The sequence below is a fragment of the Silurus meridionalis genome, chromosome 17 (genome assembly GCF_014805685.1).
Source record: "Silurus meridionalis isolate SWU-2019-XX chromosome 17, ASM1480568v1, whole genome shotgun sequence".
NCBI lineage: Eukaryota > Metazoa > Chordata > Actinopteri > Siluriformes > Siluridae > Silurus > Silurus meridionalis.
Genome location: NC_060900.1, coordinates 12,182,568 through 12,254,656, shown reverse-complemented (window position 1 = coordinate 12,254,656; position 72,089 = coordinate 12,182,568). Strand labels below are relative to the sequence as shown.

The 72,089-nt window shown below is 41.2% G+C and overlaps 1 long non-coding RNA gene across 1 annotated transcript; it reads left to right on the top strand.

Moving 5' to 3' along the window:
* The first annotated feature begins 36,795 nt into the window (after positions 1–36,795).
* Positions 36,796–38,846, top strand: LOC124400239. Its single transcript, XR_006928335.1, has 3 exons — positions 36,796–37,626; positions 37,748–38,028; positions 38,165–38,846. It is a non-coding gene; the product is annotated as an uncharacterized LOC124400239 (long non-coding RNA).
* The last annotated feature ends 33,243 nt before the right edge of the window (positions 38,847–72,089 follow it).

Genomic DNA, 72,089 nt, shown 5'->3' with positions numbered 1-72,089 from the left:
CTCTGCATTGCCAGATTTAAAAGCAGCATCTGTTGCTTTCAACAGGACACAGACTTCAGAGTTCATCCACGGCTTCTGATTAGGAAAGCATTTTACGTGTTTGATGGTAGTGACATTGTCAATGCACGTGTTGATATGTTCCAGAACAGATGATGTGTTAATGTCTATGTCTGTGTGAAAGTCCAGTGTGGCCAGTATACTGAAACTATTGCTGTAGAGAAGAAATGGTTCTATCTGGTCATACCCGTTTAGTTCACCGGTTTGATCAGTGGTGTGTATTTTGGGTAGCATTAACCAAAAATCAGACTGACCCAATTGGGAAGGGGAATGGTTGTGTATGCTTTTTTTTTCTTTTTTATGTTTGTCTATACCTGATCCAAGTTTTTTCCCTTCTGGTGAAACAGGAGACATTATGATGAAATTTTGGTAGTACTCAGGTTGGAGTGGTTGAAATCGGCAACATTGATGATAGCTCCTTCGGGATGTGCAGACTGTTGTTTGCTGATAGCTACGTGTAGTTCCTCCATAGCTAGTTTAAGCGTTAGCGTCTGCAGGAATGTACACTGCAGTCACAACAATGGCTAAGAATTCTCTCGGTAAATAAAGGCTCTGCACCTAATCATCAAGTACTCTAAACAAACATAGCAAGGACTTTCTGTAACAGTAGAGTCTATGCAGCATGATTACATTCCTTGATCTGCTTCTGTGATGTTATCCGGAGCAGCAGTTCATCCATTTTGTTCGTAAGAGACCGTACATTGGCAAGTAAGATGCTTGGAAGAGATGGTTGATGTGGGTCTAGCCTTTGCCTAGCCCTAATGCCATCTTGCTTTCCTTCCTTTGTTTACGGTCTTGGCGCTGGTGCTGGGGTCTTGCTGCCAGCTGAGCTGGGGATATATATATATATATATATATATATATATATATATATATATATATATATATATATATACACACACACATATATGTATATGTGTGTATATATATATATATATATATATATATATATATATATATATATAGTGACGTCGGCCTCACGCAGCAACAGGCAAGCGCTCCAAACACAACTGCCAGATGGTTGCTGAATGGACAGCGCCACATTAGCACCCATATTGTGGAGAGCTGTGGCGCACATGGCTGGAGCCAAATAAGGAGAGCGGCAACTATTTACCCTCCTGGAGTCAAGCGAACAGTATAAAAGGAGCCAGGAAGGATGGCAAGTTGGAGAATGTCATTAGTCCACCCCAAAAAATATTTTCCACATCGCTGATTTATTGCAAATCTCAAATAAAACTTTTTTGACTGGCCATTTTTTATTTCATATTTCTTTCTTTTTTTTTTTTTTTTTTTTTTTTACAAATTCCAGTTAGCACGAGCTATAAACAGCTGTTTGTGCTGACTTGAGAGCTGCATCACTTTCTGGTTCATCACACCAAATGCTGTTCGGCCAGTAAGAGTTTGAGTGGAGTGGAGACTCAAACCAAGGTTCCGCCTCTTTTACTTTTTTTTTTTATTTTGTGGTCTCAAGCATTTTGTGACACTATGTTCTACCAGCCATTTTTTTTTTTTACCAGCAAGATGTCATTTTTTATGCAAAATTTATTCGGAAACGTATACACACGAACACCAGCTTGAAGTTCTGTGACATAAACAAAGGAATAACTATCTAAATTACAACACTATTGTTTATTGGAGCAAAAATGCTTTAAGGCATGTTGTTCAGTGGACCCTTATCTTTCCTAATAAACCGGAATTAGCAGCAGTGGATGTGTTTGTGACTCGTATTACAATAATAATATAAGTAGTGCATTTTTTATGCATGTTGTAGTTGTCTACTGCTTACCCAAATTCAGCAAATACATTTGTTATACATTTTCCATTGAAAAACAGCGATCTGAAATCGCTGCTTAAGGCTTAGATTTAGAATGATGTATAGTTAGTCATGATTACTCTTCTCCTTGTTTATTTAATCTATTGCTAGAAATTAACACCAAAAAACAATGGGATATCGGTTGCACTGGTGCAACCCCAACGACTAGGTAAAAGGTAAAGTAAAAAGCTTATTGTTGTTGTTGTTATTATTATTATTATTATTATTAAAAAGTAAAAGCTTATTATTTAAAGTTATATGTTATATGTTTATCTAAAGCATCTTGTTAAATTATGTTATATATTACTAGATACTACTATTAATAGCTAAAGCTGACCTAAAAGTCTCTAGGTTACCTATGTATCCTAGTTCCCAGAGGGAATGAGATGTTGAGTCTCAATGCCATGTTCTGAACCACATGTGTAATCTGTCTAAAGGAACCATGTGACGTCACCGCTGCTCAGTGGCGGGCCGTGTATTTGGTACCTGGGCCTTCAGTGGGAACTTGCCCGACTTAATCCACTTCTTAATACCACCACTATAATGTCGCAATTATAGAAACCAATACTATACAAAACATGCAATATAACAAAGAGAGCCATTTTGCATATGGAGGGTGAATACCATTTTACTAAAGCAAGAAACCCAGTTAAGAAAACTCCCAAAAATCTACACTACCACTGCAACTGTGCCATCTACATCATCTCGAGCAGTTCAAAATCAATATTTATCTAATGACATGACAAAAACATTAACATTTAAATAAAATACAACCTACTCACCAGAGATGCATAATCATAATTTGCACCGCTCCTAAAAGGCTGTAAGCCAGTGGTACTGCTCATATTCACTGGTCTGAAAGTGGCGAACAAACCCTTTCCCAGGCTGAGACAAGCTAGCTGGATTTGTGGTTGGCCAACCTCTTCTCACGATGTCTAGCTTTACCTAAAAATGTATTTTTAAATATGTCCAAAACCAAATCAATTTCTCTTCCTCCATAGGCATAAAAAAGTGCCCTGGAGTCTCAGAGGAGCCAGAGCAGCAACCACACTCTTTGTGAAAGTATGGGGTGAGAATGCAAGGCCAAACAGAAGAACCCGATATTGGTAATCTTCGCCCCCGAAAGCAAACCTTAGGAACTTCCTGTGTAGAGCAAGGATGCATATATGAAAGTAGCATCCCTCTGATCTATCATGATGAACTAGTCCTCGAGCCTGATTTAAGACACAAGCATTATTTCAGCATGAGCTTCTTGGCCCTGAGCTTCATGAGTGAGCTGACACAGATCTGAAGTGGGACACAGCCACCCTCCTTTTTGGGAACTATTATGTACAGGCTGTAGAACCCGGACTCTCTGTCAGGGGGTGGGACCACAATCCATGACAGAAGTCTGCTCAGGACCCACCAGAGTGGGCTTCGACTTGGAGCACTGCCTAGAGTCCTTGGTGGGGGGAGTGTGAGTGGTGACAGTCTGTTTCTGGACCTCATGATGTGTAACTCGTACCTGGCTGGAGCTGCACCCATCAAACAGCCCCATGAGAGCTGCAAAGAGAGAAATCACTAAAAAGCTGCCGACTGCCACTTAGCCTCCTGGAACCTGTTGACAACAGCATTGATAGTGCCCCAAAACAGGCCAGTTGGCATGAACGAGGCATCCGGGAGAAAAACTATGTCAGCCAAAAGTGCCTCTTGATGGTCACCAGGGGTGACATAGATTGTTCCCTGGCATTCTTCTTGGTGGCCCAGAGATGGCATGATTTAGCTGTTTTTAATTTTCTGTTCCTCGTACTCTTTGCCCACCAAAGTCAAAAAGGTCCAAAGTGGCTTTAAGGAAGATGCAGTGCTGAGATAGAAAGAGCTCGCAAGCATCTCCTTAACCTAGGAAATCTCCCCATAACCGCACTTCCTCAGAGTTACATTAGAGAGGAGGGTAACGTTGGGGTTGAAGACACGGGCCAAATAAGGATTATTCCACGACTTGAACACCTTGGTCTTCAGATTGGGCAAAAAAGGCAGATCCCAGCACAGAGACAGTGACCTAGTTCACAGGATACGCTCACCTAGATTGTTCTGAAGGACGCAGCTCCTGCTTTTTTTAGTTGGCCAAACAAATTTAGGTTAGATGCAGTTCGAATCACTACATACAAAAGTTCCTTAAACTGGACGGGCTGTGGAGGCAAGTCCACAGGTTCATGCTGCACAATGCCCCCTCATCCCCCTCCTCAGAGGGAAAGAAACTGCCCAAATGTGGGTTTCTGTACCCTGAGCAAGGCACTGGATCTGGCAGGTGAGGAAAGAGAAAGGGACTTTGTTCCCTTTGCCAGATCCATTTGCAAACCCCACAAACCTAACCACCGCTTTGCCTCGGCAGAAGCAGAGGATACGCATAAAGACTAAAACGTCGCTCTAACCATAACATAATGCTTTTTTTTTCTATTTACTTTTAGCAAATCAAATCACTTTCAAAATTCTCAACATACTTCCCCTCCCTTCATATTTCTTTTTATGTAAATTTGAGTGCAAAGCATGTCTCATTTTCAAAAATAGGTGTACCAGGAATAGGTAAAATTAGCCAATTCTGAGGAAAATTCCCACTCTGCCTGCTTTGTGTGCAACAGTGATGGTAAACACCAGGTTACAATAATAATTAGCCATAGGTATGAAAACAATAGACAGGTAACAGTATCACAAAACATACCAAAAACATAAAGTTTACATAAAGAAACAGAGTAAAGTTTAAAGACAGGTAACAAAAGGTAAGAAAAGATCAAGAAAAGTTATTATTAGTTATTATTATTATTTGGCCAGTATTAGTAGTCTAGCATTAATAGTCTCACAAATGTGAATACAAGGTTCTGCATATTTGTTAGATGTGTTACATAACTTGATATTTCAGTTTCAAGGTACTCTAGTGCAACTTCTCTCAAGTCAAGATGGGCAGAGGATCACCAATTCCCCCAATGCTGTGGCGAAAAATAGTGGAGCAATATCAGAAAGACGTTTCTCAGAGAAAAATTGCAAATAGTTTGAAATTATCATCATCAGACTGCATCACATACAGGAATGCTACTGGACACACTCTTGATTTGTTATTTTACATTTGGATAAAAAAACAATTTGTCATAATTCCACATTTTGAAGCTATTTCAGATCATTACTTCATCTCTTTTCAAATCTGCCTCAGTGATTGCATTAGTACCTTGCCATGTTACCGTGTTAAACATACATTCACGTCAACTACAGCAGCGAGTTTTATCAATAATTTTCCTGAACTGGCGATATTAATTAGATCTATGTCTGACCGCAGAGCTCAACTGGGCCACTGAATACATAGAATCAACGTTTCATTTCACTCTAGATGATTTAGCTCCAGTGGAGGGCCATGCATTTGGTACCTGGGCCTTCAGTGAGGACTTACCCGACTTAATCCACCTCTTAATACAATCACTAACACGTCGCGATTATAGAAACCATAAAAAAAAAAAACCGCAATATAACAACGTGCAGCATTACAGAGAGAGAGGCATTTCACATTTGGAGGGTAAACACAATTTTACTAAAGCAAGAAACCCAGTTAAGACAACTCCAACCCTCTACACCACCACCTATATCATCTGGAGCAATTATAAAAATCTATATTTTTCTAATAACATGACAAAAACATGTAAAATACAACATACTCATCAGAGATTAAGAATCATAATTTGCACCGCTTTTCAGAGGCTATAAGCTAGTGGTACTGCTCGTATACACTAGTCTGGAAGTGGCGAACAAACCCTTTCTCGGCCTGAGACACGCTAGCTAGCTACCGGGTAGTCCGACCTCTCCTCACAATGTCTAGCTTTTCTTGAAAATGTATTTTTAAATACATATGTCTTAGACCAAATCAATTTCTCTTCCTTCATAGGCATAAAAAAAATCTAACTCTGATGTATACATTTGTGCAGAGCGCTACACATGTGTTTTGCCAGTCAAACCTGGCTGTAACAGTTTCCCTCTGACCAACTAATCAGAGGACTGACAAATGCTGACACTATTATGAAATAAATAGAATAGACTGTTGGGAATAAATTAATTAATTTAATTAATTTAGGTTGTTAATGTAGGTCAGTGCTTCTGATAGTGTTTAGGCCAGCAGAGAAGGCTTTGATAGCCCTGACCACCCGCCACTGTGTAGCTCCCTTTAAAACCAAAATGATCAGGGAGAAAAAAATTGCACAGTGGTATAATGATCATACACGCATCTTAAAACAGACCACTCAGAAATTTGAACGTAAATGGCATCAAACCAAATTGAGAGTATTTTAAATAGCATGGAAGGAGAGCCACCTGAGTTATAGAAAATCTAGCTAAGCTAGACATATAGCAATTTTTCTCTGGCCCAGCTCCGGCCCACAAAACCAGCTGGCCCAAGTCTCAGCCAAGTTAAATACCCATAACTGGTCCTGAATTGGGCCAGGTCAAAATATGACATTGGAACCAAAATACAACCATAAGTAAACCATATCAACAGCAGAAAGCCCAAAACTTAGCCACACCTGAGCATAATCCATAGGTTAACTAAACCTGGCAGCCAAAATATGGGCCATAAAAGGGCCATGACAGAGCCATAGCTCACCCACCTGTATGACCATAGCTGGCCCTATTGTGGTCCTATACACTGGACCAGATAGGTTCCACATGTCAGCCTTAAAAAACCATAACCAGGCCACTTGATACACACCCCTCCCAAATGAATAGTCACAACAACGACAGTATTCTGAACAAATATTTTATTAAATTTAACATCAAAACATTGGAACCTGACATATACACTTGTACAAACAACTCAATAAAATACCACCCGTCAGTTCAGCAATTAAAATAAAAGCAAAAATAAAACAAGTAGAAGTTCTCCGCTATGTTTTTGTTCATGAAGTTAAATGTAACACTTGATCATCCCTGTTTCTGGTCAGGAACAAGATTTACTGTACCTTTAACACTTGAATATCCATGTTTCTGGTCATTAACAAGTTTCACACTATGTATAACACTTGAACGTCCATGTTTATGGTCAGGAACAAGATTTATTTGAACTATGATGCTTAAATGTCCATGTTTCTGCTCCTTCTGGAATTGCTCCTATCATTGTACTTCAAACCTTTTCCATACTGTGTCTTTACTGAAGCCTTTTGTTCTTCCTTCTAAAAAAAATACAGATTATTGAAAAGTTTTAATAGACTATAATGAAAATGAAATACCAGATAAAGAGATGCTGTCGTCCGTTTATTCGGACACGTACAGGTGTATTTTTTTTTATTTCACCCCGTTTGCATCAAAGGACACTGATAGCACGTGAATGGATCGATTGATCATCAAGTCCACATGTGACCATGGCTAAATTTAAGAAGAATATAATATTTGTTTATTGATACATATGTATGTTAACCCAGCCATTATGGATGCACAAGCCAGTGCACTCTTAGAGCCGGTCCCAAGCCCGGGTAAATGGGGAGGGTTGCGTTAGGAAGGGCATCCAGCGTAAAACATGTGCCAAATCAAATATGTGGATCACAAATGAGAACTTATACCGGATCAGTCGAGGTAAAGGGAGAGAGGTAGCTGATATGATGGAGAGGAGAAAGGTAGATATGCTGTGTGTTCAGGAGACCAAGTGGAAAGGGAGTAAGGCCAGGAACATTGGAGGTGGATTTAAACTGTTTTATCATGGTGTGGATGGAAAGAAAAATGGAGTAGGGGTGATTCTGAAGGAAGAGTACAGTAAGAGTGTAGTGGAGGTGAAGAAAGTTTCTGATAGGGTCATGATCGTGAAGGTGGAAGTTGAAGGGATGATGATAAATGTCATCAGTGCCTATGCTCAACAAGTGGGCTGTGAGATGGAGGAGAAGGAAAGATTCTGGAGTGAATTAGATGAAGTGGTAGATGGTGTACCTAGGAAAGAACGATTGGTGATTGGGGCAGACTTTAATAGGCATGTTGGTGAAGGGAACAGAGGTGATGGGTAGGTATGGTTTTAAGGAGAGGAATGTGGAAGGGCAGATGGTGGTAGATTTTGCTAAAAGAATGGAAATGGAAGTGGTGAACACTTATTTTAAGAAGAAGGAGGATCATAGGGTGACGTATAAGAGTGGAGGAAAGTGCACACAGGTGGACTATGTGCTATGCAGGAGATGCAACCTGAAGGAGATTGGAGACTGTAAGGTGTTGGCAGGGGACAGTGTAGCTAGACAGCATCGGATGGTGGTCTGTAGGATGGTTTTGGAGGTGAAGAAGAAGAAAAGGAGAGTGAGGACTGAGAGAAGAATAAGATGGTGGAAACTGAAGGAGGAAGAGTGTAGTGTGAGGTTCAGGGAAGAGGTCAGACAGAGGCTCAGTGGTGTTAAGGAGGTGTTGGATGATTGGGCAACTACTGCTGGAGTGATGAGGGAGGCAGCTAGAAAAGTACTTGGTGTGACATCTGGAAATAGAAAGCAAGACAAGGAGACGTGGTGGTGGAATGAGGAAGTGCAGGAAAGCATAAGGAGAAAGAGGTTGGCAAAACAGAAGTGGGATAGACAGAGTGATGAGAAAAGTAGGCAGGAGTACAAGGAGATGCGGCAGCAGGTTAAGAGGGATGTGGCGAATGCCAAGGAAAAGGCGTATGAGCAGCTGTATGAGAGGTTGGACACTAAGGAAGGAGAAAAGGATTTATACCTATTGGCCAGACAGAGGGACTGAGCTGGGAAGGATGTACTGCAAGTTAGAGCAGTAAAGGATGGAGAGGGAAATGTGTTGACTAGTGAGGAGAGTGTGTTGAGAAGGTAGAGGAAGTATTTTGAGCAGCTGATGAATGAGGAAAATCAGAGAGAGAGAGAAGGTTGGATGATGTGGAGTTGGTGAAGCAGGAAGTGCACTGTTAGAAATTGCTGTTAATTTATGGCAGAATTTCAACAGTATAATATTGTTATGTTCAAAAGCAGTACATTGCTGTTTTATTGTTGTTGTAAAATGATGTAGACACAATATAACGGCATTTTGCTGTATTTATTACTCAGAGAAAAAAAAACATTACTATACAGTATTTTTGTAAACTGCAGTGAGCACGCGGGGACTTTTATCTCTTCATAACATTAACAGGTGAGTTCCGGTTTGTTTGCGTGACAAAATTCATTACATTTGCTAAGGCAGCTAACATGTATGGTGAATATTGGAAGTTAATCGACCTTCTATTTGCTTATTTTCAGTGATTAATACGCTAAATGCATCTCTGTGTTGTGCAGCTGGATTTCTGACTCGGGTTGCATTATTCCCAATTACCGGGTGAGTTTCATTCAGAAAATATTTGATAATCCTTCTTTAAAGTGAATTTTTCAAACTCCATTGCACTGAAATCACATTGTCTTTGTATCACACTAAAATGACTGGTGTTTTCCGCTGCTTTTCTCAAATTCGTGAAGCCTCCAGCGTTAGAAAAAAAACCTTAATTATCGGTGTTAATGTGTTTTACTTTTTGCCCAAAAGATCTGCGTGCTGTTGCTTGTTTTCTTTCCGGAATAAAAACTGTTCTTTATACAAGAATATACTTTGCTATATGTTCTCTGTGAGTAATCATTTCCCCTCCACACTAGGTCTAAACACACACATTTGTTTTTCAGGCGGTTAATCGGGATAAATCCGGAAAAGAGCACAAGGCTGTAGGAGTATCAAAGCGGACGTGTCGCCAGTCTACTTAAAAAATTAATAGATTTTAAGTGGGACTTTATATAAGTAATACACACCACAGACACACACAATCATCACATACACACACTCACAACACACACATCACACACATGCATATTCACTCAAAAATACTGTATATATTGGGTGTTTTCTGTCATTCACTTTGTCTCTCTTCTAGAGTAATTTTTTTTTACACTTAGATGTATTTCCATACATGTAATAAGCTTTGGACTTTTGGTTGATCATTGTTTTTATTTCATACAAATGTTCTGTAAATAAGAATCTGTGTTATTTTCTTTAATGTCATTTAGGTTTTATACTAAAACAGTTTAATAAAGAAATGATGTTTTGAAATAACTCTCTAAAGCTGATTTACTTCTGTTAAAGAGTACATTTAAACAGTGTTATGTTGTGTTTGCAAAAACACTAGCCAACTGTAAATTTCACCAACACTAAGACACTGGTAATTTTACAGTAAGTTGCTGGCAACCGTGCTGCCAGTTCTTTACTGTTTTTTAATAAACAGAAGACAACTGTAATTTTACCATACACTAAGACACTGGTAATTTTACAGTAAATTGCTGGCAACCTTGCTGCCAGTTCTTTACTGTTTTTTAATGGAAACATTTTTAACAGTGTGGATAGGATTAGTAAGGAGGAAGTGAGAGCAGCGATTAAGAGGATGAAGAGTGGAAAGTCGGTTGGACCAGATGACATACCGGTAGAAGCGTGGAGATGTTTAGGAGAGATGGCAGTGGAGTTTTTGACCAGATTGTTTAACAGGATTTTGGAAGGTGAGAAGATGCCTGAGGAATGGAGAAGAAGTGTGCTGGTACCGATCTTTAAGCATAAAGGAGATGTGCAGTCTTGCAGTAACTACAGGGGAATTAAATTGATCAGTCACACCATGAAGTTATGGGAAAGAGTAGTGGAAGCCAGGCTGAGAGAAGAGGTGACCATCTGTGAGCAACAGTATGGTTTCATGCCGAGGAAGAGCAGCACAGATGCCTTATTTGCCTTGAGAATGTTGATGGAGAAGTATAGAGAACGACAGAAGGAATTGCATTGTGTATTTGTGGATTTAGAGAAGGCGTACGACAGGGTGCCAAGAGAGGAGTTGTGGTATTGTATGAGGAAGGCAGGTGTGTCGGAGAAGTATGTGAGGGTGGTGGAGGACATGTATGAGGACAGTGTGACGGCAGTGAAGTGTGCAGTAGGTACGACAGACTGGTTCAGGGTGAAGGCTGGACTGCATCAAGGATCGGCCCTGAGCCCTTTCCTGTTTGCAGTGGCGATGGACAGGTTGACGGACAAAGTCAGACAGGAGTCTCCCTGGACTATGATGTTTGCGGATGATATTGTGATTTGTGGTGAGAGTAGGGAGCAGGTTGAGAAGAGCCTGGAGAGGTGGAGGTATGCGCTGGAGAGAAGGGGAATGAAACTCAGTAGGAGTAAGACAGAATACATGTGTGTAAATGAGAGGGAGGGCAGTGGAGTGGTGCGGTTGTAGGGAGAAGAGCTGGAGAAGGTGGAGGAATTCAGGTACCTGGGGTCAACAGTGCAAAGTAATGGAGAGTGTGTTAGAGAAGTGAAGAAAAGTGTGCAGGCAGGGTGGAGTGGGTGGAGAAGAGTGACAGGAGTGATTTGTGATAGTATGGTATCTGCAAAAATGAAAGGGAAAGTTATAGGACTGTGGTGAGACCTGCGATGTTGTATGGATTAGAGACAGATTAGAGGCATTGAGTAAAAGACAGGAGGTGGAGCTGGAGGTAGCTGAGCTGAAGATGTTAAGGTTTTCGTTGGGAGTGATGAGGATGGATAAGATTAGAAATGAGTTTATTAGAGGGACAGCGCATGTAGGATGTTTTGGTGACAAGGTGAGGGAGGCGAGATTGAGATGGTTTGGACATGTGCAGAGGAGGGACATGAATTAAATTGGTAGGAAGAATGCTGAGGATTTAGACACCAGGTAGGAGGAAAAGAGGAAAGCCAAGGAGGAGGTTCATGGATGTGGTGAGGGAAGACATGCAGGTAGTTGGTGTAAAAGAGGCAGATGTAGAGGACAGGGTGGTATGGAGACGGATGATCCGCTGTGGCGACCCCTAATGGGAGCAGCCGAAAGAAGAAGAAGAAGATACATATGTATGTTTTTACTTACCAACTCTGTTTCCGAGCAACACCACATCCGCCCACCTTTTTCAACAGACACTTCCTGGAGTATTTTCATTCACTTTTCCTCATTGGAGATTTGTTGCTTAAAGCGTTATAAGCCTTGAAATCACAACTTGAATTACAACATGTAAAATATTCAATCTGAAATACAAATATTTGAAAATTTGTCATAAAGGCAATATGAGACTGTGTGTGTGTCACGGCTATCTGGGTAAATAAAACTACAATCCCATGAAGCATTGCAAATTATAATTGCGCCTTTTGCCCATTTCCAGGTTTTTAAAATCATGATTGCTGCACGCTGGGTAAAATTTATTCCAGTAAAAAAAATAATAAAATCGACCTATTTTTTATTTTATGAAAGTCTTCACCTACCCCAACCCTTCACATTATTTTTTATTAATTTTTTTTTGCTGAAAAGAAGAACATACAAATCAGTACAAAATACAAAATATCAACAGTAGTGATACTTGAAAGACAACAACAAACATACAACAGTAAAAAAAAAAAACAATACAAAATAAATCAATAAATAATTAAAATCAAAAAAGGGCAATTGTTTTACATAAAATTCCTTACACAAAAACTATTAGTACAGTAGAAATTTTAACAGTCTTCATAGCTTTATCAGTGGATATTGAAATCCAAATGATATAATGTTCTATATCTTTTAAAAAGACCACAAATACAGGTAAACTTTGCTTAAGGAAATAATTACATTTATAATAAAACAAATTTTCTTTTGTGGGGTCTGAGTCAAAATACCCAAATATAATGTTTCTCATTTGTAATGAAAATTCTGGCAAAATCTTCAATTTAACAAAAACACCAATATCATACCAAAATTCCTGAGTGTAATGACATGACCAAAATAAGTGTTCCACTATTTCACCCTTACTATTATTATACAGTGTGACAAAAATGACCGTATACTGATGTGCGCATGCCCAGTAGTTTTAGATTTAGCTAAGGATTAAATATAATGAAAATGTTTAGACTGTATTAATTGGTGGTTTATTGGTTAAAATAAAAAGTTAAAAAAACTTTTTATAAAGTTAAAATTAATCGCAAAAACCTTATTAACTGAAATCAAACAATTACAGTTTATTTTCATAATTCAGAAATATAAATCTTTATTGTTGCCTGGATTAACTTGAAGGCATGAGACACATAAAGATGGAAATATCTTTGTGAATTAAAACATTGGGATTTTACTCAAAGGTATTTGAAATGGATTTTAAAGATGGGTTAAGATCGGCCATACGTATGTGGCCCACATATGTATACTTGACATCTGGGCCGAATACTACAAATGACATCTGGCCCATGTCATATGAGCTGCCTTAAAATCGGTACCACCTCTGCCAAACCTGGGCCATGTTTGGCCCACATGCTGTATGCCAGTGCCGGATGAATGCCAGCTGTGCCAGATGAATGCCAAGTCTGGGCCAAATTTGTTTGCTGATTGGGTATATGCTAGATAAGCATATTTCTCCACCCTCATAGAAATTAACAAGCATAATCCCAGATTTTTATTCAGCACCGTAGTGAAATTAACAGGAAATAAAAGCACCGCACTAACATGCACACCATCAATAGGTAGTAATGATTTACAGTGCCTTGCAAAAGTATTCGGCCCCCTTGAACTTTGCGACCTTTTGCCACATTTCAGGCTTCAAACATAAAGATATGAAACTGTAATTTTTTTGTGAAGAATCAACAACAAGTGGGACACAATCATGAAGTGGAACGAAATTTATTGGATATTTCAAACTTTTTTAACAAATAAAAAACTGAAAAATTGGGCGTGCAAAATTATTCAGCCCCTTTACTTTCAGTGCAGCAAACTCTCTCCAGAAGTTCAGTGAGGATCTCTGAATGATCCAATGTTGACCTAAATGACTAATGATGATAAATAGAATCCACCTGTGTGTAATCAAGTCTCCGTATAAATACACCTGGACTGTGATAGTCTCAGAGGTCCGTTTAAAGCGCAGAGAGCATCATGAAGAACTAGGAACACACCAGGCAGGTCCGAGATACTGTTGTGGAGAAGTTTAAAGCCGGATTTGGATACAAAAAGATTTCCCAAGCTATAAACATCCCAAGGAGCACTGTGCAAGCGATAATATTGAAATGGAAGGAGTATCAGACCACTGCAAATCTACCAAGACCTGGCCGTCCCTCTAAACTTTCAGCTCATACAAGGAGAAGACTGATCAGAGATGCAGCCAAGAGGCCCAAGATCACTCTGGATGAACTGCAAAGATCTACAGCTGAGGTGGGAGACTCAGTCCATAGGACAACAATCAGTCGTATACTGCTCAAATCTGGCCTTTATGGAAGAGTGGCAAGAAGAAAGCCATTTCTTAAATATATCCATAAAAAGTGTCATTTAAAGTTTGCCACAAGCCACCTGGGAGACACACCAAACATGTGGAAGAAGGTGCTCTGGTCAGATGAAACCAAAATCGAACTTTTTGGCAACAATGCAAAACGTTATGTTTGGCGTAAAAGCAAAACAGCTCATCACCCTGAACACACCATCCCCACTGTCAAACATGGTGGTGGCAGCATCATAGTTTGGGCCTGCTTTTCTTCAGCAGGGACAGGGAAGATGGTTAAAATTGATTGGAAGATGGATGGAGCCAAATACAGGACCATTCTGGAAGAAAACCTGATGGAGTCTGCAAAAGACCTGAGACTGGGACGGAGATTTGTCTTCCAACAAGACAATGATCCAAAACATAAAGCAAAATCTACAATGGAATGGTTCACAAATAAACATATCCAGGTGTTAGAATGGCCAAGTCAAAGTCCAGACCTGAATCCAATCAAGAATCTGTGGAAAGAACTGAAAACTGCTGTTCACAAATGCTCTCCATCCAACCTCACTGAGCTCAAGCTGTTTTGCAAGGAGGAATGGGCAAAAATTTCAGTCTCTCGATGTGCAAAACTGATAGAGACATACTCCAAGCGACTTACAGCTGTAATCGCAACAAAAGGTGGCGCTACAAAGTATTAACTTAAGGGGGCTGAATAATTTTGCACGCCCAATTTTTCAGTTTTTTATTTGTTAAAGTTTGAATGATTGTGTCCCACTTGTTGTTGACTCTTCATAAAAAATTACAGTTTTATATCTTTATGTTTGAAGCCTGAAATGTGGCAAAAGGTCGCAAAGTTCAAGGGGGCCGAATACTTTCGCAAGGCACTGTAAGTAAACTCTTTCAATGATAAATTTGAAAACATGAGGCAAAAAATCCAGAAGATTAATATAAATCCAAAGTATTTTATAAATATCCTTATAGAAAGCAGTGAAATTATAACAGACAATCATTTACAAAGTTTTACCTCTATTCAAGAGAATGACTTAATTTAATTTATTTCCTCATCAACCTGCATTTTTGATCCCTTGTCTACAAGTTTCTTTAAACAGATAATTCCAGAGGCAATTTTACCTGTTTTAAAATTGATAAACTCTTCCATTAGCACTGGTTACTTACATAAATCTTTTAAACTGTTATCAACCCCCTAATTAAGAAACTTGACCTTGTCCCTTGTCAGCTGTCCAACTATAGGCCAATATCAAACCTCTCCTTTATCTCCAAGATTTTAGAAAATGTTGTAGAACAGCAGTTATGCTCACATCTACTTAGGAATAACATTTTTTAAATGTATTATACAGGGTTTAGGCCTCATCATAGCACAGAGACAGCGATAGGTAAGGTGGTAAATGACCTGTTATTGGCCTCTAATCAGGGTTTTGTATCTTTTACTTTTTTGCTAGACCTTAGTGCAGCTTTTTACACCTTTGATCATAATATACTGCTTGCTAGACCTGAGAACATTGTTGGAATAAAGAAAACAGCTCTCTCCTGGCTTAGGTCTTATTTGACTGATCGCTATCAGTTTGTTGGTGTAAATTGTTCTCCACACCGTCTAAGGTAAAGTTTGTTGTTCTGCAAGGACGTGTCTCAGGCCCACTGCTTTTCTCTCTATATATGATGCCTCCGGGTGAAATTATACATAAATATGGTATTCGCGTCCATTGCTATGCTGATGATACACAGCTGTATATTTCAGCAAATCCAGATGAGAGAGATCATCTTGAAAATGTTGAGGAGTGTGTAAAGGACATTAGACAGTGGATGCTTGATAACTTCCTTCTGCTTAACTCAGATAAGATGGAAGTACTTTTACTAGGACCACATGCAGCTATAAGTAAACTTTCAGATTACGTATCTCTGGATGGTGTTTCTATCTCATCGTGTACAGCAGTCAAAGCTTCGTGTAATTATTGACCCTAGTCTTTCCTTTGAGTCTTGCATGAATAAAACTACCAGGATCCAGGTTCTTTGACCTTAGAAATATTGCTAAAATTAGAAATATGATGTCATTACAGGACAAAGAAAAGATAGTTCATGCTTTTGTTACATCTAGATTAGACTACATAAATGCTTTACTGTCTGGATGCTCGAGAAAGTGCATAAATAAGCTTCAGATATTTCGAAATGCAGCAGCAACGGTCCTTACATGATCTAGAAAATATGACCACATCACCCCTGTTTTAATCAGCCTACACTGGCTCCCAATCAAATCTCACATTGATTATAAAATACTACTACTGACATATAAAGCACTTAACGGTCTCACGCGGCAGTATCTAAGTGAACTTCTGTACGAATATGATCCTCCACGCCTACTTAGATCAGAAGGTGCAGGCTATTTGTTGGTACCTCAAATAATAAAGACTACTGCAGGGGGCAGATCTTTCTCTTATAAAGCCCCACAGTTATGGAGCATCCTTCCAATCAGTGTTCAGAACTCAGGCACAGTCTCAGTGTTCAAGTCAAGGCTGAAAACATTTATTTAGTCAAGTCTTTTATCAATAGATTTTTCATAGGTAAAGGAGCAGATCTGGAGGGATATAGTGTTTAGTGAACTGGGATAGTTGTATGCTGTCGTCCCCTCACTCTCCCACATTTACTTAGGTTCGTTGACGGTGGTGTGATGGGTCGTCTCTTATCCCAGAGATTCCTCATGTCTGTGCTACCTTCTGGTTCTTCCATTTAGTTATGCTGCCATAGCGAGTCTTGCCAGAGTCCCCAACTGTGTCCTTAACTTTCATACAACAATAAGGACACATAATAATCCATATCTCTTCCTGTCAAACTTCTTCTCATTCTCCCTGTTCCTGCCCCTCTTTCCTCCTCAGATCTTTCCACTTCATCCAGGCCTGCCTCTGGATAGTGTTCTCTTTGTTTGGAGGCCACTCTGTGCAGCTGGGGATGGTTTCTCATCAACGCCTTGGGTGGTTCCATGAAATTCCGTAGTAAGAACGGAAGCTTTAAGGATAGATTTGGACTGTAGTTAATTTTAACAGTCTGCTCCACTGATTTGGGTTTCAGTTTGCTCTGATCATGATCACTGTACCCCGCAACATCATTTAACTATAATAAATGGATATTTGGTGCAACCCAGATGAGGATGAGTTCCCTCTTGAGCTTGCTTCATCTCAAGGTTTCTTTCTTTTGCCATCTTTGAGAGGTTTTTTTCTTGCCACAGTTGCCACCAGGCTTGCTAATCAGGGACAAACTTACACTCAAAAATGAATAAGATGTTCTTTATATCACCATATTATCTGTGTAAAGCTGCTTTGAGACAATGTTCATTGATCAAAGTGCTATACAAATAAAAATGTATTGAAGTCTTTTATTTCTTGTTTCCTTTCTTACTTCGTCCCCCCATTGCTTACTTCTATCACTTTGTACTGCCTCTGTTTTAAGGGGATGGGTCTCATCTCTGTCTCTTTGTCACTCTCTTTCTCTCTATTTTTTTTCCAATTTGCTGGGGCTCTTCATCATCAAGATTGCTGACATTAACTGGCATCATCTTGCCATGCCTATTAAGCATCTTTTCTAGATTTATTATGTCTTCAGTTTAACTGTCTGCATCAAGTAATGTCAGGGAACCATCAGACATGCCTCTTTCTAATGCTCTAACTCTCACTCAGCCTCTCCCTGCTCTAAATCATCTACACCTGTTCCTTACTGCCTTTCCCCTTTATAAGGTCTCGATTCCACCTCACTCATTGTTGGATCTACTCGTTGCCATGAGATATCTACTGGACTTCCTACCACTAGTATTCCCTATACCTCCACGCTTCTGGCTCCGCTTCAGAGGAAGCGTTCAAGATAGGTTTACCTTTATTGGTTCACATTGGCAATCATCTCTGGACTACCCACATTACGAATCCTACCCGCATTAGGGATTATACCGGTACTACGGTTTGTGCTTATACTCAAGCCTCTGCTTTGTATATGCAGACAAATAAAGTGTTTAACCTTTTTCCGCCTCTGGTCTATCCATGACTATATATATATATATATATATATATATATATATATATATATATATATATTACACAGTGGAACCCACTTATCTCGACCTCGGTTAACTCGCCAACCCTATTAAGTTTTTGAAGTGGAACTGCCAAATTCTCGCTTTGTCTTAGCATTTTTAATCGGTTATGTCGATTCTTTTATGTCGACGAACGCTAATATCTCGTGCACAAGGGGGGGCAAATTTGCCACTTAACGTCGGGTATCTCGATTATTATGACCAATGGTCGGCTTTTGCCACGTCACGTCTCACTACTGTATTTTGGCGTATATCACATGTGTCCTATAGAAAGTTTTACATACCCCTCACCCAGGGTGCATCTTATATACCCGAAAATCCAGTAGTGAGACAGCACTGTGCAGCCGCAAAAAAACTTGCAGAAGTGGTGGAAAAATCAAGCCTTACAGATGCTGCAGGGGTAGGATACTTTTCAGAGCTGTGTCAATGACTTGAGCATTTAATTTTCACACTGGTTTGCTTTTTGTAAAAACAAACTACACTCCGCACATTTTTTGTGATTTTGTGAGCGATCTTTGTGTTTGCAATGTTGGAGAATATAATAAAGGTTTGTTTTGAGAATCGACGGTGGTTTGTATTGTATACTGGTAAATCTCTGATGTTAGTTGGTGCACTTATGTATATCACGGCAACACTGTTGTGTAAAAAAACCCTCCAAAAACACGTGCATGCACATTCTCATTTAATAATGCACAACATAAAGAAATTTCAAGCACATTAATATATTGCCGCCATATTGGTTTTTGTTTATCTCGATCATCGGTTATCTCACTAACTTTTTGGCACACCCCTATGCCGCCGACATAACTGTGTATATATATATATATATATATATATATATATATATATATATATATATATATAAATATAATATACTGTATATGTCATGCATAAAATATGTAGTGCATGTTCTTATGTAAGAATACAATTCCAAAAAATAATAATAATAACGATAATAATAAAAATAATAATACAAAGTGAAATTTTACGCTTGGGGTTTCAATTTGAATTGACAACCATGACTCTACTGTGAAAAATACGTCACTGGCTCACAAGCATTATGTATCAAGCAGAAGGTACATTGTTTCCACAAGCTGTGCATGCATTCGTACTGTGTTTGACTTGGAGGTGGCAAGATGTCAGCCGAGGACAGTGCAACAAAGACGGGACGAAATCAGACAAATGGCTAATGTATCACAGATTGTGATGTAATATAGTTCCCTTTCAGGAGCTGCATCTAAACACTTTGGGAACGTGCCCGAGTGTCAGTCAAAATTGGACACTGGCTGTCACCGGCAGGGTCATGACCAGGAAGTATAAAATAAACATGGAGTAAGGCGAGCGTCAGCTTCTGTTTGTTCACGAAGCGCTCTATGTGAATGTGTTTTGAATTTTTTTTGTCAATTGTTTGTCAGAAAAACCCTGCTGACCTTCGCCTGGTTCTACAACCTGGACCGCAGTGCCACTCCTGGCCCCTCTGTCCTTTGATGTAGCTGTGCTTCTACACACTAGTCAGGAACTGGTCAGTCTGGCATGATTGGACACTCGTTCCCAAAGTGTTTCGACACAGCTCGAGTTCCTGAAAGGTAACATCTCTAGGTTATGTTTGTAACCCTATTTCCCTGAGGAACTGCCGGCGTCCATGCAGTGCTTCCTTCTCACTTATAGTAGCTGGTGCTCACCTCACTCCATGTGCGTTTTATACTTTTGTCAGGGCTCCTCCTGCCACGCCCCCCTCGGTAGCTGTCACGCTGCATCGGTTTCTCGTTACCGATTCCCCATAAAAGCTCTCATTTCCATCTCACCCATGTCGGACCAACTCCAACATGGTTACGGACACCGACCTGACCCGAGACTGCCAGCACAGAACTGAATGTTGCACTATTGAACACTTACACCTCAAGCAATTGCACCCATGATTCCAAGACTTTTGCATTTATTTAAATTTAAAGGACTATTTTCCCTACACACATATACATTTGTTCTATAGGCTAAGACCTGTTTTTGAGTATCTGAAATTGTACATTTCTTTGTGGGTTAAAGAAATTGAACAACTTCATAGGAAACAAAGCTCCAAAATTAGAAATTATAAAGCAAGTTGAATTAAATTAAATACAAATTGATAAATATAGCACGTATAATATAAATAGAAACAAAACATAATATAATTAGATCAAATAACTACAAAGGAGCTCAACATATTTAAAGTTTCTCTAAAAGGAAAGAAGGGGAAAACTTTTTTTGCATTATACTGTTTTATTGTGTCATTGCCATTTTATTTCATTGTTTTATGTTTCACATGTATGTCCATTTAAACCTTTTTTTTCTTATAAGTAAACAAAACCATCTCGGTAAAAGTCATTTTCCTGGTCTGTCTGATTATTAAGGTGCATTCTCTATTCCTTGCCCTCCCTAGCAAACCTAGCGATCTGGTCCATAACCGTGTATCCTACATATTGATTGCGTTACCGGCTACACAAAAGTGGCGAGCCAGCCAGGAGGGAATTATAGTCAAATTTTTTCCAGAAATCTTAGACACAGGACCAGGAGAATAGCTTAAAATTTGTAAGTGGTGCAAATAGTGTCAACATGGAAGTAGTTGAGCTTGAAAAAAATCATAATTGAAAACTCAGTGATAATTAGCGAATTGACAAACACAGAAATTGATGAAGACCTGACTGAATTAAACAAGTATGGTCATGTTCATAGACACATTTGCATAGACGATTGCCTTACCATAAAGAAGTAATTGTAGAGTACAGTGGTTGTTCTGCATTAGTGACTCTTAAACCCTTGTTGCCTTACACTTTCAAGAGTCCCCACAACGTTGTTTACCATGTGAGGCTTCTGTCAAATGTCTATATGTCAGCTGTAACTGAACATGCAACAGCCCATTACTTTGATGAACTGAAGAGACTAGCAAAGCTCAGTGGCAGAACTTTTGATGAACTTGTGAAAGAGCAGCTTCTCTCAGCCACTGTTTCCGTTGCTGACAATCTGACTGATTCATCCCAAATGATCAATCCTTCTTCCTCTGACATTCCTTTTCCACCCAAGCAAACCGATTATTCAGGAGAACACAACTCTGATACAGTCCACAGTTTGGTTACAAGAAACTTTTCACCAACATTTGAGGTAAAGGATGTGAACCCACCTGAAGTCCAAAGAATGGTCGTCAAGCACATTGTGAAAAGTGATTGCATTTCACCCTTTAATGCAGGGGTGGCCAACCCGCGGCTTGCGAGCCGCATGCGGCTCTTTGGCCGGTTTCATGCGGCTCTTACGTTCATATCGAAGTTTGTGTTTGTTTGTTTTTTAATGTGCGTGTTCCCTTCGCTTGAGTTCAATACTTTGTGGTAGATCAGACCTGGGCAAACTATGGCCTGCGGGCCACATCCGGCCCTAATAAATTACAGGGATGCACCGAAGATTTTCAGCCGAAATACCTAAATCACCGAAACAACACGACAGAAACACAACTGTAATGACGCAATAAAAAAGCGCAGCCAGCACACGGTTATCTGGATAAGAGCCAACATGTCTGCGGTGTGCGGATAGCAATTTGCAAAACATGCAATGCTGAAATTTCAAGAGGGGGTGTAAAATTTGTCATGAGCATTTTTTGAAGGGGGACACAAATAATAGTCAAATTGTACTTACAGTATAAAGACACAGTGTCTCCACAGTGTAAAACTGGATGTAAAACACTTTGCCAAGGAAAGTCGCATGAGACAGCACCTAGGCACACAGAGACAAAAAGCAAGTTCCCATATTGTCAATGCTAACCCTCTTGAAATGTCAGAAGAGACTGAGGTCACTGAATTAAAATGGCAAGTTGCCAAGCTCCAGAGCCAGCTTGCTAAGCAAAGGAGTAAACAGACAGGACAAAGCGTGTCGCCATCAATCAACGCTGTCCTGGAGCTCAAGCAACAAGTCACGGAGCTCCAGAGTCAAATGTCTAAGCTCAAAGTGCAAAAGAACATAGAGCTTAAGGGAAATTCAAGCAAAATGAAGCACACAAACATAAGATCAGAGAGAACCCCCCTATAGCTGACCACAAGCTGCATCACAGGCCCAGGCCAGGCTATTGTTTTCGATGTGATGAGGATGGGCATATTGCTTCAATTTGCGAAAATGATCCAAATCCGTTCCTGGTAGCTGATAAGAGGAAGCAGATGAAAGAGCGTCAAGCCTTGTGGGACATTCAGCATGGTCCAAGTGTTTCAGAATCTTTAATCATCAGCCAGTCCTTGTAGCGAGACATACAAGGGCTGTGAATTGTCAAGCAAGTCTCAAGAAGTCAAACAATGTGAGCAATTTCAAGTCTTATGGAAAATGCCATCCAGTTGGCCTACCCAAAGGATTAATTGGCACAAAGTGCACTGCCCAAGTGAACATTGAAGGGAACCCTTGTCCTTGTCTACTTGACACAGGGTCCCAAGTAACAACCATTTCCCAATCTTTTTATAAGCGAAATTTGCCTGCATTAAGCATAACATCCTTGGATAATCTACTAGAGGATGAAGCAGCCAATGGCCAATCAGTACCTTACCTGGGTTATGTTGAGGTGAAGGTCACATTTCCCAGAGACTTCCTTGGGTCTGATGTTGAAGTCTCGAACCCTTGCTTTAGTAATTCCAGAAACTGGTGGTACTGCCCAGCCAAAGGTGCTAATAGGCACGAACACATCGGATCTTGCATATGACAAATATCTTGAAGCCAACAGTTCCGTCTGTCAAGCCATCCCCTTTGGTTGCTCTGTAACCAAATGGGAGGGCTTGACAAACTGAACTGTCTTCCATTCCTCTGGCAGAGGAGAATCACTCAAAAACTGTGTGCTATGCCTGATGTTTTTGCATTGCATGTTCATGGATGTTGGACAGACAGACAAAGTAAAACACAGCATCAAGTTACACGATGAAACCCCCTTCAAGCATAAAGGGAGACCGATCCATCCCAACGATCTTGAAGCTGTCCGCCGTCATCTGGAGGAATTGCTTAAAGCCGGTATCATTTGTGAGTCAGAATCATCTTTCTCTTCCCTTATTGTTGTAGTAAGGAAGAAGAACAGCGATATAAGGCTTTGCATTAATTATCGCAAGTTAAATATGCAGACCATCAAAGACACATATGCCTTACCCTTCACCCAAACAAGGATGGGTTCCCCTTTTGAGTCTGGTTCCTCTCAAGGTTTCTTCCTCATAACATCTAAGGGAGTTTTTCCTTGCCACAGTCGCCATGGCTTGCTCATCAGGGACAAATTTACACCATTCACCTTAACTGTTGATTTGTGTAAAGCTGCTTTGAGACAATGTCTGTTGTGAAAAGCGCTATACAAATAAACTTGACTTGACTTGACTTGACCCTAGTCCTAGTGTTCTTAGACGATTTAATTGTCTTTTCAGATACTCTAGAAGAGCATGAGCAACGTCTTCTTAATGTTCTGGGACGGTTGAGAGACTATGGGTTAAAGCTTTTATTGGAAAAGTGCAAGTTTTTCCAGCAGTCAGTGAAATATCTTGGTCACATTGTCTCAGAAAATGGTGTGGAGACAGATCCTCAAAAAATAGAAACCATTAAGACCTGGCCAAGTCCAAGAAACCTGAAAGAGTTGCGTTCCTTTCTGGGTTTCTCCGGTTATTACCGACGGTTTATTAAAGACTATGCAAAGCTGGTGAAACTATTGAACAAGCTAACTGTGGGGTATCCTCCTCTTCAGAAGAGTCGCAAAGTACTAAGGAAAAGACCTACCTTGATTCCAAAGAGCCTTTTGGAGGGTGATGGACAGCTGACTGTCAGCGAGCATTTGAAACGCTTATCACGAAACTTACAGAAGCACCAGAATTAGGTTTTGCAGATCCTGGTTTGCCATATGTGTTGCATACAGATGTGAGCACTACCGGACTAGGTGCTGCACTCTATCAGGAGCAAGAGGGAGCGTTCGAGTAATCGCATATGCCAGTCGAGGATTGTCAAAGACCGAGGCCCGATATCCTGCTCACAAGCTTGAAATCCTTGCTCTGAAGTGGGCAGTTACGGGAAAGTTTTGTGATTACCTTTATGGAAGCAGTTTTAAAGTGATCACCGACAGCAACCCCCTCACTTATGTTTTAACGTCAGCCAAGTTGGATGCAACCAGCTACAGGTGGCTGTCTGCCTTGTCCACTTTCTCCTTTACTCTCCAGTATCGTCCTGGGAAGAACAATCTCGATGCAGATGCACTCTTAAGACGACCTCATGGTGATCTGGTGAATGATTCTGTATCGCAAAAGGAGCAAGATCCCATACGGCAGTTCACCTTGTACCACTCACCTGAAGCGGCCATTCCCCCCTGGTTCCCACTGACGTAATCCAAGAAATCTGCGACAAGCACTCATTATGTCAAGTTGGTGACAACAGTTGTATCACTCTTGTTGAGTCACTCTCTATGTGTCCAGAAGCGATTCCCAAAGATTATGAGCTGATGGAAGGATCTTCAGTTGTTCCCTGTATGTCAGAACAGGAGTTAAAGGAAAACAGAGAAATGATCCAGCCATGCGTGAAGTAATTTTTCACTTGGAATCAGGAGACTCTGTCCTACCTGCACTGAGAGCTTCCAGAATTTCCTTTTCTTTTGAGATAATGGAGAAAACTTGAGTTAAAGGATGGTGTTCTCTATCGTAAAAGAACTGTTGGAGATTGTACCATTTACCAACTCGTCCTTCCACCTGAGTTGAGAGCCATGACCATGGAAAGCCTGCACGACAACATGGGTAACATGGGAATAGAACGGACGCTTGATCTCATCCGGTCCCGATTCTATAGGCCCAAGATGGCTACTGATATTGAAAACAAAATCAAGACCTGCAGTCGTTGTGTATGTAGAAAAGCTTTACCAGAAAGAGCAGCACCCCTAGTGAACATCCAAGTTACCCGGCCACTAGAGTTAGTGTGCATGGACTTTTTGTCGTTAGAACCCGACCGGAGCAACACCAAAGATGTCTTGGTGATAATGACTTCTTCACTAAGTATCTCAGTCTCTATCACTCTCTATCTCTATCACTAAGAAAGCTCAGGATAAAACTCACTGGAAAGACTTTGTAAAACCCCTTGTGCACGCTTATAACTGCACGAAGCACGAGACAACGGGTTTCACACCATACAAACTTATGTTCAGACGGCAACCAAGACTCCTGGTAGACTTAATTTTCAACACCATTGTAAACCGTGACAGTCCTACGTTCCATTCACACTATGTGCAATCATTAAAAACTCACCTTCAGGAGAGCTACAAGCTAGCTCGGAAGAATGCGGCCAAAACTGCAGAAGGAAACAAAGTCCGTTTTGATCGCAGAGTGACTGAATCGTCTCTTGAGGAAGGTGACCGTGTGCTGGTCAGAAATGTGAGGTTGCGTGGAAAACATAAACTGGCGGATAGGTGGGATCCTGTGGTGCACATTGTAGTGAGTCGTGCTGGTGAACTACCTGTCTATACAGTGAGACCGGAGAAGCAAGAAGGTCCCTTACGAACATTGCACAGGGATTTATTGCTACCTGGTGGGTTTTTGTCTTCACTCCCAGATGATGAGGTTGGTATGACGAAACCTCAGGAAAAACGTTTAACCAGACGAATCAGAGTTGAGGACACTGATGAATGTCTAGAGAACTGTCAAAGTTCTGATGAGGATGACTATGCACCTCAAATCTCTGAAGTTCCAGCCATTAGAAAAGTTCATCCGGGAGTACAATGTTATAAGGAAGCCTACAGAGGTTCCTCTTAACTATGATCCCACAAACCGAATTTCACTTAGCACTTGTCCCAAGTGATGATTTAGAGACTGTGAATGCAGGAGATGTGTCGAGAGATGATCCATCTTAACCTGAATACTTCCCCGGGACTGAATACTCACCTGAAACGCAGTACTTACCCGAAGTTGAATCCTCATGCAGTCCTGCAGAACCTGTAAAGGAAACCCTGAAAGAAAGAAAGCACTTACCTCAAGTAGAAGAGCAGACACTTGAAGTACTTGTTAAAAGCCATAGAAAACAAGACAATGAAACATAAGTAGTGCAAACTGAGGAAACTATACCCGATTTTCCAGTGCGGAGAAGCAGACTGGAGTCAACTGAATCTGATGACCATGAGGATGAAACTGATCAAGATGAGAGTGAAGATGAAAGTCATCTAAAAAGGTCTAAAAGAGTGAAGCAGAAGTCGAAAAGACTAACTTATCCAGAATTGGGAAACCCCATGATATCAATCATTTAATCTTTGCTTCAGGGGTTAAACACCGCTTTTGTCAAATCACTTGCCGAACAACCCAGAACAATTAGACACTTCAAACCCTGAAACCTTAGGTTACAGCCATGCAAAGGGACTTGCATAGACTTAAGAGGGGAGGGTGTAACACAGGTCAGAATTGAGCTGATGAGAAGAAAATCAAATAATTTGCAATAATTATATTTTCACCTAAAACACTAACAAAAGTAATATAATGTTTTGTAAAAGTTAAAATACTTAAAATAAATAGTTAAAATAAAAAAAATAAATAAAAAAACGCTATTATTATGACAGGCGCTGTGCATGACGTCACAGAGGTGAGACGAAGTAATCGCACGGAGAGCACGCGCTTCGCAGATCGCGAGTGTTTTTCAAAGAGGATTAAAAGGCAAATATAACAATAATCCTTGTTTACTATGCATAAATAATGTTGTATAATGTTATAACGCTTGCATAAAACTTATTTGGGTTATTTTAGTGTGATGATTGATTATATTGAAGTGGATGATAGTCGATTGTGGATCCAGTTGCACCCGATGTGATCACTGAAATGGAGTAATTAAGTTTATTCATGTTTAAAAGTGTTTTTAGTGAGTTTATATCTATTTATTGTTGGTATAAATCAATTTATCTGGTTGGGATGTGTGATATATTGTGGCTGTGTGCATTGCATTTCTGAAGAGCTTAAATGCTTTTCAATGGATTATCATTTATGTAAATGATTGCTCATATGTATTGAGTTAAAATGGTATTTTTCACCTAGTTTAGTTAATATATTTACGACAAGTTGAGTTTAAAAGACATTAATTGTCTACGATGTTCATGGCGCTGTTCATATGAACAGGTCAGGGTTTTTTTGAGAGCTAGAAAAGCTGTGATCCTGAGATGGCGAGCCTCCCAGTTTGAGAACCCTAAAGAGAGACAAAAGAGAAGAGAATTCTTGATTCATCGAATGATCCGTGCCTTATCTGCTCTCACAAGTGGAATTCATCCAGCTGTGTTGGTATTTTTCACTAATTACCTCATTGCACAGAACTAAATGTTGCACTATTGAACACTTACACCTCAAGCAATTGCACCCATCATTCCAAGACTTTTGCATTTATTTAGATTTAAAGGACTATTTTCCCTACACACACATACATTTGTTCCATAGGCTGAGATCTATTAATTTAAAGTACCTTTTGACCAGTTTTGAATTATTTTCATGTACAGTGGAACCTCGGGTTACGAGTTTAATTGGTTCCATCACTTTACTCTTAACCTGAAAAGCTCGTATCCCGATACAAATTTTCCCAGGCTTCTTTGTTGGCGGCATGGTGATAGGAATACGTACAGTATTTAAAGTTCAGTAATTCCACACTGTTAGAGCGACAAACGGATGTGTATGTGCTGCACGAGAGCGCAGCGAGAGCACGTGGCGATACGTAAAAAAACTAACCTGCCTGCGATTTTTCCGTGCAACGCCGTATCCTAAAAAATTCTCGTAACTAGAGGCAACATTTTTTATGAATTGCGACTCTTAACCTGAATTTTACGTATCCAGGGGCGCTCCTAACCCGAGGTTCCACTGTATATATTTATTTTCCTTGATGTAATGTTTTTGAGTATCTGAAATTGTACATTTCTTTATGGGTTAAAGAAATTGAACAACTTCATAGGAAACAAAGCTCCGAAATTAGAAATTATAAAGCAAGTTGAATTAAATTAAATACAGATTGATAAATATAGCAAGTATAATACAAATAGAAACAAAACATAATATAATTAGATCAAATAACTACAAAGGAGCTCAACATATTTAAAGTTTCTCTAAAAGGAAAGAAGGGGAAAACTATTTTTTGCATTATATTGTTTTATTGTGTCATTGCCATTTTATTTCATTGTTTTATGTTTCACAGTTATTTTCCTGGTCTGTCTGATTATTAAGGTGCATTCTCTATTCCTTGCCCTCCCTAGCAAACCTAGCGATCTGGTCCATAACCGTGTATTCTACATATTGATAGCGTTACCGGCTACAATTAGATGCTCAAAATTACTCCCTCTGCCTTCTCAACACACTCTCCTGACTAGTAAACACATTTCCATCTGCAACCTTTATTACCCTAACTTGCAGCACATCCTTTCAGCTCGGTCCCTCTGCCTAGCCAATCAGTACAAATCTGTTTTCCTTCCTCATCCTTCATCACCTCTGTTCCCTTCACCAACATGCCTATTGAAGTCTGCCCCAATCACCAATATTTCATTCCTAGGTACACTCTCCACCACTTTATTTAACTCACTTCAGAATTTTTTATTCTCATCGTCTCCCAACCCACTTGCTGAGCAGTAGCTCCTATGACATTTATCATTACCCCTTCAACTTCCAACTTTATGTTCATCACTCAAACTCTCTTCACCTCTACTACATTCTTACTGTACTCTTCCTTCAGAATCACCCCTACACCATTTCTATTCTATCCACACCATGATAGAACAGCACTACAATGTTCCTGGCCTTACCCCCTTTCTACCTGGTCTCCTGAACACACATCTACCTTTCTATGCTCCATCATATAAGCTAACTCTCTTCTTTTACCAGTCATAGTACCAAGATTTAAATTGCCCACCCTAACCTCCACTCTCCTCCACTTCTCCTTTTCCTGCTGTTTCTGTAGTCATCTTCCTCCTCTTCTTCTCCTTCAGCCAACATTAGCCCAATTTCAGATATAGATACAGATATAAAATTGGTTAGCTGACTAGCAACATATTTTACATGATATATCCTCAAATTCTTAATCCATCCACATACATAACATACAACACTGCATGGGAACACTGCATATAATCCCATTACTATTTAAGAAACTTAATTACATAAATTCATGCACTAGTAAACTTTTTTCACTAAAGAATCTAAGAGCTCTCCCCAGCATATGCAATGGGAACTGGTGGGAGAACATTAAAAATGGTGCTTAGGACAGTGCTCAGAGCAAATTAAATGTTTTTTAACAGTGAATAGCTGAATCAAGATATACTGTCCACATATAACAAAAATTATTCAGTAATACAATAATAATGATTTTAGGATAAAAAAAATAAAACAATGTATTACATTCAGATCATATTCACAATAACCAATTACATTCGTATTAAATCTAAATCAGGTCTACAGTAAACCATTCATTATTTAAACTTGAGTTACTAATTATTGGATCAAGAAAAAGCTAAAGGTGCTCAACCCCAAGATCATCTTAGAACAGTATGATTGTACACTATAATATGACCTGACCCTTACATTTCCCATTTTTGAGCCAAAATGTGTCTCAGTCGAGGTCTACAGCCGGCACTTCATAGATCCCAAAAAGGACGGAGGGTTGCGTCTCCAATCTACGTCATCCGATTCGCTCTCTTATAAGATGCTGACCATCAAGCAGGTCGTGTTTCAAATCAAATCCAAGGACAGATTTTTCTCGGTGGATCTAAAGGATGCGTACTTTCATGTATGCTCTGGTTTTCCTGAGGTCTCAGGGCATCCGCATCCTCAACTATATCAACAATTGGTTGATTTTAGCTTAATCAGAGCAGTTGACTAATGATGGATCCATCCCTCATGGGTTGGGGAGTGATCATAAGTGGTCACTTCTCCTAAGGTCTATTGGAAGGGCCCCATCTACTTTGGCATCAACTGCCTAGAGATGCTAACTGCTTCTAGCACTGAAGCATTTCCTCCCAGACCTTCCTGTACTCGCACAGGTTACATCCACAAGCTGCCCTTGGTCGTCCCATGCTCTGTAAGTTTACAGACATTCTATCCTCCTCTGTTCCCGGCCAGGAAAAATTTTACCAGCTGTGTATGCACACTGGACAATTACGTCCCCAGGACGGGTTGTTGGAGGAAAACTGATCAGCTGTTTGTCTGCTACGGCCCTCCGAGGAGAGGCCTCCCTGCTAAAAATCAGACTCTGAGCAGATGGATTGTTGATGCCATCGCAGTATCCTATAAGTCCTCTGGTCTCCCCAGTTCTTTCAGGGTCAGAGCTCACTCCACCTGGAGTGTGGCTGCCTCAAAAGCTTGGTTCTCTGGAGTGCCTACAAGACATTTGCAATGCTGCGGGTTGACCTGCGCTGACCTTTGTGCGGTTCTATAAGCTGAACCACAGTGCCACTCCTGGCCCCTCTGTCCTCCTTTAGCTGTGCTTAGACATACACATTAGTCAGAGACTGGTCAGTCTTGCATGATTGGACACTCGTTCCCAAGGGTATGTGAACGAGACGCTGCGTCTCCAAGCCACACCTCTGGCGTCCCTGCAGCGCTTCCTTCTCCTTTATAGAAGCTGGTGCAGGCTAGAGATGTTCCCATGGCTTCATCATTATGAAAGTCCTAAACTAAACCAATTAATTAATGTGTCTCAACCTCTGACTCTCCCTCAGAAAGCAAAACACTTCCCTTCTCATTTGGAAACTCAACAGGTAGTAAACTAACATATAAGATCAAATACCTGTGCACTACACTCACATTCTCTTTCTTATCTTTTAGCTTGTAAGTGTGTGTCTGCAGGTTCCTAATCACTACAATATTCACTTCAGGGTTCCACTTATTTGTTACTTTCCTCTGCCCTCTTTCTCCTCTATTCACCACTAGCACACAGTCTCCAATATTCAGACTTGTCCCAGTGAATTTCTTGTTGTAAGCTACTGCCTGCTTTCTTTGCGCTTTTTCAGAATGTTTCTGCACAATCTCGGCCACCTCATGGAGGTATGATATTTATGATTTTAAATAAGTACCATGATCAACAACTAGAGAACTAAAACAACTACAACTAACAACTAAAGAACTTCTCTCTCACACACACACACACACCATGTGACTGCCAGAAACTCAAGCTTGTGAACTGGATAATTTCTCTTCAGAATGTTTCTGCACAATCTCGGCCACCTCATGGAGGTATGATATTTATGATTTTAAATAAGTACCATGATCAACAACTAGAGAACTAAAACAACTACAACTAACAACTAAATAACTTCTCTCTCACACACACACGCACACCATGTGACTGCCAGAAACTCAAGCTTGTGAACTGGATACTTTCTCTGTGATTTGCTCAGAGGCTTGCTTGCAAATGCGATTAGCCTGGCTCACTCTTGGCCCACAGGCACTTTGGATAATACAGCTCTCAAACTATCCAGGGAAGCATAGCTCGATGAAATCTTAGGCCGAGTAAAGGCAGGGTGTGCTAAAACCACACTTTGTGGCAAAGTCTTCTTGAGGCTACATAATGCGCGATTGTTCAATCTACAGGTTTGAGCTTTCTGTAATTTTCTGCTTTAATATCTCCCTTGGTTCCTCTCTTCATTCTCTGCTCAGCTGAGAGAGCACAGAGTTTCTTTGCTAAAGACTATCATCCAGGAATAAAATGTTGGTATTAGAGGATCATACTGAGAACTGATTCATTCCTATGTGCAAATTCAGTGCATTTGTGGCACCCCACAAATGCACCCCATCTGTCGGCTTCCATCAGACTAAACTTGGACAGCCTCAAGATAACTTCCACTGTAGCAGGGCCTACAGAAACTCCATCCCTCTCTATATTTTTGACCCCAAAACTTAACAGAAGCTCCCATTGGGTGGCATTTCTTAGGGCTTAAATTAAGGTTGTACTGCGTTAGTTACCTGAACACAACCTCTAGCCTCTACAATGCTTCCTGCTCATTTGGAGCAAACACCATCACGGCACCAAGATAACACAGCAAACTGCTGAAGTTCAAATACCTAAAAAAACTTACCATCATCTGCAGAAAGGTTGCTGGGCTGTTGCATAGGCCTTGGGCATCCTATTATACTCATGCAGCCCTACAGGGGATGTAATTGCTGTATATTTCTTGTCCTCTTCGGCCACTGGCATATCATAAAATCCAGAAGTCAGGTCCATGGTGCTTAAGTATTACACCCTAGAGCAGCTAAGCAATAAGACTGGTGCAAAAATAGATTTGTGTTCTTAACCCAACCCTATCCTGTTCTTGCATTTAACCATCTGAAGTTTGAACCATCTGAAGACTGCCATGCTGCTTCTACACCAGATCTAATGGGAAAGCATTTTCTCTTACAGTCTTCCTAATTATTCCTTGTTCTTCCATCTGGGACAAAAAATGCCACAACTTTTGATAATCTATGATAATGGAGTCTAAATGGACACTCATCCATTAGCCGAATGCACAATATGTGCATTGTCCCTACCTTGTCTGGCAGCTCTAAACCCTTCCACCTACATGTTTTGGCCAAAACATCAACAAACTGCTCACACCCTGTTATCACTTTTGATGTATGATCAGAAACAGGTCGCCAGGATTATTGGTGCTTTTTATGTGATGTGCAAGGAATTTGATTACATTTGTGCAAATGATTAGATTCCCCCTTGACTGGGTACAATAAGGACAGGCACTAGACAACGTTCAGTGAGTTCAACTTCATACATACATTTTGGCCTTGTAACTTTATCCCCACATCCAAAACATCACTAGCCTGACTCATTATTTTAATCACACACTGGACTTAATAATATCCCATGGAGATGTCGCTGATATAGATATTTTACCTAAATGAATAATATCACAATTACCTCATACTAAACATACTGCCGATAGAGCAGATAAGCCGTGTCTACCCATGTTATTGACTTGGTAGGACAATTGTTCCATCCACTAAAGACAGATTTATAAGTAACATGCCTGATGGCTAACAACATAGGCACTATACTCACTAGCACATTAGACACTGTTGCAAATTCAACTCATCCAAAAAAAAAAGGTTAGAGAAAAACACTGGTGAGAAGATCTCACCAGTTGTTCATCTGTGTTTGGAGGACCCCACATCACTGTCATCTGTTTCACTGTTGCCTTAAAAAAAAATTTGATAAGAGGGATATTGCAACAAAACAACAAACCCACAACAACCAATACCATGACGTATTGCACGGTGGAAAGAATCTTCTTGAGTGCCTAATCCAGCCTCTGCATGCATCTGCTGAGATGTCCTCACATGCTGCATCCATGGCAGCCAGCAGTGTCATCCGCGTATGTGGCTGATAATCATAAACCTTCCACCTCCAAGCCGAGAAAAACTCTTCAATTGGGTTTAGGAGCAGGGTGGAAGGAATTCAATCAGCATCCTGCGGTGGTGGACAAACCACTGAATGATGTTGTCAGAGTGATGTAAACTGACATTGTCACAAATTACTACATACTTTGGTAGATCATCTTGATTGAGGTCCCTCTCATCTTCAGGAATGATATTTCTATAAAGATTATCTAAGAATGTAAGGAGATGCTGTGTGTTGTACGGTCCCATAATAGGAATATGAGCTAGCACACCTTGGTCTGAAATAGCAGCGATAGCAGTGATGTTTCCTCCACGTTGGCCTGGGACATCAACAGTAGCTCTCTGTGTGATTAGATTTCTACTACACCTTCTGCCTTTGGCCAGGTTGAAGCCAGCCTCATCCAAGTATATAAAGTTGTGAGGTGGTTCTCTTGATTCCATTTCCATTATGCGCTACATACCAGAAAAAACACAGTGTGCATAAATTACAGTATTTGTCTTCATTGTTTACAGCTACATCAAATTTAAAGATCTATGAAGTTCCACCAATATTAAATCTGTAGAAGTTACTCTTACAGTATAGTGGATATACAACTACTACTACTATTTTTAAAGATACTGTCATCTTCAACAATAGCACTTTGTATCTCCCTTAGTCTTATGTCATTGTTAGACATAACCATGTTGCAAATAGCTTCCTCCTGCTAAGTGGAAAAAGGGGGGGCCCTCTGCCACCCCTGTGAGGTTGTCTTGCAGTCCTACATGAGAAAATATATTGTACATTATAGTAGAATAAGGATCACAGGACTTTGATTCATACAGTAAATAACTAAGAATACTGTATGCATGGATAACCTAAGGTGTGTTACAGTATATGTACAGTAACTCTACAGTATTACTGTACTATACAGTACATTACATACATGTTCTCTCTACGAAATTATTGAATTATTGATGACACAGTTGTTCTTCCAACATTTGGCTGCACCCTTCGACCAGCCCTTTTTCAGCCACTCCTGATGTTGTTTTCATTGGTAGTGACGAAGATGGACAGGATTAGGCATGAGCTTATTAGGAAGACCGCATATGTAGGATGTTTTGGAGACAAGGTGAGGGAGGCATGATTGAGATGATTTGGACATGTGCAGAGGAGGCACATAGGGTATATCGGTAGGAGAATATTGTGGATGGAGCCGCCAGGAAAAAGTAAAAGAGGAAGGCCAAGGAGGAGGTTTATGGATCTGGTGAAGGTAGACATGCAGGTAGTTGGTTTGATAGAGGCAGATGTAGAGGACTCTGGGGCATGGTGATGGATGATTCACTGTGGCGACCCCTAATGGAAGATGCCGAAAGAAAAAGAAGATAGAAGCTGGATGTCTTAATTAAAACTTCAGCCTTCAGCAACCCTTCTATGGTCTTATGGATGCCCTGTTCTGCTTAAGGATGTAATGGAGACTGTTGCCTTCGAGGCAAGAGAGCACCTGGCGTAACTTTAATTCTAATTGGGCTGGCTGACTGTACCAACACTACATCTGTGTCATGCTAAGACTATACTTCAGCTGACACTTCATTCTCCATTTCAGAGAATAACTCATCATATCTTGTTATGCTTGTATTTCTCTAGGAGTACACGTGCCTGTCATTGGACTACCACACAAAATTGTATACATCTTATCTCTTATTTAAAATATAAATGGATTCTTTGTAGCTTTCCATGAAACATTTTGTACAGATTTCATCATGGGACCAGGATCTTTTACTTCCAACTCTTTACCTATATACAAGGAAACATGTGTAACTGAGTTAGGCATTTGAAACCATTTTCTTTTTAAATTTACCTTTGTCTACTTGCATGGCTGCCCCTTTCACAATGATTATATACTGAGACATACCTTCTTTTGTTCTGTTTGTTGTTGCCATGCCTCTTCCAGTTCTGGATCACACGTATAATAATAGATCATAGTACAATAAGATTCAGACTTAGGTAATCTAGGTTTAGGTAGCTGTGCTTAAATATATTTGGCCCATTTATCTACATTGTTCTGTACATCATCTCCTAACTGTCCCAACCAATACACATTAGCCCTAGGCTTAGTTGTTGCCATCTGTGGCTTCATTATTTGCATTCAACCCATAAGGAGAACACCATATCTGTAACTGTAATTTACAAAGAGTCTCTCTCCCTATTAAATCAATGAGTTTCTTCAGATACCAGAATGGACAATACAGCTGTTCTATTTTTAGTTTTGAGAGACACTGGCGCTGTCATTGGGAGTTTGTCCCAAGAATCCTACTGTCTATACAAACTTACCAGACATGGGGACGTGTACGATTTTTTCCTCTACATCAACTTCTAACATAGTTTCTTGTTCTTGCCCTAGTTGTCAAAAGTCGAAGTTGACCCTTCAGACTTTGATTCTCTGGGCACCCCAATACCCCTGATTGGGCCCACCCCAAGGAGCTTGAACCCTTTTCTTGTTTTTGTTAAAAAGTCTTCCAGCTGCAACTGTGCCAGCTTCCTCTGTATCTCTTTTTCCTGCCTTTTCAGTTTCAGTTAATTTTTTTTGTCATTTCCACTGCATAAGCCACATGATCACAGAATTCTTTGTGAGTCTTAGAAGTTAAACCGACTACATCTTCCAGCTTGCATTCCACAGATATTGGCATAGCGTTCATGATGGCTTCTCTGAAGAGTATAATTAGCATCCCCCTCTGGATCTCCTTCTGTTTCTTGCATTCACCTTTTCAGTGTCCTTAGAGCTTGCCACATGGCTGGATGGCTTGGATCAAAGCCTATACCATCCTGCGGGTGATAATAAATTGCAAGATCACTGTCATTTGGAATCCCTGCCATCTCTGAAGCACCCACGATCTTTGCCAGGAAAGCCTTCATATAGCCCAATGGCAGAAGTTTCCCTATGGTTCCTTTTTTTTTTTTTCTTATTCTCACAGTAACTTACAGATGAAAATCTAACTTCTAAGTGTTAACAGTTGTGGGCTACATACACCATCTAAATATCTTTGAAAATAAGACAAATTGGGCAATCTTGCTAGTTCGGTTAATAGTATAATAATAATAATAATAATAATAATAATAATAATAATAATAATAATAATAAATAGAACACATAATAATAGAAAAAATAACAGCAATAATAGTAGAAAAGTCCATTAAAAAGTAATAGTAAGGACAGTTTATTGGCGAGTACACAGTAAAAAATGGGGTGTTAATATTTCAGAGTAAAGTTATTTTAACACTGATAGAGTATTTTCAACACTTTGGGGAGTAAAGTTGCTCTATCAGTGGAGTTAAAAGTGAGTGTAAAAATCTGCAGAAACGCGGTGACAATTTACAGTTTTTCTCAAATGCTAAAACACAAAAGCTAATCCTCTAAACCAAATGACCAGTTGTCTAAACACATTTACTAAATTTAGCCATCATTTTCCAATATCATAAACACATTTCACATGGACACAATTCACAAAACACAATCCTCCGTTCTCATAAATCTTAACACATTTTTCTTTGCTAAAACACAAGTTGCAAAAGAACTCTGCTCACATTCTCAAATGAAAGCTCATGTGATGCAAAATGCTTGCCACAGTCAGCAATATTTGAACACAATGAACACACCTGGCGTCATTCATTACACACAACGACTCAAAATTGAAGACACTTGTTGCTAATGCTGTGACCACTTGTACAAAAGCAAGTTCAGAGTGCACAGTTTGCTCTAGATTCCAAACAAACACAATGGATGAAGGCAGAGTCAGGGAAAGAGGAATTCGAGTCAGAGGAGGGAGAAAAGCTGGCCATGGAAGAAGAGGAGCAGGCCAACGAGGAAGAGGAGTTCAAATCAGTGGAGGAAGAGGAGCAGGCCAACGAGGAAGAGGAGTTCAAATCAGAGGAGGAAGAGAAGCAGGCCAACAAGGGAGAGGAGAAGGTCCAGGAGGGAGAGCAAGACAACCTCGCACCATCATTACGGACAAGATGCGAGCAACAGTCATTGACCATGTCATTGTCCATGGCATGACAATGGCTGAAGCAGGACTACGAGTCCGTCCAAACCTGAGTAGGTTCACCGTGGCCACCAGTATCAGGGCATTCAGACAACACAACAGGTATTGTACTCTATTGCTTTCTTTGTCACAATACAATTTTACAAGCCTATGAAAGTAGTCTATTGGTTTCAAATCAATTGTTACTATATTGTAAAACTGACAACAAATGTTTCTTTTCTAGTCGAAAGAATGCCGCATAGAGGTGGGAGGGTTGCCATATTGACAGCGGCACAAGATACCCTCATTGTGGATATGGTTCGTGAGAACAACCTCATCAGACTCCGGGAGATCAGAGACAAAGTCATTGCCGATAATGTCAACTTTGAGAGCATTGATGATGTCAGCTTGGCCACAATAGACTGAGTTCTCCAGCCCCAAAAGATGCGGATGAAACAGGTCTATACGGTTTCCTTCGAGCGCAACTCTGCGCGACACAAAGACCTACGTTACGAGTATGTGCAAGTAAGTATACATCCATGTTCACAGTACAGTTAGTGGACATACTGTGTTGCTCAGTGGCCTACATTACTTCTGGACAATACTGTGCTACCTGATTGACTGTTATTCTGAACACCTGTGCACTTTCACATTTTCACAGAGGATATTACAGTTGGACACGATGGTCAGACCTCATGAATACCTCTTCCTGGATGAGGCTGGCTTCAACCTGCAGAAACGAAGGCAAAGAGGTTGTAACATCATTGGCTAAAGAGCCATCACTGAGGTTCCTGGCCAACGGGGGGTAATATTACTCTTTGTGCGGCCATGGGTTTGGAGGGGATTGTCCACCGGCATGCTGTCCTTGGGTCTTACAACACCCAACGTCTCCTCACCTTTCTAGAGGAGCTAAAAGATATCCTCCTGGACCGCCAACAACACCATCCTGGGCCTGCACATCAAATTTATGTGATCATTTGGGACAATGAATGCTTCCACAAAACAAACCAAATCAGAGAGTGGTTCACCACCAACAGTAACCACTTTTTAAATGTCTGTCTGCCACCCTACTCCCCTTTCCTGAACCCTATAGAGGAGTTCTTCTCATCATGGAGATGGAAGATTTATGACAGACAACCATACACTAGAGAGGACCTCCTAAGGGCAATGGAGCTGGCCTGTGTTGACTTCCCAGTGGAGGCCTTCCAAGGATGGATTCGCCATTCCAGGGCGTTTTTCCTGCGGTGCCTGGCAAGAGACAATATAGCCTGCGATGTGGATGAGGTGATGTGGCCCGATGCAGCTCAGCGACATGATGCCGCACAGTGATTGTGGTGTGTGTGTGTGGTGTGAATAAGGTAAATAAAAAAACTGATCATGTTTTCAAGAGTATTGTTGTGTGCAATAGATTCTGTTTTTGCATTGAGTTGTGTTACAGTAGTGTACATGCAGAATTTACTATAGATTTATACTCTTCATATGAAACTCTCAAATCTAAATGCCTAATCCTCTGCAGAGATCTAAGAACATCCATTACTGTAAAGTTTCAAAAATATGCATTGGCAGTTATGAAACAAAGAACCTTCTCACAAATTGAGCATTGTGTTTTCAATTGTTTTGCTGTAGTGTGTAATGATGTGTATAGTGTTTACATTTTTGAAAGCTTCGAGCTGCTCTTTTGGTGTGAAAGAGCAGGAGGAAACGTTTGTGAAATGTGTTTTAGCATTTGAGAAAAACTGTAAACTCTACAACAGTGATGAATACCCACCACTCCGCTGTGCTTGTCAAAAGTTTGGCACGAATTTCAGTGAAGGAAGATTGCGAAGGAGCAACGCCAGGTCACTGATATTGCTAGGTAAGTAATATCCTTTGTTGTCGACACCAAAATGGTATTTTAACTTTACATAATTTTAAAAGTGTGCTGATATTAGTTGAGGTCATATTACAAGTTATAGCAATCCGTATCGGTAACTGTTTATTTATGTGTTGCAATATTTTCACAAATGAAGTTGGTCAGAATGATTTATGCATAAAATAACGTTAACTCGGTCACTATAACAACAAAAGATTCAATACAGTTAATAGCTATTCTTCCCTGGTGGTCTAGTGGTTAGGATGCAGCGCTCTCACCGCTGCGGCCCGGGTTTGATCCCCGGTCAGGGAACCATCCCCAGCCATTAGGGTAGCACAAGCCTCAATGCCAGTCCCAAGCCTGGATAAATGGGGAGGGTTGCATTAGGAATGGCATCCAGCGTAAAAACATGTGCATGGTCCGCTGTGGTGACCCCTAACGGGAAAGGCCGAAAGAAAGAATAGCTATTTTTAGCTAATCTATTTTTTAGCTTCCCAGGCAACGTTAATCTAGGTTTTTTTTATATATACTGGTAATGTTAGCATGCATCTGATAATGTTGGTCTTATAAAACAATAACTTAGATCACTGATTGCATGACGTTTGTTTCACATGGCTTAACAATTTTAACGGGTTACTGTTCGAACAAAAATATCTTATGAGCTAGCACAGTTATTTAGTAGCTAATTGGAGACCGTGCCTCCTAGCTTTAATTTGCTGCAGAAAATAAACGTTATATTAAACCAGCACAACTGTCTTCTTCAGCCGCTATTTGTAATTGCAGTGTAACATCTAAGTAATGCATAGTGCATGAGAGAAATGGATAGGTAACTCTTGTTGAACCAGCCCTAAATTATGATTTTGAATATATATTTTCTTTGTTAACGGGCAAAATGCTGTTGCGTGTTCAATTCGGGGAAGAGCAGAAATATGTCAAGCTGTCTGAGCTGATATTTAATGCTTTCTTGAATGAAGGTGGGTACATTAGGTTAAAGCTATCTAGTTAGGTCAATAATCATTTTCTTTTCAGTTACATAAAATTGGCTGCAGATACTTGTCTTTCATCATTTCGTGAATACACGAGGCAAACAATATGAACTTTGATTCTTGTGAGAAGGGTATGCATGGTTTTTTTATTCAATTTTTTTTAACAGCGTGTCCAAAATTCAACATACCAGAAAGCAGGCAGCCAGATATTAAGGTGTATGACCAGTCAGACACAGAAGTTGACACAGAGGTTTTTGAAGAAATAGTGAAGGAGTCACCTGGAACTCTGAGAATCATGCTGGGCAATGGAGGACTTCATAATGAACAGGTGCCTCACAATTATCATCATGCTCGGGTACATCGGATGACACCGTCATCCTGAATTACACGATGTGTGACCCTGTTAAAGAAGAAGCCGCTGCCAAAGGAAGCCAGCCTAAAAGGCCATGCCACATAAACTACAAGGCAAAAGCGGTAAGTGGTGGAAATTGCTAAGTCCAAGTTGCTTAAATTGTTAAGTCCAATCTGAATGTTGTTTCACCATGGGAAGTATTCTTTATATATAAATATTTGTCCGTCATTAATAAAAATGGTTTTACAATAACGGAAAGCACATTTTAGCACACGTAGAAGACATACATACTTGCTGCTGAGATGACAGAAACACATGGATAAGCATTACACATATAGCTGGGCTGTAAATAAACATTGTTATTATTTTACAAATATGAATTATGTAAATTGTGTTGCGCAATGTCATTGAGTGTGATGTTAAATTTGAATTCATATGCTAGGACATCACCCCCCCCAAAAGTGTCAGAGTGATGTATGCACAGGGGATAGTAGCTTTGTTTCCCTATCTAGAAGACCCATATTCACAACATGGATATGTAAGTAAATGGGTTATTGCAACATTATTGTCACGGATCCGAATGAAATGGACTCGAAAGCCGAAGTACAGCTCGCTCGGGTTTCAATGACGAGAGTGAGGGAGAGAGATACACACAAGCACACACGCACACACACACACTCATGCACACGAGAGTCCGAGGTGCGCTTGGGGAGAAGCGTAGCTGATCCGAGATGTGCTGAAAGGAAATGCGCAGCCGGCAAAGGGACGAGATGTGACGTCGCCTGGAGAGGAGCCCTGAGACGTGACGCCGCCTGGAAAGGAGCTCTGAGATGGCGGTACGACCTCCTTCTCACGACCTGGCGATGGTTTGATGTCCCCTTCGTGGGTAGGCAGCGGTTCGACGTCCCCTTCGCGGCCAGGTGGCGGTTTGGCGTCCCCTTTGATGTCCTGGTGCTGATTTAAGTGCTCTGGGGAGCTCTGGAGCGAAGAGGTGCTCTCGGGGCTGCTCTGGAGCAGAGAGGTGCTCTCGGGGCCGCTCTGGAGTGGAGCAGTGGCTCTCGGGGCCACTCTGGAGCGGAGAAGTGCTTCTTCTGAAAGTTCTGGGGTGGAGCGCAGCTCTCCTGGAGGTTCTGGAACGGAGAGGCGTGCCTCGGGAAGTCCTGGAGTAGGGCGGAGCTCTCGGAAGTAGGGGAGAGAATATGGAGATCCGCTGTGACATTCCCGAATTCCCCCATGAGAAGCTGGACGAAACGGGCGCACAATCCAAATTCGCCGTTAGTTGCGCTCCACAACTCACTGGCCAGACAGAGGGATTCCCCGGACAGGAGAAGAGCGCGATTTTGGCTCTTTCCGTGGGGAACAGGGACAAACACGTCTCCACTTACCTGCCGACGCTCCATAGGAACACGCCCCACTCAGCCCTGTCACCGGAGAAGAGAGCAGGGAAATCCATGATGTCACCAAGGGGGCGTGGCACTGTTGCACATGAGCCATGAGACGCTTCATTGCGGCGAAGCGAGTCCTGCCTCCGATGTACGGATCGTGCCGGGTCCACAGTGGTAATCCGATCATGTCTTCCCTTTTTTTTTTGCGTTTTGTTTCCCCTTTTCCTTTGTCCTTATAATCCTTTTCATTTTTGTTATGCACGATACGGAGGCGGAAGCCGAAAAACAGTTTATTCACCACACAAGACAGAGCCAACACAAATGCTTGCAGTACAAAGTATATTCCGGTGAGCGCTGCCCACGAATGTCCTGAACCAGTGACAGTTCGTGATTGGTAATCCCGAGGTGCGCGAGAAGAAAAGCAGCACTGAGCAGTCACGGGTGAAACGTAGTGCTAAACGCATGAACACGGATTCAAACAGTGCCGGGAGGATCGGGGTAATCCGGGGTGTGCTTCGGAAAGGAGCCGTGGAGAGAGTGAGGAGTCCGAGACGAAAAGGTACGAAGCTGGGATAAATACACGGGATGAACCAGACCGACATGAACCTACACATACGTACAATAACGGACGAGGAGTGTGAGTAAATAAGGGGTTTATATAGGAGCAGGTGATAAGTGAGTGAATGAGTCTCAGGTGTGTTCAATGAATGGCGAAGCTTAGGAGCACACGGAGGCAATGACAGCCGCCAAAGGGGGCGTGGAAGGTGGATTCCTGACCGCATCATGCACTATGCAAAATTCAGTCACAGTCATGTATGAAACATATTATAAAATGTCAGTAAATTTCAGACAAAGATATTGATAGACATCTGCTGCCTCTCTGGTTAAACAACTTAGCCAATCTTTTCTCAGCATAGCCATGTGAGAAAGATCACATGACGTCTTGACTCATCTTGCATAACAGGGTGCATAATGTTCACCCATATAATTTTGCTTAGGTCAGCTTCAGCTATTAGTAGTAGAATCTAGTAATATATAATATAATTTAGCAATATGCTTTTGATAACATAACTTTGCTTATATTAGTTTAAATCCAAGCTTAATACATGTAACCATTATTCAGCATTAATATAGTATATAACTCAGCTTTGCAAAGAAAAAGTGTATAAAAAGAGTTCACAAAAATCAATAGTTAAGCTTTAGAGTAAAGTTAGCATACATTATAAGATCAAAATGCTTAACCCAGCCATTAGGGTTACCCAAGCCAGTGCATTCTTAGTGCCAGTCCCAAGCCCGGATAAATGTGCTTGTGTTAGGAGGGTCATCCAGCTTAAAACGTGGCAAATCAAAAATGTGGATAATGAAAGAGAAATTCATACCGGATCGGTCGAGGGGTACTGGTGGAAACTGGGCTACTGTTGGCCAAAGGAGGAGAAAGAGAGGAGGAAGACATCTAAAGACAGCAGGGAAAGGAGAAATGTATTAAAGTGGAGGTTCGGGTGGGAACTTTAAATGATGGTACTATGACTGGAAAAGGGAGAGATATGATATGATGGAGAGGAGAAAGGTAGATATGTTGTGTGTTCAGGAGACCAAGTGGAAATGGAGTAAGGCCAGGAGGATTGGAGGTGGGTTTAAACTCTTCTATTATGGTGTGGATGGAAAGAGAAATGGTGTAGGGGTGATTCTGAAGGAAGAGTACACTAAGAGTGTAATGCAGGTGAAGAGAGTTTCTGATAGATGTTATCAGTGCTTATGCTCCACAAGTGGGTTGTGAGATGAACGAGAAGGAAAAATTCTGAAGTGAGTTGAATGAAGTGGTAGAAGGTTTACCTAGGAATGAAAGATTGGTGATTGGGGCAGACTTTAATGGGCATGTAGGTGAAGGGAACAGAGGTGATAGAGGTGATGGGTAGGTATGGCCTTAAGGAGAGGAATGTGGAAGGGCAAATGTGGTAGATTTTGCTAAAAGGATGGAAATGGCAGTGGTGAACACTTATTTTAAGAAGAAGGAGGATCGTAGGGTGAAATATATAGAGTGGAGGAAGGTGCACACAGGTGGACTATGTTCTACGTAGGAGATGCAACCTGAAGGAGATTGGAGACTGTAAGGTGTTGGCAGGAGACAGTGTAGCTAGACAGCATCGGATGGTGGTCTGTAGGATGGTTTTGAAGCTGAAGAATAAAAGGAGGAGAGTGAAGACTGAAAGAAGAATAAGATGGTGGAAACTAAAGGAGGAAGAGTGTAGTGTGAGATTCAGGGAAGAGGTCAGACAGGGGCTCGGTGGTGGTGGAGAGGTGCTGGATGATTGGGCAACTACTGCATAAGTGATAAGGGAGACAGCTAGAAAGGTACTTGGTGTGACATCTGGAAATAAAAAGGAAGACAAAGAGAAATGGTGGTGGAATGAGGAAGTGCAGGAAAGCATAAGGAGAAAAAGGTTTGCAAAACAGAATTGGGATTGAGAGAGTGATGCGAAAAGTAGACAGCAGTACAAGGAGATGTGGCAGCAGGTGAAGAGAGATGTGGCAAACGCCAAGGAAAAGGCATATGAGGAGCTGTATGAGAAGTTGGACACTAAAGAAGTAGAAAAGGATTTATACCAATTGGCTAGGCAGAGGGACCGAGCTGGGAAGGATGTTCTGCAAGTTAGAGCAATAAATGATGGAGATGGAAATGTGTTGACTAGTAAGGAGAGTGTTTTAAAAAGATGGAGGGAGTATTTTGAGCAGCTGATGAATAAGGAAAATGAGAAAGAGAAGGTTGAGTGGTGTGGTGGATAGGATTAGTAAGGAGGAAGTGAGAGCAGCAATTAAGAGGATGAAGAGTGAAATGTCGGATGGACTAGATGACATACCGGTAGAAGCATGGAGATGTTTAGGTGAAATGGCAGTTTTTAACAGGATTGTTTAACAGGATTTTGAAAGGTGAGAGGATGCCTGAGAAATGGAGAAGGAGTTTGCTGGTACCGACTTTTAAGAACAATGGAGATGTACAGACCTGCAGTAATTACAAGGGAATTAAGTTGATCAGTCACACCATGAAGTTATGGGAAAGAGTAGTGGAAGCCAGGATAAGAGAAGAGGTGACGATCTGTGAGCAACAGTATGGTTTTATGCCGAGGAAGAGCACCACATACGCATTATTTGCTTTGAGAATGTTGATGGAGAAGTGTAGAGAAGTTCAGAAGGAGCTGCATTATGTGTTTGTGGATTTAGAGAAAGAGTATGACAGGGTGCCAAGAGAGGAGTTGTGGTACTGTATGAGGACGTCAGGTGTGTCAGAGAAGTATGTGAGGGTGGTGAAGGGCATGTATGAGGACAGTGTGACAGCAGTGAACTGTGCAGTAGGAATGACAGACTGGTTGAAGGTGGATCGGCTCTGAGCTCTTTCCTGTTTGCAGTGGTGATGGACAGGTTGACGGACAAGGTCAGACAGGAGTCTCCATGGACTATGTTGTTTGCAGATGATGTTGTTATTTGTGGTGAGAGTAGGGAGCAGGTTGAGAACAGCCTGGAGAGGTGGAGGTATACGCTGGAAGAGAAGAGGAATGTAAGTCAGTAGAAGTAAGACAGAGTACATGTGTGTGAATGAGAGGGAGGGCTGTGGAGTGGTGCAGTTGCAGGGAGAAGAGGGAGGAGTTCGGCTACCTGGGGTCAACAGTGCAAAGTAATGAAAAGTGTGTTAGAGAAGTGAAGAAAAGAGTGCAGGCAGGGTGGAGTGGGTGGAGAAGAGTGGCAGGAGTGATTTGTGATAAAAGGGTATCTGCAAGAGTGAAAGGGAATGTTTATAGGACTGTGGTGAGACCTGTGATGTTGTATGGTTTAGAGACAGTGGCATTGAGTAAAAGACAGGAAGTGGAGCTGGAGGTAATAGAGCTGAAAATGTTGAGGTTTTCGTTGGGAGTGACGAGGATGGACAGGATTAGAAACAAGTTTATTAGATGGACAGCGCATGTAGGATTGAGGTTGAAAGAGGCAGATATAGAGGACAGGGGGGTATGGAGACGGATAAGCTGCTGTGGCGACCCCTAAAGGGAGAAGCCGAATGAAGAAGACCAAAATGTCTGTAAATGTAATACATGTTAATTAGGACAGTGAGCAAATAAGGCTGATGGATTAGGTCAGGGATTAGAAAAACCAGCAGTTGTAAAAGATAGGGAGAATGTTCTTGGTGAAAGAACAATAGTGTCAGGGCCTAAAGAATAGGATGGACCAGGACTGTCTCCAGTTGCAATGGGGGAAGTTGGAAGAGCATTTCGAGAAAAAAGCTGGTGTTTTAAAACTCAAGCCTCGGTTTGGTAAAACTAGAAAAAATAAAATAAGGTGTACACAAAACAAAGGATGATTTGAGGACAAAGAAAAAACCCAGATGAGTTTTAAAGAAAAGGTGTAAATATTGCAGGGGGTGATCTGTTGCATTGCTATTTGCAAAAGTGCAAGACCAGGGGATTTTTTAAAGAAAAGGTCACATGGATTGGATGGATAAAAAAGCACATGGAGTAAAGCCGGCGCCAGCGTTGTCTGTATGTCTATTGTTTGTCATGTATGTCATGTCTATTGTTTGTCGATTGTTCGTCAAAAAATGAAGGCATCGAAGGAGACTAAGCACACTTTCCGGTTGTGTGTTCCTCCCTGCCCCTGTCGAAGGAAAAATATTAATCAACTATATCTAGCGTGTGTTATAATCAAACTAATATTAATCAAAGTAAATAACCTACTTAACTTCATAATCAATATAAGAACTTATGAGATACAATAGAGTAGTCTAACAGAACCTATTTAATCTATATGTTAATCAAACCTTTATTTTACATTATGTATTAATACTAATAATAAGGTATGTACATGTGTGAGTAAGATAAGAGTCTGACTGAATGTTGTGAGTGTGTGGAATAGTTAAAGGACAGGAAAACAACCTTGAAGGAGTTTAAGCATTTTTATTGGTATAATGGGGTGTGCGAGGTGGTGCAGGGGCAGGAGGCATGAAAGAGTAGCTTGGCCCAGGGACGGGTGGAGGCACAGGAGCACGTTGGTTTGACGAAGCGGGAGACGTGGGGGTATAATCAGTGGGAGACCAGGGTGAAGGAGAGGGAGAAAATTGTGGTGTCGTGTCAGGAAAACAGGAGCAGTCATAATGATGGTCGAGCTCAGAAGTTTGTGTGCTCTGGTCACACGTAGTAGTGCAATGATACACAATGTGAGGAGGAAGGAAGGCATTATCAGGGACACCTGGGCTGGAAAGATGTTCAAGAAAATGAGTAAGCTCAGCGGCAAGTGAGGAGAGCTGAAACTGGCGATATTGTCGTCGAAGAATGCCCAACTGAGTCGTTCTGGGAGGCAGACGTGGTATTCTGGGAGGCAAAAGTGGTGGAGCTGAGCAAAAGAGACCAACAGAGATAAGATATTATTAGACAGGGTCATATCACGGTGACGACGGGCATAAGCAAAAGGATTCTACACACTTGGTAACAATCAGTTCAGAATGCACAGTTAAAATATAACCTAGGCGCTTACAACCATTAATTAATCAAGCATAGTATGCAAACAATCTAAATACAATGATATAACTCAATTACAAAAAATAGAATAGCAAACAGCATTATAAAAGAAATAAAGCATAAACACTTACCCATTGCAGATGAAGGAGGACAAAAATAGGCCGCAAAAGGTTGTTCACACTTGAGAGACTGAAGAACGTATGGTTAAAACCAGAGAAAGTAAGGGCCTTTTATACTCACTCATATTTTTTTTTTAATATAAAAATTATGGGCCGGAAACAAGGGGAAATGGAACACAGGAACTCCAAAAATGGTGTTGTTGGAAGAATGAACGCCAAGGCCAAAGATAAAGGGAATTGACAAGGAAGGCAAAGTCAAAGACATAAAGGGAATTATGGACAAAGAAGGCAAGACCGAGACATAAGGGGAATTATTCAAGGTCAAGGAAGTAGAAAAAAAATAGTAAGACACGTTGGCTACAAGGTATAAATACGAGCGTGAAACAACAGTCAGTGTACTTCCTCACTATGGCGTGCTCTATCATTTGTTGAAGTGCTGTTCATTTTGATATGAAGTACCCAGCTTTTATTGAGCTCATTAGAACCTGCATGGAATAAAGAAGTTTTGCTTTTATTCATTCAGGACTGAGGATCTTTTATTGGCAATTTGTGTCTATTATATTTGTGTTTTTTCTAGAATTGGCTGGGCATTATTGGGAATCCTCTGAGCAAAGAATCCACCCTCGACGTGTCGCCTCAGAAACGGGCTCTGAGTTCCGACACCCCCACTAAATCACTGTTGGTGTGGCTTGCCTGGGAGGCACGAGCACTGTGCTCACATATCTATGCAATTGCTCTGCTCCTGTTGGGCACTCTGGTTCCGCTCTCGCTGAGACAGAGTGGCACACCAGTTCCTGGGATTCGCAAATATACCTCACAGAGGGTTTTGAGATTGTATGTTTCTCCAACCTCACCTTCCCAGTCCAGCTCCCATTTGCAGGCTTCGGAAGCACGCCTTTCGCCAGTTTCTTCCCCCTGCAAGGAGAGCATGCATCTCTGCCTCTCTTCCTCTGGAGGGGGGGCAGTAATCCTGGAGGAGGGGGTAATGTCAAAGAAAACCAAGCCCCCCCCCGTACACTTACCCTAGATCATTCGGCCTCTACTGATCCTGTGCTTCCCTTTGATCCTGTGCATCCTGTGCATCTTGTGCTCCTCGTTACGCTCACTCCAGTTAGTTTGTTATTTCCTTCACTCTAGTTTCTGAGTTTTGTTTGTCTCCTAAGAGATCAATAAAACTATACCTTGTTTTACTCCTGGTTTCCACTCTCTGGTGTGCCGTGACAAGTATTTTGATGTAAACAAAAGAATAACCTTCTAAATAATAACACTATTGTTTCGTTGATCACAGAGTACATTCCGCTGCACAGAACACACACACTTACTTCCACACACACTCACTCTCTCTGTCTCTGCTCTCTTAGAGACTCAACAACTTTAAAACACCATAAAACACTTGCACTGCTCCTTATGTGCACCCCCTTTTTGAGCTGAACTGGAATTCAAGGCCTCCTTTTACCTGAAAGACAGTATTCACAGGATTTGGTGCGCAACAATTCTTACTTATACAGCTGCTTACGTCTACTAACTTATACTGTTATCCATCAAGGCCCACTTAACAGTATACCAAAAATATGGTCTATAATATGTATTTAAAAATTAAATATTAATTGTGTTCTTTGGTTAGGAGGAGCCTTACAGGTGTTTTCACTATCACAGACAGCCCCCCAATTATACTAAAGCAAATATGTGTCTGCTATTCGGGTTAAGGATACAAGGAGGATGCCGTGACGGTGCCGGGAGCAGGGAGAGCCGTGCCAGAAATGTGAGCGTGCAGAGCGCTGGGAGAGCCGATTAAGTGAGCTGAGTTGGGAGCTGAAGCGAACAGAGTGGAGGATGCCGAGCTGAAAGTCAGAGCGTGTTGAGTGTGAGCAGAGCAGGGCCGAGAACCAAAGAGCATTGAACGCGAGCAGAGCCGGGACTGGAGCACTAGGGATCAGGGCTGGATGGGGCAAACCCTGGAGAGTCTGAGTCGGAGGGCTACTTGAATGATGACTTTGGAAATGGGGAATGGGCCGATGAAGCGTAATGAGAGGCTAGGTGCCGCTTATGGTTGCCCCCCTGGCAAAGTCTTATTGTGTTTTTAAACAGGGAAGCTTGGGCGGTTCTCCAGCCATGGCGGCCGGGTCGGAAGAAAAGGGTGCCAGAGGGGATGGTGCACCGGGGTTCCTGGTTGGAGAAAGTTGGTGGCAGGTAACCGTGGACCACCTGGAAGAGTGAAAGACCTGTGGCAGCAGTGGGAAGGGGGTTATGGTCATACTCGATCAATATTGGTTTATCCGACGAGGAGGAGACCAGTTTCCAGAGCCTGGTTGAGCCTGTCAGTTTGTCCATTCGTCCGGAGGTGGAATCCAGATGGAAGGTTGGTCGCGATGCCCAGAAGGTGGCAGAACTCTCCAAAACTAAGCTGAGAATTGGGGTCCACGGTCCAAGACAATATCTCTGCGAAATCCATGAATGAGAAAAATGTGTTGGAGAGCCAGCTTGTCAGTTTCCTTGGGGGATGGCAGCTTGGGTAGAGCAATGAAGTGCCCATCTTGAAAACCGATCAATGACAGTCATGACGACCGTGTTGCCATTGGAAGAGGGCAGCCCAGTAACAAAGTCCATGGCGAGGTGTGACCACGGATGTTTCATGATAGGAAGGGGTCAAAGGAGATCTTGGGGATGGCGAAAGGTTCTTGTGACAGGTGCAGTCAGGGCAGGCTGCAACAAAGTACTGGGTGTCCCGTACCATTGAGAGCCACCAGAAGCATGTCTTGAACAGAGACAAGGTGTGATACTGACCGGGGTGACAGAAGAACAGGGAGTTGTGACACCACTGGAGAATGTCAGAGCGGAGACCCTTGGGGATGAACAGGAGACCAGTGAGGCAAACCCCCGAGGACAGGGCCCCTGTCCCAGGCATTCTTGACCCACTCCTCCAAGGCAAGACAGAGGGTGCGTATTTAGTTCACAGATTTGGGAAAGATGGTCTCGGGGCACGGCTCCTCCTCCTCTGGGGCATGAACTTTTGATAGACATCAGGCTTGACGTTTTGGCTTCCAGGCCACTATGAGAGAGAGAACCGGAAGCAGCCAAAGAAAAGGCCCTATCTGGCCTGTCTGTCCAGACCAGAAAAGGGACCTACAGTCCACCGGGTAGTTACGTCCTGAGAAGCTAAGGTGTTGGGAGGAAAAGGCACAAGGATGCATGTGGTTATCCTTGAGGCAGACTTGAGAGAGCACTGCCCCTACCTCTATGTTGGAGGCGTCGACCTCAGCTACAAATTGCTGGGCTGGGTCGGGAAAGATAAAGATGGGTGCCTTAGTGACAAATGCCTCCTCAGCCTTGGGGCCTTAAAGAAGCGAAAGAGAGGGCATCAGGCGGTGGAAGGGCGCCTCCACCAAACTATAACCCTTGATGCAGTGGCAATAAAAATTGCCTCTCTCTGGGGCTGATAACTGATAGAGGTGGCCCGTGGGGACTGGTTCCAGGAAGCAGCTCCATGGTACAGTCTAAGTCCCGGTGGGGAGGCAGGGAGGTAGCCAAGGCCTTACTGAAAACAGGTGCAAAACCTCATGATAGGTTTTAGGAACAGATGCTAAATCTGTGAGCTTGGGAGTGACAACCAGCAGTGGTTTGGGTGGGGGGGGCGAGTCAGTGGCCAAAGCAAGGCACACCCCAATCCAGTATACGCCCTGTCATCCAGTCCACACTTGGGTTGTGTTCTCACAGACAAGGTAACACAAACATGATGGGGGCTTGGGGCGAGGAGATGACCAGGAAGGAAAGCCACTCCTGATGTTGTTTCCCCACTGACATGAGTATAGGCTTGCTGTCGTGTTTGTCTGAATATCAGTATATTCAACGGACAAAGACACAATATAGGCCGAGTGCACTTAATCACTTTTTTTCTTCTTTACTCAATAACTGTTTTGCAATATATATACTCAGGGTCACACAGCACCGCCAACAGCACAACACAACAATTGCAGAATTCTGAACAATGAATACATAACATTGTCTCCCAACTAAAAATCAAAGGTGAATATACACAACAAAGTACCAATCCCTTTCTTAAATTCAACTATGACCATCATCTAACGAACACATCTTACTCAAGCTTACTCAGCATGAATTTATCTAAACATTATATACATTAGGATGCTTGATAACGTCCAGGTCGTCTACTGAGATAAGTAGGATAGCGCTTTAAAGTCTCTCTTGTTTGTACCATCCCAGAAAACACGGTGTCGATGTTATCTGACCCTGGGCTATTAGTTATCACAGCAACAAGATTATCAGTCTTTCCACTCATATACTCTAGAAGGGAATGTGCTTGAGAGTTATCAGAACTGACAGGAACATCTGGCTCAATCGAGGTGTCAGATGATGGAGCTCCCTGTCTCAACATTTCATCAACATTACCACTCCCGGTATCCAATTTTCTCCTTTTCTGTAGTCATGAACAAGAACGGAGTCTCCCACACAAAATTCCCTTGACTTGGAGTGTCCCTGGCGTCATAACTGCTGAGCCTCCTGAGACTGACTTACAGTTCTGGCAAGACTGGGTTTAAGAAGATCCAGTTGGGTTCTTAATTTGTGACAGAGGAATAACATTGCAGGTGACTCCTTAGTAGTAGCATGAGGATTGTTTCTGTATATTAACCCTGTCTGAGGGTGTTTTTGACCCCTTGAGAGAATTTGACATGCTCTTATATTTGGTTCTTTTTAGTTGCTTTTAAAATATATTATTGACAAAAGGCTTATTAAACTGTATTCAGCACAAACTGGGCTACCATAATATGTAAACAACTTATGAGTTTGTTTGTATTTTTGACAAAATAAGGTTTATGCGTGGTTTTTGAAAAAGCAAAAAAAAAAAAACTCACTGAAATAAGGCCACAAAACCTATAGTAAACATGTTTCCCCAAGAATTTTTGAGAACAGATCTTCTAATGTAGGTTTTTTTTTTTTAATCATATGAAAATCATCCTGCCTGCTCATTCACCTTAAACAATACTTTAATTTAAAATTTAAAAGACACTTTCTACTTTGAAAGGGCATATGCGAAGAGGCGTCGACATGCTGTGACTGACAGCTTCGTAGACAATGGGTCGGATAATGAGCTGTCGATTACATAACAAGCTGTGGATCACTGAGCCAGGATCACAGTGAGAAGTACAGTACTACAACAAGGAATGTGTTTCCTTTGTGTTTATTAAAAATACACATTAGCAAGGACAGCATTAAAAAGGGAATTGTGTAACAATAAAACAATACAGTACAGTATGTATAAAAAATAAAGAGTGCAACAAAAACTAACACAATACATTACAGTAGGGTTCTGCAAATCCTAGCCTGTAGGGCTACAATACTATGCATTAAATAATAATAGTGTATCCATTTGAGGAATCGGCAAGAACAAACAACTTGAACCCCCACTTAGTTGGCTTGGCTTTCATATACTGTGTCCTCCAAGTGTTAGCTTTGCATGCTACTATCCTCTCATCCATGGCTACATGTCTTCTAGGATGATAAATTGCTTTGCATGTCTTACGGATTGTGTCCATAAGCAGTTTCACTCTGAACAGACGGTCATGTTCAGATGTGCCCCTCTTTCTGTCATTTTCTTTGTCTGCATCTGGGTGACTCATGCGTACATTCCACGAAATTGTCCTGTATCTGTCCCTTGACATAATTGTTGCTGGAAAGGGAACTGTGAAAATTCTGCTCTGTTGCCAGTAGTCTATGATGGAGGGCAACTTTACCATTGCCATGTTAAATAAGAGCCCAATGTAGCGATACATCTCACTCACGGTTACATCTCTCCATTTGTATTTGCGTCCCTTGGCTATTGACTTGGCAGCTTGAGCATTTGTGTTGTGCCACAAAGTTGACACAACACTGTCCGGGAAAAACATTTTAAATAGACTAAATGGAGAATGAGAGTCAGAAGACCTCAGTTGAGGTCCAGGTTCACGTGCGGGCAGGAATCGCAGAGTCTGTGGAACTGTGTCGTTATCTGTCTTATCCTTCCATGACATGGTGGACTGTGTGTGCTGCCTTTGCCCTTTTTGGAGCAGGTCCTTGATTACATCTGTTTATGAAACACACACATGAACATCACTAATTGTGTCATTGATAAAGTTGTTTGCATATGTCATAATGATTCAAACTAAATATAATTTAAAACAATACAAAATATGTACTTACTCAGGATGATTCTCGGTCAAACTCAAAATGTAGCGACGCCTGCGTGGCCTGGTGTGAGTTTTCAGTAATGAAGACTACAGTTATGGAACAGCCTTCCAATCAGTGTTCGGGACTCGGATACAGTCTCAGTGTTCAAGTCGAGGTTGAAAACTTATTTATTTAGTCAAACCTTTTATAAGTAGATTTTTCTTAGGTAAAGGCACAGATCTGGAGGGCGCATGGATATAGAGTGTTTGGTGAACTGGTATATTTGTATGCTGTCGTCCCCTCACATTCACACGTTCACTCAGGTTTGTTGAACGGTGGTGTAGTGGGTCGTCTCTTATCCCAGAGATCCCTCATGTCTGTGTTACCTTCTGGTTCTCTCTTTTAGTTATGCTGCCATAGCGAGTCTTGCCGGAGTCCAAACTGCACAGTGACATTAACTTTCATACACCAATAGTTACACTTAATAATCCATATCCTTCTCTTCCCGTCACCTCTCTCTCTCTCTCTCTCTCTCTTCGGTCGAGTTAAACATGCTCCTGAGGCTCCAGTGACCACTGTTCCTGCCCCTCTCCTCCATGGATCTTCACACTTCTGTGCAGCTCGGACGGTCTCTCATCAACACCTTGGGTGGTTCCATATAATTCCGGAGTAGAACGGGTGCTTTTGAGGACGGATTGGACTGTAGTTGGTGTCAGCGGTCTGCTGCACTGACTCGGGAGTGCAGTTTGCTTCTGATCATCATCACTGTACCCCGCAACTTTGCATATATGCTTCAAATGGACATTTGGTGCAACCCAGATAAGGATGGGTTCCCTCTTGAGTCTGGTTTCTCTCAAGGTTTCTTCCTTTGCCATCTCGGGGAGTTTTTCCTTGCCACAGTTGCTCATCGGGGACAAACATACTTACAAAGAACATATTTACATTTAATCACCACATTATCTGTGTAAAGCTGCTTTGAGACAATGTTCATTGTTAAAAGCGCTATACAAATAAAAATGAATTGAATTTAATTGAATTAAAGGCAAGGGTGACGCAGCCACCTTCCTAAAAATAATAAAACAATATATTTTAGGATGATGAATACACTTGAACAAAATTTATTTGTTAGCATGCATTGTACAGCCTATAGGCCTATTTGTTGATGGGCAATAGGACAGATAAATGTTTGTTGATGGGCCATAGACCATAATGCATCTCAGACATTTACACCATCACCATTTACAGCTGAGCAAATAATATTGTCATACAAAGCAATAATGATTGAAACTAAATGTAATTTAGGAAAATATAAAATATGTACTTACTCAGGATGATTCTCGGTCAAACTCAAAATGGAGCGACACCTGCATGGCCTAGTGTGAGTTTCCAGTGAAGGCAGGGGTGATGCAGCCACATTCCTAAAAATAATCAAACAATATATATTTTCAGTATTTTTGATGAATAGACTTGAACAATATATATTTGTTAGCATGCATTGTACATATAGCATTTACACCTCGGCATTTTGGAACGTCTCTGTTAGCTAACACTACATAACAGCCTTTCAGGATGATAAGTGACACTAACCAAAACTGAACTGAGGCTAAAATATAACTTTATATAACGTCAACAATATTTAGAGCATACAATCACAAACAGTTAATGTTACAAATGAGCAGATATTGGCGGATTTTTGTTGTAACATTAAAAGGCAATGCTGACAAAAGCTAGGCAGAGATGTCTACAAACAATATTAGTTTTATATGATCAGAATGTAAGACTAAATAACTCATCGTAGCAACTTGCTGGAAAGTCCTCGCTCTTCAAAATGCAAACGCCCCTCGTCGGAATCGCAATCTTCTTCGGATGAAAAGGTACATTCTCTGGCATTGTTTTATGCCACTGTCCGGGGGGGGCGTGTGTGTGTGTGACTCAACGTGTGAACTGTTTTACCTGTGAATAGCGGAGGGGCGTGTCCGGTCGCAGCACATTATCAGATAATGAGCTGCGGTGGAATATCTGTGCCTCTACTTGGTTTCACATGATTTATATTCATTGGAAACATGTTTTTTTATGTCACCGACTTATTCTAAAACTACACAACCCAGCCATTATGGATGCACAAGCCAGTGCACTCTTAGTGCCGGTCCCAAGCCCGGGTAAATGGGGAGGGTTGCGTTAGGAAGGGCATCCAGCGTAAAACGTGCCAAATCAAATATGCGGATCACAAATGAGAATTTCATACCGGATCGGTTGAGGCCCGGGTTAACAACGACCGCTACAGGTATCGTTAGCCGACAGGGTACCGGTGGAAATTGGGCTACTGTTGGCCGAAGGAGGAGAAGGAGAGGAGGAAGACGTCTACAGAGGCAGCAGGGAAAGATGCAGTGTAGGAGAGTGGAGGTTCGGGTTGGTACTTTAAATGTTGGTACTATGACGGGTAAAGGGAGAGAGGTAGCTGATATGATGGAGAGGAGAAAGGTAGATATGTTGTGTGTTCAGGAGACCAAGTGGAAAGGGAGTAAGGCCAGGAACATTGGAGGTGGGTTTAAACTGTTTTATCATGGTGTGGATGGAAGAGAAATGGTGTAGGGGTGATTCTGAAGGAAGAGTACAGTAAGAGTGTAGTGGAGGTGAAGAGAGTTTCTGATAGGGTGATGATCGTGAAGGTGGAAGTTGAAGGATGATGATAAATGTCATCAGTGCCTATGCTCCACAAGTTGGCTGTGAGATGGAGGAGAAGGAAAGATTCTGGAGTGAATTAGATGAAGTGGTAGATGGTGTACCTAGGAAAGAACGATTGGTGATTGGGGCAGACTTTAATGGGCATGTAGGTGAAGGAACAGAGGTGATGAGGAGGTGATGGGTAGGTATGGTTTTAAGGAGAGGAATGTGGAAGGGCAGATGGTGGTAGATTTTGCTAAAAGGATGGAAATGGCAGTGGTGAACACTTATTTTAAGAAGAAGGAGGATCATAGGGTGACGATAAGAGTGGAGGAAGGTGCACACAGGTGGACTATGTGCTATGCAGGAGATGCAACCTGAAGGAGATTGGAGACTGTAAGGTGTTGGCAGGGGACAGTGTAGCTAGACAGCATCGGATGGTGGTCTGTAGGATGGTTTTGGAGGTAAAGAAGAAGAGGATAAGAGTGAGGACTGAAAGAAGAATAAGATGGTGGAAACTGAAGGAGGAAGAGTGTAGTGTGAGGTTCAGGGAAGAGGTCAGACAGGGGCTCGGTGGTGGTGAAGAGGTGCTGGATGATTGGGCAACTACTGCAGGAGTGATGAGGAGGCAGCTAGAAAAGTACTTGGTGTGACATCTGGAAATAGAAAGCAAGACAAGGAGACGTGGTGGTGGAATGAGGAAGTGCAGGAGAGCATAAGGAGAAAGAGGTTGGCAAAACAGAAGTGGGATAGACAGAGTGATGAGAAAAGTAGGCAGGAGTACAAGGAGATGCGGAAGCAGGTAAAAGGGATGTGGCGAAAGCCAAGGAAAAGGCATATGAGAAGCTGTATGAGAGGTTGGACACTAAGGAAGGAGAAAAGGATTTATACCGATTGGCCAGGCAGAGGGACCGAGCTGGGAAGGATGTACTGCAAGTTAGAGCAGTAAAGGATGGAGAGGGAAATGTGTTGACTAGTGAGGAGAGTGTGTTGAGAAGGTGGAGGGAGTATTTTGAGCAGCTGATGAATGAGGAAAATCAGAGAGAGAAGGTTGGATGATGTGGAGTTGGTGAAGCAGGATGTAGATAGGATTAGTAAGGAGGAAGTGAGAGCAGCGATTAAGAGGATGAAGAATGGAAAGTCGGTTGGACCAGATGACATACCGTAGAAGCGTGAGATGTTTAGGAGAGATGGCAGTGAGTTTTAACCAGATTGTTTAACAGGATTTTGGAAGGTGAGAAGATGCCTGAGGAATGGAGAAGGAGTGTGCTGGTACCGATCTTTAAGAATAAGGGAGATGTGCAGACCTGCAGTAACTACAGGGGAATTAAGTTGATCAGTCACACCATGAAGTTATGGGAAAGAGTAGTGGAAGCCAGGCTGAGAGAAGAGGTGACCATCTGTGAGCAACAGTATGGTTTTATGCCGAGGAAGAGCACCACAGACGCATTATTTGCTTTGAGGATGTTGATGGAGAAGTATAGAGAAGGACAGAAGAAATTGCATTGTGTATTTGTGGATTTAGAGAAAGCGTACGACAGAGTGCCAAGAGAGGAGTTGTGGTATTGTATGAGGAAGTCAGGTGTGTCAGAGAACAGTGAGGACAGTGTGACGGCAGTGAAGTGTGCAGTAGGTACACCAGACTGTTTCAGGGTGAAGGTTGGACTGCATCAAGGATCGGCCCTGAGCCCTTTCCTGTTTGCAGTGGTGATGGACAGGTTGACGGACGAGGTCAGACAGGAGTCTCCCTGGACTTTGATGTTTGCGGGAGCAGGTTGAGAAGAGCCTGGAGAGGTGGAGATATGCGCTGGAGAGAAGGGGAATGAAAGTCAGTAGGAGTAAGACAGTACATGTGTGTGAATGAGAGGGAGGGCAGTGGAGTGATGAGGTTGCAGGGAGAAGAGCTGGAAAAGGTGGAGGAGTTCAGGCACCTGGGGTCAACAGTGCAAAGTAATGGAGAGTGTGTTAGAGAAGTAAAGAAAAGAGTGCAGGCAGGGTGGAGTGGGTGGAGAAGAGTGACAGGAGTGATTTGTGATAGTAGGGTATCTGCAAGAATGAAAGGGAAAGTTTATAGGACTGTGGTGAGACCTGGAATGTTGTATGGATTAGAGACAGTGGCATTGAGTAAAAGACAGGAGATTGAGCTGGAGGTGGCAGAGCTGAAGATGTTAAGGTTTTCGTTGGGAGTGACGAGGATGGACAAGATAAGAAATGAGTTTATTAGAGGGACAGCGCATGTAGGATGTTTTGGTGACAAGGTGGGGGAGGCGAGATTGAGATGGTTTGGACATGTGCAAAGGAGGGACATGAATTATATTGGTAGAAGAATGCTGATGGAGCCACCAGGTAGGAGGAAAAGAGGAAGGCCAAGGAGGAGGTTCATGGATGTGGTGAGGGAAGACATGCAGGTAGTTGGTGTGAAAGAGGCAGATGTAGAGGACATGGTGGTATGGCTTCAGTGGAATATGCTGGTAGAAATTGACATTTTTCCCTTGAAATTATCGACACTGCAGCACCCGTATCTAATTTCATCTCAATTACCTCTAGTTCCTTTAATTTCTGGGGTTATACAAATGTGTGTGAGTTGCTCTCTTTTGCTTATCATATACAGTGACATTTCCTTCTCTGTATCGGTACTCGACTCACCACTTTGTTTTTCTCCAGCATCCAGATGATGTACCCGTCTCATCATTTTTACTCTGTCTTTTATATAACTTGAACTTTTTCTCATGCTTTGTCCCTCTCTTAAAGTTCCTTTATTTCTGTACATGCGTCCGATGTGACCTTTCTTTTGACATGAATGGCAGGCTTGATCTTTGTACCAGCAGTCCTCATCTGTGTGGTTCGTTTTCCCACATCTCTTACAATTGCGTCGCAGTTTGGGCGAAGAAAAAATGCATTGCATTCACTTTCAGGGACGTGCTGAGCGGTTGTGCTTCGCGAGCAATTTTCTCCGCACCCACCGTGATCTCTACAACTTTGTGCTTTTGTATCATTTCATTGCATAATCCACAAACAAATCTATCACTCAGAGCATCCTCCAAATGTGTACCCAAGTCACAATGTTCAGAGAGTTGTTTTAAAATTGCCACATACTGTGCAACTGTCTCTCCTTCCTCCTGATTGCGTTTGTGGAAATGGAATCGTTTTGCTATTATGAGGGGCTTAGGCAAAAAAATGCTTTGTGGACGTTGTAACAATCTCCTGATATGTCTTTTGTCCCGGTTTAGTCGATGCAATCGAGCGATGTAGAAAAGTGTAAATTTTAGTGCCCATTACGCTAAACAACACTGGTACTCTTTTTTTTTCTCTGCAATATTATTGGCCATTGTAAAGTGTTCCAATTTTTCAATATATGTTGTCCACTGTTTGATGGCCTCGTCAAAAGCATTAATATGCCCAATAGTCGCCATTCCGTTTGTGAATTATTTTAATTTGCCGTCCTGTTGATTGTCAGCAGTGTTTTTAATGTTGTGCACTCCTTTTTCATCTGGAAAGTATGCTGCTCTATAGGTTACAGTACCAGTACAAAGTTGAAGTCAATAGTTCCACTCCTTGTCGACAATTTTGTCGTGTTTGTCTGAATCTCAGTATATTTAATGGAAAAAAACACAACAGAGGCCAAGTGCACTTAATCACCTTTTTTCATCTTTACTAAATAACTGATCAGCAATATATACACAGGGACACACAGCACCACCAACAGTACAACACAACAATTGCAAGATTAACCTAATTCTGAACAATGAATACATAACAGGTTCCATTGGGACTTGTAGCTGCTTGGCAAGCTCGAAGTTGATGAACATGCCGTCGATGAAGGCAGCCACTTTCGTGCCTCTGGGGCCTACCTGAAGGTGGACCAAGATGGTGGGTTTGGCTCGTGGGTGCTCCCTCCTTCACAGACGAGCCAGGCTTTTTCTGGGCAGGATGCAGCCATGTGCCCTTTGCCTCCACAGTAGAGGCATAGACACAGCGGCCGACGTCTCTTCTTCTCGGTGGGGATCAGGTAGTAGCGTCCTATCTTCATGGCCTGTGGCGGAGAGAGTGCGGGTGCCGAGACCCGAAGCACAAGGTGGGAAACTGCGTGTAGGGGAAGGATGGTAAGGATCAAGCGCCTGAACCGGGTAACAATGCTCAGGGGGCGCGCCCTTATGCACTGATCGATGCATGTCACCAAAGAGATCAGAGAATCCAGATCCCGGGGGATCATGAGTGGCCTTAATGGCAGAGGAGAGTCCCTGGGATAAAAAGTATCACAAAGTGCTGTGTAATGCCATGTGCTGACAATGGCCTGGGTCCGAAAGTCAGCTGCAAACTCTGCAACAGAGCAATGCCTCTGTGTGGCCTGTGCGGCCAAGATCAGGGAGTGGGCAGCATCTCGGCATGGCGTAGTCCTTCCGGAGTTCGTTAGAAAACTGAAGGATGTGCAGTTAGCCAATTGGCTTACCCACTCTATGGTGGCCCACCTTAGGGCTCGACCTGACAGGAGGGAAATGACATAGGCCACCTTGGAGCGCTCTGTGCCAAATTCAGAGGGCTGAATAGTCCCTGTTACCACCTGAGTATTCAAGGTGAGTAACTGAGGGTTAGCTTTTTAATGGAAAAACGCTGGAGTGTAATCAGGCCAAGCCTCGAAGACAATCTGGCACCAATTGGAGGTTTCTGGCATCCTTACATGTGTTTGCAAGATGGACGCCATTTCCACACAAGAGGTTGCAAGAGGCAGTTCCTCAGTGGTGCTGGAAGTGGTCAAGCTGGCAAAATATGCCTACCTTTTAGCGGCAGTTGCCAGGGAGAAACCAAGGCCTGTCTGTGACAGCAAACCCACCGGGGCCCATGGTGTGCCCTGGCTCCTTGCCTATCCTGCCAACAAAGCCAATGAAATGTTGTCCTAATTGACTGAAGAACAAACTAATTCAGTAACAGAACAACAACTCCAACCAGAAACAGAAAACTAAGTAGAGAATATAGGGTTGTAATAGTTTCAGGCTTAATTCTAACAGAAAATAAAGTCAAACAGTTCCATGGAGGATGGAAAAATGCTGACGCTATTCTGGGCAAGCCCTGTAAGGTGAATATGAAATCTGATTGTTAAAGAAACAGAGCTATTTATAAAAGGAGCTCATGGTAAAAAAAAAATCTTTAAACAAATTTATTTTAAAATGTCTAAAGTTTTTAAAAGTTTTTTTTATGATGAGATGAATTCACCGGTTTATTAGAAATATAAACTTTAAGCAATTATGCTTTTTACAGTGCTTTTACTAATTAATATCTTTGAGTCCACATGCTGAGGCAGATCACCAAAAACATTTTAAAGATTACTTAGAATTGTCAACTGTATGCCACAGACAACTTGCAAACGGCATAATGATTAACAATCGTTTTTTTTTGTGCACATTTTTCTTCCAAGTGGTCTTTTAAATGTGAAAGAAACACCTGTATATCTCTTGAATACACTTTTTAGCTAAAATGATTTTTTTGCCAAATGGGCTAAAAATCCTATTCTGTATCTTGTGAGTCTAATCCTAAAATGGTGAGACAAGAGCATCAAGAAGAAATAAGTCCATCACCAACAATCATGTGAATTGTTGTCTTTTTTTAGTGAGACCAAAGACTTATTGTTTGTTTGCTATTCAGAGACCCTGAGACTGGTCCAGTAAAGAGGACTGCGAAAACAATGGTGCTCCTCATTGAGCCTTAGCTAAGGCTGCACCATGCTGGCCAGCTACTTTCAATGTGCTTCCACTCACAGATGAGTGACAGTTGAATTCCCAAGCACCAACTAACCAGTTTGTGCAAGTCTGTGTGTGTATATATATATATATATATATATATATATATATGTGTGTGTGTGTGTGTGTGTGTGTGTGTGTGTATAGACATTGGCATGTATTTATTTTTTTATGGGACCAAATTTTCCCACAAGGATAGAGATATCTGAGACCTCAAGCCCCCCCTGAGGAAAAGTACTCTTTTTTTTCTACTACTACTACTTTCATCAAGTTTAGGGTCAGATTTAGGTGCACACAAATTGCCTTATCTTGCTACATAAATAGTCACAAGGTCCTCACAAGGATAGTAAGACAACTCTTTGTGTGCTAGTTTGCTTGTTCTGAGCCAGACTGCAGCTGCAGAGCAGGGAGGTCCTGGACCATTGTTAGCCCCACACAAGGACAAGAGGAACAGGAGCTTTCTTCACAAGGCGAGTGTACTCACTGTCACCAAGTGGAGAAAAGAATAAAGATTTACAAAAAGCCTGAATGTGATGGCTTATGTGAAACAAAGAGTTAGAGAGAGTCTCTCACTGACTTGATCTCTCTCTCACTCACACACACACACACACACACACACACACACACACACACACACACACACACACACAAATGATGCACAGTACTCATTTTACCCTTGGATCCAGTGCAGCTATAAATGGAATGTAAAACCCCAATTACAAAAAATGTTGGGACACTGTGTAAAATGTCAATAACAGAATGCAATTGTTAGCAACTCTCATAAACCCACATTTTAATCATAACATATAAAACATATCAAATATGTAAACTGAGAATATATTAAATTTTAAAGAAAAAATAAGGTCATTTTGAATTTGATGTTTGCAACAAATCTCAAAAAAGTTAAGACTATATTTACCATTGTGTAGCATCACAGTCTCTGTTCATATACATCTGGAAACTGAGGAGATAAGCTGCTGAATTTTGGGAGAGGAATATTGTCTTATATTTGTCTAATACAGGATTCTAGCTGCTCAACAGATGTTCGTTTTTGTTTCATGATGTGCTAAAAGTTTTCAAATGGTGAAAGGTCTAGACTGCAGGCTAGCTGGTTCAAGCACGTCCTGATTTTGCCAAGTCCTTGATGCCCTGAGACCAATATTTTTTTATGATGACCCTGGGACAACAACTTCCTCAGCCAATAAGCATTTATGACATCATCAATATGCGCAACCAAATTACTATCACCATTTTGCAGAGTCTGCAAAAATACAAAATAAACAACGGTTTGCACCTGCACCGCACCAGTGGCAAACTCAGGATGTGCCACCAGCAAAAAGGTAAGACTGTGCCTTAATTTTTATTATGGTATCATTTTACAGAAGTATATTAATGATAGTAAGCTTCATATTTCTTTTTAGATTTGTGGGGATTTCACAGCAGAAATTGTAATATTAGTTTAAATTGCCAAGTTAACCACATTAGCCTTTCACTGATGTAGGTTACCGTTAACTTTCTAGCGCCAGTTAAAACAGTCTAATAACGACTGTTGATAGCTGTCAAAGAGATGCGATTAAATAGTTGCATTTAAAGACGAACGAAATGCAGAACAAAGCAGCGTTAGTTTGAGCACCGCACGGATCATTCAGCTCTGACCACCATCAGACACAATTTGAGACCCTACTGCGATTCGCTGTGAGATCCAGGTAGAACCGATTAAAACAGATCATTTATTCTGTTCCATATGAATATGATGACCCCAAGTCATCACTGATTTATTCTGTTCCATATGAATATGATGACCTCAAGTCATCACTGATTTATTCTTACATATGAATATGATGTTTTCTTGAGATTATCATGGATTTTCACTTTACATTATTGATGTTTAATCTAATTGTTTTTGTCTCTTTGCTCTTTAGATTTTGACATTAGAGATGGAGGAATTTATAAAAACAACAGTCTACAGAGAGGAGCGCTTAAAAGGAAACAAAAAAGAGGCAGATATAACAGTCCATGTTTTAAAAAATCATTTGGATGCCTGTAAATTTATTCAGCAAAGACTCACTGCTATAAACACATCCAAAGTTGCCAACTTCAGGACTGTGAATTCTGCAAGTCTTCAAAATCAAAAACATGGATATTTCCTATTTTTATGTAAGCGCTCTGGAGCATGCACTCAACAAAGTCGACGTGCCAAAGGATGCAAGGCCTATGTTTCTTTTAAAAAGAGGACAGACTGGCTCAACAAACTAGTTATAGAGAAAAGCTTACAGCATTCATTCAGGACATGACCCATCAAGTTCTTCTGAGGGACACATTAAGAAAACATTATCAAGCATATTCAGGATTTATTTTTTCTCTTTGTAAACCAGATACAATTCTCCTAAAATCATATGAGTGGTCAAGGGAACAAAGACATACTGATCTCAACAACCGAGCTTATTTTGTTACCCCAAAAGACATTGAAAACTATTCGGACATATATGATGAGAAAAAAACAGCGACACAAAGATGATGCCACTAGTACCTCACACCTTCTAGAGGGCCCTTTTAAAGACAATGTTATTTTTTATTAGCCTTATAGTACTCAAACAGATCTTATCATAGTTCTTCAAATACCATCCATGAGAGACAACCTTCATGAATATGGAAGAGAGATTGTTTTAATGGATGCGACACATGGTGTCAACCAGTATGGTTTTCCTTTATTTACATTAGTTGTCAGAGACAGTCATGGTCATGGAATCCCTGTTGCCTATATCATCTTGGGAAACTTTGTGATGCAGACAAGTCACGTAAAATACGTCCACTGTTTGCAAACAGAAAAAGAAAGACAGACAGAAAGACAACCCCAGAAACAATGACAGATGTCACATTACGCTTTCCTGTTAAGTCAAATAGAAAACGCAAAGCTAACGGTGGCCAAAAAAACTAAATCAATTAAGGTTTGAAAGAAACATTTTATTGAAGTGCATGTTTTTAAACATTGTACATATTGTCAATCAGCCAATAATAATAATAAAAAAAACCCATTGTATTTCATGTCTAAAATGAAATAAAAAAATCAAATTGTGATCAAGAACCTTTCTGTTTTTATTTGCAAATCTGATCCAGGTATATGTGCCACTTACTGAAGCAGATTATCTCATACAGATAATCTATAAAAACATATTAGCTGCTGTAGGCCCAAAGCAGTGAGTGGCCAAATCCAGCTCTGATTCAGGGTCAAGGTTTTGTAGATGAATCTTCATTTGTTCAATGCTCCTCCTGCCAAAAAACAAAGCACAATATTCATGTCATAAATTACACAAGATATTACACTTTCACTCTCTTGCTGATTAATTGACTTTTTGATACAGGGACTAGATAGGCTGAAAAGGTTTAAAAAGGTAAGTAAAAGCACTGTAAAACACTTTAAATCTTTAAAAATCTGGCCCTTAAAAGCAAGCAACATTTGCCTGTGGTCTTACACAAAAACAACATCCAAGATGCCCAGTACTAAAATGTATTTAAATGTTTAGCAGATGCAGATGGGTTTACAACTCATTATTTTTCAAAAGATATGGATGTCAGGCTGGTATCATGACTGGTGGTCAACATATTCATATGTAACAGAATAAATCAGTGATGACTTGAGGTCATCATATTCATATGGAACAAAATAAATGATCTGTTTTAATCGGTTCTACCTGGATCTCACAGTGGATCGCAGTAGGGTCTCAAATTCTGACTGATGGTGGTCAGAGCTGAATGATCCGTGTGGTGCTCAAACTAACGCTGCTTTGTTCCGCATTTCGTCCGTCTTTAAATGCAACTATTTAATCGCATCTCTTTAGCAGCTATCAACAGTCGTTATTAGACTGTTTTAACGGGTGCTAGAAAGTTAATGGTAACTTACATCAGTGAAAGGCTAACGCGGTTAACTTGGCAATTCAAACTAATATTACAATTTCTGCTGTAAAATCCCCACAAATCTAAAAAGAAATATGACGCTTACTATCATTAATATACTTCTGTAAAATGATACCATAATAAAAATTAAGGCACGATCTTACCTTTTTGCTGGTGGCACATCCTGAGTTTGCCACTGGTGCGGTGCAGGTGCAATCAGTTGTTTATTTTGTATTTTGGCGGACTCTGCAAAATGGTGATTGTAATTGGGTCGCACATATTGATGACGTCATGAACGCTGATTGGCTGAGGAAGTTGTTGTCCCAGGGTCATAATAAAAAAATATTGGTCTCAGGGCATCAAGGACTTGGCAAAATCAGGACATGCTTCAACACCCAGAATCTTCTACAATGAAGTCATGCTATTGTAATAGATGCAGTATGCAATTAGCATTGTCTTGCTTAAATATGCAGGCCTTCACTGAAAAAGATGTTTTCTGAATGGAAGCATTTTAGCCTTTGAAATCTGTAGCATCGATAGTAACACATTACATGTGCTAGGAGCTAACACACTGGACCACTGCTATTCTCTGTTCAGGAACGGCTACAAAGCAAATCTGCTACTGGCTTTCATTAAATCCGACGACATTACGATCTTCCTTATACCAGAATTAAAAAAAGGTTAATTAACCTCCTAAACGGAGGGTGGTAAATATCTGCTCCACTCAATCAGAAGCCTTGCTATAAGACGCTCTTGATGATGTTGACTGGAACATGTTCCTGGCCATTTCTGTTGATGTCAACGAGTTTATTGATGTAGCGATAAGCTTTGCTCAGCATTGTCTAATGAAGCAACACATACCACTACCATCAGGACAATTAAAAAAAAAAATTTTGTATAGCGCTTTTTACAATGAACATTGTCTGAAAGCAGCTTTACACAGATAATTGCATTTCATTGGCTCTGTACTTGTACCCTGCACAATGACAATAAAGTTGAATCTAATCTAATCTAATCTAATCTAATCTAATCTAATCTAATAATGTGGTGGTAAAAATGAATTTTTTTCATTAATTCCCTGATTAACAAGCCAGTGTCATATGTGGCAAGAAAAAACTCACTGAGATGGCATAAGGAAGAATCCTTGAGAGGAACCAGACTCAAGAGGGAACCCATCCTCATCGGGTTTGCACCGAAAGTCTATTTTATTACAGATAAATTATGTTGTGGGGTACAGTGATGTGATCAGAAGTAAACTGTAGTCTTGTGTCTGTGTACCAGACTGTTGACATTAACTACAGTCCAAATCCATCCTCAAAGCTTCCGTTCTTATGCCATAATATCATGGAACCCCAGGGCATTGATGCAGCCATCATATTCGAAATTGCATTAATTTTTCCTTAAAATTGTAATTGTAATTTTTATTTTCTGTCATGTTCTTCTATTCTCTATTGTGAATGAAATATGGGTTTTTGAGAAAATAATATGATTTGCAAATCCTTTTATTCTGTTTTTATCTACATTTGTAGATAAAAACACCTTTGTCTCCTAGATTTTTTTTTAATTGAGGTTGTAGGATCTTGTAAACTAATTAAAAAATGATTTAACAACTTTCAATGCAACAATTATTTTTTAATCATAATGTAACATATTTGTAAAGTGTTTACCCAATATAAATGATTTATTATGTTTTGATCTTGATTTATTAATTTAACAAAAAATCTTATTAGTCTTCCCAAATAAAATGTTTTTGTTCTGAAAATATTACAAGTATTTTATAATAAATAATATTAATAACATTTACCAGGTAAAAAAAAATATTTTCCTAAAGGGAAAGATAACATTCACTAAAAATATATTTTAAAAATTTTTATATTGTATTGTGTATTGAAAACATTGTTAGAACATGTTCTTTTAAAGTTTTTGTCAGGATCTTCCGGGCACATGGTGTGCATTTTCGGTTTTGCAACGTGCACTTCTGGCTTTGCTACGTGCACTTCCGGAATGGAAACAGTCACATAACAGGATTGCGACTAAATGAGAGGATTTCCATCAGTGTTCAGTGGCCTAGGATTGCTGAAAGACCCGTATCACATAGAGCTGCAGACAGAGGCAATACCATACGCCTTTTCAACACCCAGTAGAGTTCCCATACCCCTCAGAATAAAAGTGAAAGAAGAACTTGACAGCATGGAATCAATGGGTCTAATCTCAAAGGTGAGCAGCCCCACAGAATGGTGTGTAGGAATGGTCGTCATTCCTAAAGCAAATGGAAAAATACCTATATGTGTGGACTTGACAAATCTAAACAAATAGGCCAAGAGAGAGCGTCACATTCTCTCAGTGGTTGATCACTCTTTAGCCATGTTGTCAGATGCTACAGTATTTACAAAACTGGATGCAAGATCAGGCTTTTGGCAGATTCCCATTACAAAAGAATCAAGACCTCTCACCACATTTACAACACAGTCTCACCCCACATCGTCACATATCGACGTTGCCTCGGATGGCGTAGACATCCGACGCAGAAGGGAGCTTTTCAACGTAGATGTCCGTCCTTTACACTTAATCACTTATTATTTATGATAAATATTATTTATATTAATAAACACTTATTATTTATAATAATAAGTGTATCGGATTATTTATACTATATTTAATAAATAATACAGTGGAACCCGGTTATGTCGATGTCCGAGGGGGTCGCCAAAAAGCATTGAGGTAACCGATGATCGAGATAAACGAAAATCAAAATGGCGGCAATATATTAACGTGCTTGAAATTTCTTTATGTACATGATATGCATTATGTACATAAATGCGAATGTGCATGCACGTGTTTTTGAAGGGTTTTTTTACACAACAGCGTTGCCGCGATTTGTTTGATGAAGGCATGCTATAAAAATACATACAGTACATGTTTATCTGTTAGGAATCCACCTGCCACGCCCCCTTCGGCCCCCTTCAGCGTGTCGGGTGCTTTCTCGGCCGCTTTCTCTGAAGCTCCAGGCTTCAATCGCGCACATATGGTGCTCGTTTAGCATCATCACCAGCTCCTATTTAAACTTCCACACTCTCACTGTCCGTTATTGTTGGTATATGTTGGTTCACGGCGGTCGTTGTTATCGCGCATGCGTATCCCGGTACGTGCCTTCCCACCGGCACTCTCTCAACGGCTGCGCTTTTCTTCCCAAAGCGCACCGCGGATCCCCCCGATCCTGCCGGTGTTCATTCTATGCTTTTGCTTATCCCACGTTTGCTTTCGCCTCCCGTTCATCGCATAACATTTAACAACAAAAGGCATATGTGCAATAACTAACAGCAGAGATTCACCAGTATACAATACAACACCTGTAGCAGCTGTAAGACTTGATTTTTCCGACACTTCTGCGAGTTCTTCTGCGGCTGCACCGAGATAACCGACGTTAAATGGCAAATTTTTCCCCCCTTGTGCTCGAGATATTAGGGTTCGGCGACAAAAAAAAAGTCGACATAACCGATAAAAAATGCTTAGAAAAAGCGAGAATTGGCGGTTCCACTTCAAAAACGTCAACTTAATAGGGTTGTCGAGGTAACCGAGGGCGAGATAACCGGGTTCCACTGTAATAATGTTATGAAATGTCCACTACATACAACCGATTCGTTGGTTGTCCCCCGGCCGCGTTAAAATCCGAAGATGACCCGAACCCTAACCCTAACCCCAACCCCAACCCTAACCCTAATCCGAAGATGAGGGATTTGCATTGAAGTGTATAGGACGGGCATCTACGTTGAAAAGTGACGTGGGATTTGCATTGAAGTGTATAAAAGGGGCTCCCTCTGCATCCGATGTGTACGCCATCCGAGGCAACGTTGATATGTGACGATGTGGGGTGAGACTGTGTAGACATTTATTACAACATTTGCGAAATTATTTTTTTCAATAGACTTCCATTTGGCATTGCATCGGTGCCAGAACACTTTCAAAGGCGAATGTCACAGCTGCTAGAGGATTTCAGCAGCATCATATGTCTTTGGCCAAAACAAATTTGAACATGACCAGCGTCTGAACAAAGTATTGACAAAGCTACAAGCAGTGGGACTTACAATAAATGAAAAATGTGAGTTTGCTAAGACTGAAATGCTTTTTTGTCAGACACAAAATCACAATAAAAGGGTTGGTGGTGGATGCAAACAAAGTCAGTGGTATTCTGCATATCCCACAGCCCAGGTGTGTGGAAGATGTGTGCAGAGTCCTCAGAATGGCAAATTACCTTGCTAAATTCCTACCACACCTTGCCTCATTCACAGTCCCACTAAAGGAACTGCTTAAACCCTAAACAACTGTTTCACTCAATCAATAAGCTACTTAAAAACCACAGCCTCTCTAATGTTCCAGCTTCAACTCACCTATGTAATATGTTTTTGGAGTTTTTTAGCACCAAAATTTTAAATATACGTAATCACGTTGTTAACACTGCTACCTCATCCTTAAGTGTGTCTGCATTCTCTGGTATCTGTCTCTCTAACTTTGCTGTTCATTACTCTCAGTCATTACGTAATATGGTTTCAAAACTGAAAGCCTCAACTTCCAGAGTTGATCCGATACCATCTTGTCTTTTTAAATTTTTTTTTGATTCTCTCTTCCCTGTTGTTTTGAAAATTAGCAATAACTCTCTGTATACCGGTGTTGTGCCAGCAGCACTTAAAACTGCTGCTGTCACCCCAGTACCAAAAACTAACAACATGAACTTTGATAATCCGAACAATTTTCATCCCATCTCTAATCTTCCATTCCTCGCCAAAATTTTAAACCAAACGGTAGCTTCTCAAATACTTTCGCATCTCTCTACTAATTATCTTTTTGAGCCACTTCAGTCTGGATTCCGTAAACTCCACAGCACTGAAACGACGTTAGTTAAGGTCACTAATGACTTGTTAATGGCTTCTGATTCCGGCCGTCTATCTACATTGATTCTTCTTGATCTTAGTGCTGCTTTTGACACTATAGATCATGCAATTTTGATCACCCACTTAAAGACTATCTTTGGGGTTTCTGAATCTGCATTAGAGTGGTGTAAGTCCTACCTTTCCTCATGTTTGTAGCACTGTCAAAGCATCGTTTTTTATCTCAGAAACATTGCCAAATTATGTCCCATGCTGATTTTCTCTGTGGCTGAAAAGTTGATTAACACTTTAGTATTTTCTCGTCTTGACTACTGTAATGCTTTGCTGGCTGGGGTTCCTAAAGCTACCCTAAGTAAATTACAGTTGGTACAAAATTCAGCTGCTAGAATTTTGACTAGGACCAGTGCAAGGGAACACATCACACCTATCCTGGAAAAATTGCACTGGCTTCCTGTTAGATTTGGTATTGAGTTTAAAATTCTCATGCTCACTTATAAGGTCTTGAATAATTTGGCCCCTTAATATATGTGTAAGCTGTCAACCCCCTACACACCTTTATGTGCTCTATGCTCTTCTGAAGCTGGTCTTTTAACTGCCCAAAAACATGGCTAAAAACTGTGGGTGATTAGGCTTTTTCTTCTTTGGCTCCCAAAATGTGGAATTCCCTGCCCTCAGAGATCATGAATGCAGAATCCCTGGGTGTTTTTAAATCCCATCTTAAAACATACTTTTTTAGGGTAGCTTTTATGTGACTTCTTTGTTTGTTATTTATTGGGTTTTTATTTTTTGTATAGTTAGTTTTAGTGTCTGCAGTATTATGTGTATCTTTTTCATCTTTTATGTCAAGCGCTTTGAGAAACTTCTTTTAAAGGCGCTATACAAAAAGTTTTTTATTATTATTATTATTATTATTATTAAATAGAGAAATGAATGGCTCTGGGATGAGCCACAGATACAAGCATTTCACAGATTAAAACAGGAACTGAGGTCACCAAAAGTGCTGGCCGCTTATTCCCCAGACAGTGTTGCAGTGTTGTCACAGAAACAAAA